The sequence below is a fragment of the Macaca nemestrina genome, chromosome X, assembly GCF_043159975.1.
Source record: "Macaca nemestrina isolate mMacNem1 chromosome X, mMacNem.hap1, whole genome shotgun sequence".
Lineage (NCBI taxonomy): Eukaryota > Metazoa > Chordata > Mammalia > Primates > Cercopithecidae > Macaca > Macaca nemestrina.
Window position 1 is genome coordinate 10728039 of NC_092145.1, and position 72089 is coordinate 10800127.

Below are 72089 nucleotides of genomic sequence, written 5' to 3' on the forward strand. Positions count from 1 at the left end.
TCAGCAGTAGGACTCACCTAAGGGTGGCAGTCCTTATGGCCTAGATTGCCTTTTGAGTTTACTTGGAGGCACAGCACTCTGGTCCTCAGTGGTAAGGTTTGTGAGATTTCAAGTTTAGACCCCTGGGATTTGCGATTCTCCTCTGGCTAGGGCTGGTTTAAATGCTCCCTCCATGGGCAGGTGTCAGCTTAGTTTGGTCTGGTTTTCCTTTCTGCTCTAACAGGAAAGCACTGAGTTTAATGCCTCACACTTGCTGTATTCTCCCTTTCCCAGTGCTCAGTGATGCTCTCCATACTTTGCTACTGCTGCTGCTAGGAGTGTGAGAGGGGTGGTATCAGCAATTTACGACTATTTTTTCTCTCTTCAGTGCCTCTTTCCGGGATATGAAATTAAAACGAGGTACAAGGAGGGCTCACTTGATTTTTGGTTCTTATGAAATTAGTGGATTGCTTGTGATGTGCACCACATTTTGATTTAATGTTTATCCAGTAATAAAACTGTTTTCTTTCTCTTCTGTCTTCGTAGAAAGGCTTTCTGGGTTGAGAGGAGATTTGTTTAAAATTTGATTTGTTTCCCAACAGTACCTCTTCTTTCCTTCCTTCCTAAAGTTTTTACTGAGCCAGTCTGTATCAGGTATCATCCCTAACTTTTGCGAAACACAGAACTTTCTTCCATACCTTTCTAACCTCAATTACTGTCCCCACAAAACACAGATAGCCTTGCTAGGAACATGTCATTGATAAGGGAGAGGCAAAATGTTGACTACAGTTAACTGTGGAAGTAATGTTAATTGAGTATTGGAAGACAACATTGTATAAACTACTCTTCCTAGATTCTAGACATCTCCAACTAGAATCTACAAGTGCTGCTGTACGGAGAAGTAAATTAGTACCTAGTGGGAGACACCGGGTGGTGGGAAGGTGTTTCTGCTTTACTTGTTTTGCATTTTGTTCAATAGTGGGAGTGACTGAGCATTTTTAAATGTAAGAATGTAAATTACTTAAGCCACTGTGAAAAACTATTGGGAAATTTATCAAAGAACTTAAAACAGAACTACCATTCCACCCAGCAATCCCATTACTGGGTATATATCCAAGCGAAAGTCAATTGTTTTACCAAAAAGACCCACGTACGTGTATGATCATCACAGTACTATTCACAATATCAAAGACATGGAATCAACCCAGGTGTCCATCCATGGTGGATTGGATTTTTAAAAATGTGGTACATATATAACGTGAAATACTATGTAGCCATAAAAATGAGTGAAATAATATCCTTTGCAGCAACACATATGCAACTGGAAGCCATTATCCTAAGCGAATTAACACAGGAACAGAAAACTACATTCTACATGTTCTCATTCATAAGTAGGAGCAAAACATTGGGTTTTCATGGACATAAATATTGGAACAATAGACACTGGAGACTACTGGAGTCGGGAGGGAAGAAGTGGAGCAAGTGCTGACAAACCATTAGGTACTATGCTCACTACTTGGGTGATGGGATCATTTGTACACCAAACCTCAGCGTCACTCAATATACCAAGGTAACCCCCCTGAATCTAAAACAAAAGTTGAAGTGAAGTAGTAAGAAGCTGGTAGACAAGACTGAAGAAACAGGTGATAGAACATTTATGAATTAAATTCCCTGAAGAGGTGGTAAGAAATGGGATTTGTCTCAGACTGGAGGAAAAATACCTCTTCAGCTGAGATTGGAGATGGGAAGAGAGTAGGTTGAACAAGAGTCCAGAAAATTGCAAATAACTGGCATTTAACCTCATTTGGGTTTTAGTGATCTAGACACTGACATCTGCTACCAATGCCACTATTACCACCCACCCACCCACCCACACACACACACAGAAGCAATACCATGCCATTTTCCTTCTTGCATTTGGATTAGGCAATTGTCTTTCACGCATAGTCTTGACCCGGTCTTTATTCTCAATATCTGGCTGTGGACCTGCAAGTTTGACCCCTAACCCTGCAGAACCCTTCTTGACTCCCTTCTCACACCACTTGCTTCCTTTTTCTTTTTCCACCATCAGATAACTTGCAGAGACACATACACATATGGATGACACAGTTCAACTGAAAACTTAGGGGCTTTTCACAACTTGTTGATTTTATTTTAATCATCACTGTGGAAGATGTAATCTCTACAGTGTTAGTCATTTCTCAGCAGCCAGGCCTCTGGAGACAGAAGAACTTTCTGAGAGGTCTGTTCTTCACTCTGCAGTCACGGGATGCACACTTCACTCGAGGTGGTGGGTTTCCCTAGGTTTTCTTAGGTTTAGTCTCCCTGATTTTGATTCACTTTCTTATTGGGCCTGTAATAATGACCAAATAGTTTTGGCCTTTGGCTGATGTAGGATTGTTTCAAGAGATGGTAGTTCTCAGAGATTTTTCTCTTGAACACCCTTGAAAAACTACTGGCTACTTTTGCTTTTATGATTATCTCCTGCACCTGGTAGGGAAACAGGGTGCTGTCAGGTCCTCTTCCCATAAGGCAGTGCTTTAGGAGAAGAGAATGTGAAATGCGTAGGAAGGGGCGTTTACTGAACCTGGTTATGGGCTGAGGAGGGGATACGTATCACATAAGGATAAGGTAGGAGTCTTGAAAGTGGTAACGTAGTTAAGGGGACAGAGAAAGAACATGGGGAGCTTGATCTGACCTTCCCACTGTCTCTGGATTTGAGTTCACACGGGATATTCATCTTCTTTCCTTTGGTGTCTGTGGTTGGTTGCTGCATGTCTGGTGTTGGTTGATCCATAGCTGTGTTAGGCAACTCTGGTTTGCCAGTTTCCTGTTCCATGTTGATGTCAAGCAGTAGTATAGCCCAGGGCCCCTACCCTCTCTATGTATGCTCCCTCCCCCTACATGTGGGTATTACAATTTGGATTGCAATTCAAGATTAGATTTGGGTAGGGATACAGAACCAGACCATATCAGTATGATATCATGGTATCTTTGAATTTATATGGCAGAAACATGTGCATTTACCATGAGCTTTCTGAGGAAAAGTCAAGATGTAGTATTTATAGTGAGTGGATATGAATTCAGTCTCTGTATTCAAGACTGTCTGGATTTGAATCTCTATTTCACCACTTGCTATGTGGCCTCCATTTCTCATTCCCTAAGGATGCTGATAGCAAAACTACCAGAATCATAAGCTGCTTATGAGGGTTAAATTACCTTATGCATATGAAGTGCTTGATATTTAGGAAATGCTAAATAAATATTAGACATAATTATTTGAAAATGTTAGATATCATTAGTATTATTAGTAGCATTATTCACATTTAGTGAAGCGTTTCAAGGCAAAGATATTTTCTTCATTTAAATGTGCATTATTTAATTTAATTTATTTTTATTTATTTATTTTTTTTTGAGACAGGATCTCACTCTGTAACCCAGGCTGGAGTGCAATGGCTCAATCTTGGCTCACTACAACCTCCTCCCTTTGGGCTTAATTCTCCTGCCTCATCATCCTGAGTAGTGGAGACCACAGGCACACACCACCATGCCCGGCTGTTATTTTTATATTTTGGGTAGATATGGGGTTTCACCATGTTGCCCAGGCTGGTCTCAAACTCCTGACCTCAAGTAATCTGCCCACCCCAGCCTCCCAAAGTGCTGGAATTACAGGTGTTAGCCACTGCGCCTGGCCAAGATGCACATTGATTTAAAGTTTACTAAAGTAAATGTATCTTTTGAGGTCTTTTAAAAATTAGGCTATTTCTCAAAGTACTTAAAATAGAGCTACCATTTGACCCTGTAATCCCCTTACTGAATATATACTCAAAGGAAAATAGATCATTATATCAAAAGACACATGCACTCGTGTGCTCACCACCACACTATTCATAATAGCAAATGCATGGGATCAACCTGGGTGTCCATCAATATGTAGATTGCATAAATAAAATGTGGTACATATGCACCATGGAATTCCATGCAACCATAAAAAACAATGGGATTATGTCCTTTGCAACAACATGGGTGGAGTTGGAGACCATAATCCTAAGTGAATTAATGTAGAAACAGAAAACCAAATACCAGACGTTCTCATTTACAAGCAGGGGTTAAATAGTAAGCACAAATGGACGTAAATGTAGAAACACTAGACACTGGAAACTACTAGATGGGGGAAGGAGGGAGGAGGGCATGGCTGAAAAAACTACCTATTGGGTACTAGAATCACTACCTGAGTGCAATATATTCATGTAACAAACCTGCACGTGTACTCCTGTATCTAAAATAAAACTCGAGAAAAAAAGTAAGGTTGTGTAAAACGAAAATGATAATATAATTAAGATCATTATATCTACTATCTATGCCTAGAAATTTTTTTGAGTAGCTATCATCCTCAAGTTTTTTGAGTAGATATCAGCATCAGCATTGTATTAAAATTTCAACTAGAGAGACTTATACCATTATCTTGGATATTTTGGATGTTTTTGCACTTAGATTGATGTGCTACATAGACCCAAACATTTAGCAATTACATCTAAATTAATGGAATTAGGTACTTGGACATCACATTTAAGGGGTGTTTCTTTAACTAGCTCAAGATTATATTTTTGGTTATAACCACAGCTGGGGCTAGAATATTTTATGAGTCACTATCAGTCTTTTTTTTTTTTTCATGACCGTGCTACACTTTACTTTCCACGCTTGTGCCATCATTCAGCAAATATTTACTAATTGCCTATTGTGTGTCGGGCTCCATGCTATTTCCAGATGGTACCACAGCAAACAAGGTCAAGTCTGAACTTCCAGGAAATTAGCAGTCAAGCTACCACACATCCTTGCCACTGTTCAAGTTTTTACATAACATAACTCTTATTTTTCAAATGATATCAAGCCTAAAAAACACAAAAACTTTCTCCTTTACACCAGGGAAATATGGTAGCAAGTGTTAGACATTTTGATGTAGAGAGTTAACAGGCATGGTGAGATATTCGCACCCACAGGGAAGAGCTGTAGCGGGCAAGGCCCTCTGAGGGCTCACTAGATATCACCAACAAAAGCCAGCTTGAGAGCAGAAGAGGTATACAGATTTATTTAAGGGGTGTACATGGGAGCCTGCAGAACGAAGACCCAAAGAGACAGGGGAAATTGTGTATTTTATGCCTAGGTTTAAGGAAGTATGGACAGAGGTGCAGAAATAGGATTGGACAAAAAGGCTATAAACTAATACTGATGAACTGAGTGGGGAAACACAGAGAGGCCTGTATGTCTAGATTATTCTTGGCTTCTTTGAGCAGCATCCTTCCTTCTGGGGGTGGGGCAGGGACCCCTCTGAAATGGGGGTCTTCTGACCTACAGTCAAATAAGGTAGATCAGACCATTTCTTTATGGCCAGTTTTTACACAGAAAGGTGGAGTGAAAATGAGAGCAATATTTTCAGCTTTTTTTTTTTTTTTTCTTTTTGGGATGGAGTGTTGCTCTGTCGCCCAGGCTGGAGTGCAGTGGCGTGATCTCAGTTTACTGCAAGCTCCGCCTCCCAGGTTCACGCCATTCTCCTGCCTCAGCCTCCCGAGTATCCTGAGTAACTGGGACTACAGGCGCCCGCCACCACACCCGGCTATTTTTTTTTTTTTTTTGTATTTTTAGTAGAGACAGGGTTTCACCGTTTTAGCCAGGATGATCTCGATCTCCTGACCTCGTGATCTGCCCGCCTTGGCCTCCCAAAGTGCTGGGATTACAGGTGTGAGGCCCTGTGCCCAGCCATATTTTTAGGTTTTATTGCTGGCTTTGGGGAAAATATGTTTTGGTTTCTGTGACACACCTTAAGGAAGAAGGATTCTAGTTTCTATGGCTAGCCTTGGGGGAGAATGAGACTGAGAGACAGGATTAGAAAGACTGGATTAGAAAGATTAGAAAGACTTTTGCTCCTGAGGTCTTCATTTTGGGGTATTATTTTCCGAGCTCCAAAAGAGCAAAATTACAGTTGATCATTTTGTAAACAGCTTTTCCAGGACAAACTCATCCACATCAACTGCCTAAGGGAGTTTATGCAGCTTTCCCCCAAGTTCCCTGCTGAGACCCTACTAATCATAGGCATGACACTCAAAAAGTGTAAGTCTGACCTGATTCCACATGACGCCATATGAAAGAGTTGAAGAAAGACACTGATCTCTCCAGAGACTTTTGCTTCTCTGAGTTCAGTGTTCTTAATATACCGTCTATTTGCTTCACCAGATCCGTTCTCCACTCTTCTTCACTCTGCTTTGTGCTCCTAAAAATCTGACTCATATAAACCATGGACTGTATTAATAAGTGTCACGCACGTCCGGGTGAAGAGACCACCAAACAGGCTTTGTGTGAGGAATAAAACTTTTTAATCACCTGGGTGCAGGTGGGCTGAGTCCGAAAAGAGAGATGGGGTGGGGCCGTTTTACAGGATTTGGGTAGGTAATGGACAATTACAGTCAAAGGGGGTTGTTCTCTGGAGGCAGGGGCGGGGGTCACAAGGTGCTCAGTGGGGGAGCTGCTGAGCCAGGAAAAGGAATTTCACAAGGTAATGTCATCAGTTAAGGTAGGAAAGGGCCATTTTCACTTCTTTTGTGATTCTTCACTTGCTTCAGGCCATCTGGATGGATACGTGCAGGTCACAGGGGATATGATGGCTTGGCTTGGGCTCAGAGGCCTGACAATGGGCTGTCTTGTTCTCTGGCCTCGGGTTAGTTTTAGTGAATGGTAGGTCCCTGCAGACGATTGGAGGAGGAGGAAAATGAAGTCAGAGTATTTCTTTATCTGGCTCCTTCCTTGCAGAATTTCTGTAATTTCTGAAATTTCTGTTTCATTTCTTGACCTAGATGATCACTTTTTGTCTGACAGTTCTCTACACACAGCTCCCTAATTCTCCAGGTTCCAGTAATAGTCTCCTCCTTCTCCCTGTCAAACTTAGGGTTAGTAGCAGTTGCCTTCCTGTTTCCAACTCCAAGTTATTTCTTCTGGTTTCCCTGTACTGTCCCATTCCTCTGTAATCACTAAGTGTTAGACATTTATTAAACCCTCCTCTAATTTTCCTATTCGAGTGTACGGTCTGTTTCCCATCAGAGCGATACCTGATACAGTTATTTTCATCATTTGCCCCACGACGCCATTTCAGGTCTCAACATCACTCAGATTTCTTCCTTCCTCAGGTGACTATTTAAGTTGTCTCTCTTCCTCTTAAAGGTCCGCAACTGGAACTACTCCTTCAAGTGTAGTCTGATCAACACAGGACAGGAAGAGAAAGTCACCTCTTGTTTTAGTTACATTTCCATGGAGGTTACTCAAAGATACTAGTAGCTTCCGAAAAGCCTTTTCACATGCTTGGTTCACAATCTATTCACTGTCAATTGAATACTTCTATGTTGCTTTTTTGATACTACTGTTAAACCAAATGTCTCTCGTTCTATTCACAAGATACTAGTTTTGGGATTCCAAGATCACAGCATGCCAATGTTCTCTAGTAAATTTCTCTTGTCTGGTTACAATCATAGTTCAAGTGGTCCACAGTCTAGCCTGTTTAAACTCTTACTGCATTTAAATCTTGTTATTAGAAAAATCTTCTAATCTTTGTGTCATTTTCAGACTTAATACATATACTGTCAACATCTTTGTTCTAACCCAGTGTCATGAATCTGTCAGAGAGAGAGGGCTGAGAATACATGGATGACAAATAAGTACATAAAAAGATATTTAACATCATTAGCCGTCAGGAAAATGCCAATTAAGACCACAATCAGATATCAGTACACACCTTCCAGAAAAGCCAAGCTTTTTAAAAGTGACAAAACCAAATGCTAATGTAGATGCAAAGAAACTGGATCATGCATGCATTGCTGGTGGGAATGTAGATGATACAGCCACATTAGAAAGGTTGGAATTTCCTGACACAACCAAATAGGGCAACTACCCTAGTACCCATAATCTGGGTAATTACTACAGAGAAATGAAATGTTACTTTCATACAAAATCCTGCATGTGAATGATTGTAACAGCTTTATTTGTAATAGCCAAAAACTAGAAACAGCCCAGATGCCCTTCAACAGGTAGAAAGATTAGGCAAACTATGGTACATTTATTCAATGGAATATCACACTCAGGAATATAAAAGAATAAACTATTGATATACGCAACAACATGAATGAATCCTCAGAGACTTATGGTGAGTGACAAAATAAATGATACGGTTTGGATGTTTGTCCCCTCCAAATTTTATTTTGAAATGTAATTTCCAATGTTGGAGGTGGGTCTGGTGGTAGGTGATTAGATTATGGGGGTGAGTCTCTTATGAGTGGCTTCACACTATCCCCTTTGTGATGAGTGAGTTCTTGCTCTGAGTTCACACGTGATCTGGTTTTTAAAAGTGTGTGGCACCTCTTCCCTCTGTTTCTTGGTCTTCCTCTGTCACAGACATGCGACAATGTCTGCTCCCTCTTCACCTGCCATAATTGTAAGCTTCCTGAAACTATAACGAGAAGCACAAGCTGGCACCACACTTCCTGTACAGCCTTCAGAATTGTGAGTCAATTAAACCTCATTGCTTTATAAGTTACTCAGCTTCAGTTCTTTCTCTTTCTCTTTCTTTTCTTTTCTTTTCTTTTCTTTTCTTTTCTTTTTTCTTCCCTTCCCTTCCCTTCCCTTCCCTTCCCTTCCCTTCCCTTCCCTTCCCTTCCCTTCCCTTCCCTTCCCCTCCCCTCCCCTCCCCTCCCCTCCCCTCCCCTTCCTCTCTCTCTCTCTTTCTCTCTCTCTCTCTTTCTCTTTCTTTCTTTTCTTTCATCTTTCTTTTTTTTTTGACATGGAGTCTCGCTCTGTCTCCCAGGCCAGAGTGCAGTGGTGCTATCTCGGCTCACTGCAAACTCCGCCTCCCGGGTTCAAGCGATTTTCCTGCCTCAGCTTACTGAGTAGCTGGGACTACAGGCGCCGGCCGCCACCATGCCTGACTAATATTTGTATTTTTAGTAGAGATGGGGCTTCACCATATTGGCCAGGATGGTCTCGATCTCCTGACCTCGTGATCCACCCACCTTGGCCTCCCACAGTGCTGGGATTACAGGCGTGAGCCACCGCACCTGGCCTCAGCTTCAAGTATTTCTTTATAGCAATGAAAGAACAAACTAACACACCAATTCCAAAAGGTTACATACTGAATGATTCCATTTATATAACATTCTGAAAATGACAAAATTATATAGGTGGAGAATAGTGGTAACTAGGGATTATGAACTTGAGAGGGAGGTTGGGTGTGGCTATTAAAGGACAACATGAGAGATCCTTATGTTGATGAAACTCTTCTGTATACTTATTAGGGTGGTTGTCCCTTGAATCTAGGCGTATTATAAAACTGAATATAGCTAAACACACACACAGATGAGCACATATAAACCTGGTGAAATTTGAATAGATGGAGTGTATTAATGTCAGTTTTCTTGTTGTGATGTTATACTATACTTTTGCAAGATCTTATCACTGGGGGAAACTGAGTAAAAGATACAGTGTGGTTTCTCTCCATAATATTTCTTACAATGGCATGCTAGCAGATATATTAAAAGGTGTTCAACATCATTAATCATAAGAGAAATGCCAATTAGAACCACTGTATCACTTCACACTTGTTAAGATGACTATTATAAAAAATAAATGTTGATGAAGGTGTGGAGAAAAAAGAGCCCTAGTACACTGTTGGTGGAAATGTAGATTGGTATAACTATTGTGTAAAACAGCATGGAGGTTACTAAAGAAATTTAAAAGTTGGTCGGGCATGGTGGCTCATGCCTGTAATCCCAGCACTTTGGGAGGCTGAGGCAGGCATGTCACTTGAGGTCAGGAGTTTGAGACCAGCCTAGCCAACACAGTGAAACCCTATCTTTACTAAAAATACAAAAAGTAGCCGGGTGTGGTGGCACATGCCTGTAGTCCCAGCTACTTGAAAAGGCTGAGGCAAGAGAATCACTTGAACCTGGGAGGCTGAGGTTGCAGTGAGCCAAGATCACGCCACTGCACTCCAGCCTGGGCAAAAGAGTGAGACTCCATCCCAAAAAAAAAAAAAAAAAAAAAAAAAAAGTAACATATGACACAGCAATCCTTCTTCTGGATAAATACCCAGAGGAGATGAAATCACAGCCTCATAAAGATATCTGCACTCTCATGTTTATTGTAGCATTATTCAAAATAACCAATATAGAAACAACTTAAATGCCCATCAATGGATGAACAGATTTAAAAATGTGGTATGTGTGTGTAGCTATATATAGTTATACAGCACTAAATATTATTCAGCCTTAAAAAAGGAGATTTTGGCATTTGCCACAACATGGATGAATCTGGAGGACGTTGCGCTAAGTTAAATAATACCGACAGAAAGAAAAAGATTTGATGATTTCATATGTGAACTATATAGATAAGGGGCTCAAACAGACAGAGGTAGAGAATGAAACATTGGGGGTGGGAGGGGAAATGGGGAGATGTAGGCCAAAGGATACAAAATAGCAGACATGTAGGATGAGCAAGTATAGAAATCTGATGTACAGGGGGACTAAAGTTAAGGAAATTGTCTCATGAATTTTTGTTAAATAAATAGATTTTAACTGCTATTGTCACACACTTAAAAAACTGAGAAGACCTGTAATCCCAGCACTTTGGGAGGCCGAGGCAGGTGGATCACAAGGTCAGGAGATCAAGACCATCCTGGCAAACACGGTGAAACCCCGTCTCTACTGAACATACAAAAAAATAATTAGCTGGGCGTGGTGGCGGGCGCCTGTAGTCCCAGCTACTTGGGAGACTGAGGCAGGAGAATGGCGTGAACCAAGGAGGCAGAGGTTGCAGTGAGCTGAGATCGTGCCACTGCACTCCAGCCTGGGCGACAGAGCGAGACTCCATCTTAAAAAAAAAAATTGGGAGGCCGAGACGGGCGGATCACGAGGTCAAGAGATCGAGACCATCCTGGCTAACACGGTGAAACCCCATCTCTACTAAAAAATACAAAAAACTAGCCGGGCGCGGTGGCGGGCGCCTGTAGTCCCAACTACTCGGGAGGCTGAGGCAGGAGAATGGCGTGAACCCGGGAGGCGGAGCTTGCAGTGAGCTGAGATCCGGCCACTGCACTTCAGCCTGGGCGGCAGAGCGAGACTCCGTCTCAAAAAAAAAAAAAAAAAAAAAAAAAGAGAGAGAACTGAGAAGAGAGATTTGCTAATCTGCTTCACCATAGTAGCCATTTTACTTTCTCTATGTATTCCATTATATGTTGTAAACCTAAAATATACACAATAAAATTTCTTTAAAATAAAGTTAAAAAATCCATCACACTTCTATATACTAACATTGAACATGTGGAAATCAAAATTAAAAACATGATACTATTTACAGTCACTTGAAAGAAAATGTAATGCTGGTGTATAAATTAAACAAAACACAGACCAGAAGGTGGGTACAAATATTAAAAATCAACATACTTTTCTAAAAATTACAAAACACAAAATATAGCTAATATATTCATTTACAAGGGAAGAACAGATTATACATATATAGAAGCATCTTAAAAACAGGGCTGAGTGAAACATTAAGTATTGACAATGGAAATGTAAATTGAAAACAAATGTCCACAAACAATAAGAAGCATGTAGTAATACTCATACAGAGAAAAGGATACACATCAAATTCAATACAATGATTGCCAATGTAGACAAGAGAAATAAAACTGGACCATGGAAATAAAGGAGAGTGAATGAGTCAATGATTAAAAATTCTTCCCTTGAAAAAAGTATTGTTTTTTTTGAAGGAAATATAATAGAGTTGTTTTGACATCCAGTGTAGAAGACTGAGTTATATTCTTTGAGTTAATTCCCTAAGACCCTCTCCCGTTTATTTACATTCACTCTCCTTTATTTCCATGACCCTGGAGGCATCACACTACCTGACTTCAAATTATACTACAAGGCTACAATAAACAAAACAGCATGGTACTGTTACCAAAATAGATATATAAACCAATGGAATAGAACAGAGGCCTCAGAAATAATGCTACATGTTTACAACCATCAGATCTTTGACAAATCTGACACAAACAAGCAATGGGGAAAGGATTCCCTATTTAATACATGGTGTTGGGAAAACTGGCTAGCCATATGCAGAAAAAATTGAAACTGGACCCCTTCCTTACACTTTATACAAAAATTAACTCAAGATGGATTAAAGGCTTAAATGTAAGACCTGAAACCATAAAAATCCTAGAAGAAAACCTAGGCAATACCATTCAGGACATAGGCATGGACAAAGACTTCATGTCTAAAACACCAAAAGCAATGGCAACAAAGCCAAAGTTTACAAATGGTGTCTAATTAAACTAAAGAGCTTCTGCACAGCAAAATAAACTATCATCAGAGTGAACAGACAACCTACAGAATTGGAGAACATTTTTTCAATCTTTCCATCTGACAAAGGGCTAATGTCCAGAATCTACAAAGAACTTAAACAAATTTACAAGAAAAAAACAACCCCATCAAAAAGTGGGCAAAGGATATGAACAGACACTTCTTGAAAGAAGACATTTATGCAGCCAACAAACATATGAAAAAAATCTCATCATCACTGGTCATTAGAGAAATGCAAATCAAAACCACAATGAGATACCATCTCACGCCATTTAGAATGGTGATCATTAAAAAGCCAGGAAACAACAGATGCTGGAGAGGATGTGAAGAAATAGGAATGCTTTTACCCTGTTAGTGGGAGTGTAAATTAGTTCAACCATTGTGGAAGACAGTGTGGCGAGTCCTCAAGGATCTAGAAGTAGAAATACCATTTGACTGAGCAATCCCATTAATGGGTATATACCCAAAGGATTACAAATCATTCTACTATAAAGACACATGCACGCATGTGTTTATTGTGGCACTATTCACAATAGCAAAGACTTGGAACCAACCCAAATGTCCATCAATGATAGACTGGATAAACATAATATGGCACATATGTACCATGGAATACCATGCAGCCATAAAAAAGGATGAGTTCTTGTCCTTTGCAGGGACATGAACGAAACTGAAAACCAGAATTCTCAGCAAACTAACACAAGAACAGAAAACCAAACACGACATGTTCTTACTCATAAATGAGACTTGAACAATGAGAACACATGGTCACCGGGAGATGAACATCACATGACAGGGCCTGTCAGCGGGTGAGGGGCTAGGGCAGGGATAGCATTAGGAGAAATACCTAATGTAGATGACGGGTTGATGGGTGCAGCAAACCACCATGGCACATGTATACCTATGTAACAAAATTGTAGGTTCTGCACATGTACCCCAGAACTTAAAATGTAATAAAAAGATAAATAAAAAAGAAAAAGAAAAAAGAAATGCTAGTGTATGAAAGTGATAAAGAAAATACCAACTTTTACTTGTATAATTGTATTCAATTTCTCTGTAGACTATGTTTTCGTTTATTGCCTGCAGTAGACAATGGCCACTCCCAGTGTCCCACACTTGGTAGGCTTCTGCTCCATCTGGTGTTTCTTAACTAGGAAATGCCCTAGTATTGGGACCATGGCCTCCAAACACCATTATTTTTATGTGTGTGACATGCTGTCTTACTTTATGTAGGGTGGAGGTTTTTGGTCCTTTTGAGGGGCTTCAGTGGCTCACAGCCTTGGGTGAGTTACAACCCACACCACTATGAGGTATGTGGCCTGGAGGTGGTGATTTTGATGTCTTCATTCTGGAAAGAGTCTCCTCTTCACCTGACACCTTCACTGTCACCTACACACAATACATATCTTTTTATATGCCCTTCTACCTATTCACACGCTCCAAGAAACACCAAGTCCTTTTCTTTCTATCTTGTGAGATAAAATTTTAAGAAGAAAATTTGTTTCCAGGAATCAGTTCTCCCCCGGTCCTTATTTACAATGTGGGGCTAACTGTCAACATGTGGATCTGTCCACCAACCCTACAGGATCTCATATCCCTCCCTTCTGAAATGCCTACATCTTCCCTTCCTTTCTTCACCACCTTCAGAAAACAGGCAGAGATATACACAATCATCAGCTCCTCCAACTTGATTTTATTGTAATCATTGCCATCGGTGGTGAGGATTTGACCAATTGGGTTTCTCCATGTGAGACTAGTCCTCCCCACCCTCCTGTGAAGATCCTTCAAATGAATCTAGGTCTTCCTCCTCCTCCTCTTGAATTGGATAGATGGTGTTCCCTGGGGATTGGTAATTCTCCACTTGACTTGAACTTATTTTCTTAAACTTCTTGTAGGGAAACATTAATAATGTTGGATATTCTGATGTTTTTGTCTTTTTCAAACTCTGTTTGGGGGCTAAGTCCCTGTTTGGTGTCTCCTGCATCTGTTAAGAAAACAGGGAGAGGCCAGAAAGACATTATTTTGGGTGAGTAGGATAGAGACTGGATAGCAAGGGGTCTTTATGAGAAGGAATGCAGGTTGAAGAAGGGGTTTGTGCCAGAGAAGAACAAGGTGGAATCATAGGGTAGGGATCTATGAGGAAGAAGAAGAGCATGGGTAGGGTCGCCTGTTAGTCCAAACTGCACAATTGTGTAAGCTGTTTGCTATTTTGCAGACCTTGGTCAAAGTGAAACATTACATGGGGGTTCAGGCCATGAGAAACATCCTGCCTAACCACCTGACCACAGGGTTCATAAAGACTCAACTAAAGAAACATCCCTATCATATCTTGCTTAACAGAATTCTAAGGAACAGCACAATGATATTCCACCGGAAAAAGGGCCAAACCACCTGATCATAAGACATCTTATTAATATCCTGCCGGGCAGCAAGCCATACTGCCCAGCTCCCTCCCACCCATACCTGTAAGTAACCCGGCCTGTAAGTGGCAGTGGACTCTGGTAATAAGCTCATCCACTTCCACAGGTGTCTGCCATATTCTTGTGTTACTGTTTGAGCCGCCCCTTCTCTGTGTGCCTTTCTTTCACCCATGCCTTCGCTTCAAAACCTAACAATCTTACCTCATCATTTTTGTTGTTGTTGGATTCACAGGGGCTCTTCCTCTTTTCCCCATTGGTGCTTGAAGTTGGCTGTTCCATGATTGTGGTTGGTTGTAGAATGTCTATAGCAGGCTCTTGTAGAGTGCAGACTTCCACAGCAACATTGAAGCTTCCCAGTGGTATGTCCCAGAGCTCTTACCCTCCCTATATATACCCTCCTGGTGACAAGGCAAAGCCACGCCCTTGAGCTTTGTTTGATCATACAGGCAGTGTCCCAGCCAATGGCAGTCCTAGGGTGGCTTTGGCATCACAAAGCACCACTGCTGCCCACTCCCTGGGCTTGCGGGGGAGGGGAAAGTGGTGTAGAGGAAACCAAATGCTGTTGTTGTTTCGGCATCCCCTGAAGATGATGCATCCCAAACAGATCTGCCGCCGCTCCTCATTTCTCCATGTTTAATGTTCATGGTTCACATGGAAGCTGGAATACATTCATGTTCTGAGTGTTTACACGCAGGATACTACAGTCTAAGACGAACATGTGCAAGACTGTGGGCATAGTTAAGCTTTGTACTGGAGATTGTGTCCAGTGCCAAAAAAAAAAAAAAAAAAAAAAAAAAGAATTACATTCCGATTGGAAGGGAGAAGTAAAAGGATCTTTTGTCAAAGACTACATGAGAGTGCATGTAGAAGTGTCAATCTAAAAAAATGCTTCTACTGTAATTGAGGTTAGCAAGATTGCAGAGTAAGAGATCAACATATAAATCAATTGTATGTTTATATATATGAAGTTATATATTAGAAGTTTATATATTAGAAGAGACGGTGTTTCAGCCAATGGTAGTCCTAGGGTGGACTGGAAGTTAATTTCAACAACTGAAAGCTGAAACTAAGAACAGTGCAACTTAAAATATCACTAAAAATAGAAAGCCTTAGGAACAAATCTGAACAAAGATGTAAATGACTTGTACACTGAAAACTACAAAACATTGCAAAGATAAATTAATGACATAAGAAAAAATTAAAATGTATACTTTGATTTTTGGTTCGATGATTCAATATCGTAAGATGGCAGTTATTTCCAAATTCATCTGTAGATTCAACTCAATTCTAATAAAAATTCTAAAAAGGCTTTTTTATAGAAATTTACAAGATAATTACAACATTCATATGGAAATGTAAAGTGCCTAGAATAGCCAAAAGACAATTGTTGAATCTTAAAAAGCTCTGAATTTTATCATTGTCAATGTTCTACTTTTGATAGTGTAATGTGGAGGTGTACTGAAGAGTATACTATTGGGAGAGACTGGTTGAAGGGTACATAAGGCCTCCGTGTACATATCTTGGAAACTTCTTGTGAACTTATAATTGTTTCAAAATAAAAAGCTAAAAATGTTTTAAAAGACAGTAAGAGAGAGAGCCAAAGATAGAGAAGGCATGATCCTAGGTTCCTCCCACAGGTTAACACTTGTCTCATTCTGCATAGGAAGTCACAGAACTCAATAAGGGAAAAAAAATTTAATGAAACAAAAGAGAAGTAGACCCTGGAATTTTGATCCAGCATTCATCAAGGTCACATATCTTTATTTCATACACCATAAAATCATGAAAGGCCTAGCAAAATACCCTGCTGACATCCAGATACAACCAATGTATTGCATTCCCATGACTGTCATCTAAACACAAACAAACCAAAAGAAGATTGGTATCAAGGTATACAAATTTTTTTAGTGAACCCCAGATGTTGTCTAGAGTTCAACAATTCCATTTATTAAGTGCTCACAAGCTAACTTCTAATAATTTTTTGTACCCTTGCCTGCAATTAACAGTGAGAATAACACCCTGTCATGTCATGTTATGGAAAACAAAACAAACAAAACCAAAAGGCATATGCTGCATCAAATAGAGCAGGTCAGAAACTGATTACAATTGCTGAAAATGACAGCTTTCAATTACCTTATTACCTTTTAAAATTGTTTTCTGAATTTGTTTACCAAAAATGTTTTTATGGGTATATCACTATCCAAGGAAAATTAAGCCAAATGTTAGGAAAACATTTAGTGCATATTTCTATTGAAAGATTGCAACTGACTTTATAAAATAACTCCTATTGAAATCATTAGTGATGATGTTATATTTTCCACAAAATGAATAATAAAAAATTAAAGGTCATCAGTGTACAATGAGTTCATTGTATTGAACGTTTTTATTTCTGATGTGTTCAGTTTTCAAGAGTATTCTTCTTCATCATATCAGGTTGTGAAACATACTCAAAGGGACTCTCCCATGTCACACTGTAAGTCAGACATGGACCAGGACAAGAAGCAGGGGAGTCCTGGGCACCCTTTTACTTCCTGTTTGGGACTTTGTACAACTGACATTATAAACTGACAGTAGTTTAGTTACAATAATAACCCTCCACAACTTTTTAAATAATTTTTTTAATACTTTTTACCTGTCTAAGGCAGGTTTAAACACCACACAGAGTACCAGATATAGGATAGGATCTGCTTGGGATTTGCACTACTCTGTGGCCACAAAGAGTAAGGAGTTAGAGGCCAACCATATATTTTCCTCTGGAGCGCAGACAGGTGAAGAGCAATTAATGAGAAAGAGCTGAGTATGGAAGAGGGCTACAACTTACCGCTGGCTTTGCGTGTGACTGAATGAGTAGCTTTGAAAAATACCAGCACCATTACCTCCACTGCAACTACTACTACCTCTACACTGCTACTACTATTACTGCTAGCAATAGATTCCATACACAATAAACCTACTATATGCCAGTCTCTGCTGTAAGCATATGGTATCAAAGTCAAACAGGAAACAGATGGTACATGCAAAATTAAATAATTTGACAAATATTTATCTGCAAAGGAACCATTTACAAACAGGTAGATGAAGGGAGACCATCAGAGAGAGTGCTTGTTGCAGCTGCCATCACTATAGACCTAGAGGAATGAGAGCAGGGAGGAAGTGGTTACTAGAACCAGAAATGATCAATAGTCATGAGGAAATAGCTACCTTGAGAAGAACAGTGACCTCTAACGAGATTTATCCCGCCCGAGGTGACTCACAGGGATGGAGCCAGGAGAATAAGTCCACGGCCCTCACTCCCCTTCCTTCCTTCCACCTCTGACTGTCCTTGGAGCTCCCCATTAGCCAAACCCAGTGGACATCAGAGTCCAGGAGCCCATTGAGAGAATCCTTTCTAAATAGCCTCCCAGGACAGAGCAGGTGAAGAAGGGTGGTGAGTGAATCTGGAAAAGCAGAGGGAAGATGTTTAGCCAAGGTGCAATACTCACAACAGTCCCAGGAGGTAGATATCATCATGGAGGTCTGATTTACTGGAGAGGAAATTGAGGCCCAGGGAAGCTCAGTAACTCAATATTTGTGAAACAGTGTTCAAACCTAGTTCAATCTGCCCTAAATCTCATATTCTTTCTGGGACTCTGGGTAAATTGCATACCTTCTGTAGGCTTCAGATCCCTCAGCTGTAGAATGAGTAAACTGGAACGCTCAATGTCATTTTTAAAAATATGCTGTGATTCTATACTTCTCACTTTTAAAGATACTACGATTCCTATAAACTTTAGGTAATATGATTCCAGCCAGACAGATTCACATCTCCACAGTGTAAAACTATGTGTGGTGGGCCTATACTACCTTGAACTACTGTGGTTCTTCCCTCTGATTCTATTACCACTGGGAAAATACTAGCACCTAAGAACAATGCGGGCGACTTAATATGGAGAATTAGCCCAGAAATAGGATTCTTTAGACAGAAGTAAGCTACCAAACAGAGACCATCAAGTCTCTCAGCAACTCTAAAGAGATAATAGAATCTATCTCAAGCACTGGACTAGTCATATAGATGTAAAGACCATGGTCCTCATTCTTCAGTTTTTGAAGAAAATGCCATCCCATGAGTATATTTCATATCTGGCATATTGAAAAGATATTCTGAAGTAATGTCCAGCCTGACAGAAAATAAAACTGATTCCTTAAAATCAAACAGTATGAGTAGACAGAAATTTTCTACAGTGCTCTACATTTTAACGTTTTGTCTTTTAATTTTTTTGTTTAATTTTTGTGAGTACATAGTAGGTGCATATATTTATGGGGTACATTAGGTGTTTTGATACATGCATGCAATAAAGAATAATCCCGACATGAAGAATGGGGTATTCATCCCTTCAAGAATTTTATCCTTCATGTTACGAACAGATGAATAATATTCTTTTGGTTATTTTGAAATGTACAATTAAGTTACTATTGGCTACAGTCACTCTGTCGCATTATCAAACAGTATGTCTTACTCACTCTTTCTATTTTTTATACTCATAACTTTCCCCACCTTTCCCCCAACCCCTAAATACAGATTCCATCTTCTGGTCACCATCCTACTACTCTCTATGTCCATTAGTTCAATTGTTTTGTTTTTCAGATCCCTCAAATAAGTGCCAACATGTGATGCTTGTCTTTCTGTGCCTGGCTTGTTTCACTAAGCCTAATGATCTCCAGTCCCATCCATGTGGTTACAAATGACAGGATCTCATTCTTTTTATGGCTGAATAGTACTCCATTGTGTATATGTACCACTTTTTTTTTTTTTCATGTATCTATTGGCAGACATTTAGGTTACTTCCAACTCTTAGCTATTGTGAACAGTGCTGCAACAAACATGAGAGTACACATATGTTTTCAATATAATGAATTCCTTTCTTTTTGGTATATACCCAATAGTAGATGTGTTGGATCACATGGTGGCTCTATTTAGGTTTTTGAGGAACCTTCAGACTATGGTTGTATTAATTTATATTCCCACCAACAGTGTAGAAGAGTTGTAGTTTCTCAACATCCTCGCCATCATTTGTTATTGCCTGTCTTTTGAATAAAAGCCATTTTAACTGGGGTGAGTTGATATCTCATTGTGCTTATATTTGCATTTCCCTGATGATCAATGAGGTTGCATAACTTTTCATATGCCTGTTTGCCATTATTATGTCTTCCTTTGAGAAATGTCTAATCAAATCTTTTGCCTGGTTTTGATCGGATTATTAGATTGTTTTTTTCTCATAGAGTTGCTTGAGCTTGTTATGTATTCCGGTTAATAATCCCTTGTCATGTGGCTTGTTTGCAAATATTTTCTCCCATCCTGTGGGTTGTCACTTCACTTTATTAAGAGTTCACAGAAGCTTTTTAACTTGATGTAATCTCATTTCTCACTGTTTGCTTGGTTGCCTGTGCTTGTAAGATATTGCTCAAGAAATTTTTTGCAGACCAATGTACTGAAAATTTTCCACAATGTTTTTTTTTTTTTTGTAGCAATATCACAGTTTGTGATCTCAGATTTAAATCTTTCATCTATTTAGATTTGTTTTTCTTATATGGCAAGAGATAGGGGTCTAGTTTCATTCTTCTGTATATGGAAATTCAGTTTTCCCAGCGCCACGTATTGAAAACACTATTACCCAGTTATGTTCTTGGTACTTTTGTTGATAATTAGTTCTCTGTAGGCATGCAGATTGTTCTCTATTCTGTTCCATTGATCTGTAAGTCTGTTTTTATGCTGGTATCATGTTGTTTTGGTTACTATAGCTCTGTAGAATAGTTTGAAGTCAGGTAATGTAGTTCCTCCAGTTTTGTTCTTTTTGCTCAGGATAGCATTAGCTATTCTGGATCTATTGTGATTCCATATAAATTTTAGGATTGGTTTTTCTATATCTATGAAGAATCTCATTGGTACTTTGAAAGAGATTGAATTGAATCTGTAGATTGCTTTGGGTAGTATGGACATGTTAAAATTGTTGATTCTTCCAATTCATTAGAATGGAATATATTTCTATTTTCTGATGTCATCTTCAATTTCTTTCATCAGTGTTTTTTACTTTTCATTATACAGATTTTTCAGTTCTTTGGTGAAGTTAATTCCTAGGTGTTACATTTTATGTGTGGCTATTGTAAGTGGAATGATTTTTTAAAATTTATTTTTCAGGTTGTTCCCTGTTGGCATCTAGAAATGCTACAGATTTTTGTATGTTGATTCTGTATCCTGCAGCTTTAAACCATTTGTTTATGAGTTCTGAGAGTTTTTTTGGTGGAGTCTTTAGGTTTTTCCAAATATAAGATTATATCATCTGCAAACACTGATCATTTGACTTCTTCCATTCCAATTTGAATGCTGTTTATTTCTTTCTCTTGTTCGATTACTCTAGCTAGAACTTCCAGCACTTTATAAGAGTGGTAAAAGTGGGCATCTTAGTCATGTTCCAGATCATAGAGAAGAGGTTTTCACATTTTTCCATTCAGTATGATACTAGATGTGGGTCTGACATATATGGATTTTATTATGTTGACGTATGTTCATTCTATACCCAGTTTTTTTCAGGAGTCTTACCATGAAGGTATTTTGAATTTTATCAAATGTCTTTTCAGCATCAAGTGAAATGATCATATGATTTTAGCCTTAATTCTGTTGGTATGATGAATCACATTGACTGATTTGTACCTGTCAAAACCTTTTTGCATCCCAGCAATAAATCTCACTTGGTCATAATGAATGACCTTTCTAATGTATTGTTTAATTTGATTTGCTGGTATTTTGTTAAGGATTTCTGCATCAATATCCATCAGACATATTGCCCTGTAGGTTTTTTTTTTTTTTTTTTTTTTTTTCTAATGTGTCTTTGTCCGATTTTGGTATCAGGGCAAAACAGGCCTTTTAGAGTGACTTTGAAAGTAGTTCCTTCTCCTCCATTTATTGGAATAGTTTGAGTAGGATTGATATTAGTTCTTCTTTAAATGTTTGGTAGGATTCAACATTGAAACCATCAAGTCCTAGGCTTTCCATTACTAGGAGACTGCTTATTACGGCTTTTATCTTGTTACATGTTATTGGTTTACTCAGGTTTTCGATATCTTCATGTAAACTTGGTAGGTTGTATGGGTAAGTACTTATGCATTTCAGGGAGATTTTCCAATTTATTGACATAAAGTTTCCCATAGTCACCACTAATAATCTTTTGAATTTTTCCAGTGTTAGTCCTTTTAATTTCGGATTTTATTTATCTCGATCTTCTCTCCTTTTTCTTACTTAGTCTGGCTACAGGTTTATCAATTTTGTATACCTTTTCAAAAAACCAACTTTTTGTTTCATTGATAGTCTTTTGATTTTCTTTATTTTACTTTCATTTATTTCTGCTCTGGTCTTTTATTATTTCTTTTCTTCTACTAATTTTGGGTTCAGTTTGAGCTTATATTTCTAGTTTTTTAAGATGCATCATAAGATTATTTGAAGGTGTTTCTCTTTTTTAATGTAGGCACTTATAGCTATAAACTTCCCTCTTAATACTGCTTTTGCTGTATCCAATAGGTTTTGGTGTGTTGTGTTTCCATTATCATTTATTTTGAGACATTTTTCAATTTACTTTTTAATTTCTTCATTGACCTGCAGGTCATTCAGGAGCATATATATTTTTTAATTCTATGTATTTGCATAATTTTCAAAGTTCCCCTTGTTATTTTCCAGTTTTATTTCTTGATGGTCAGAGAAGAAGCTTGATGTAATTTCAATTTATTTGAATGTTTTAAGACTTGTTTTATGACCTAACATATATTCTATCCTTGAGAATGATCCATGTGCTAGGTAAAATAAGGTGCATTCTCCAGTCCTTGGAAGAAGTGTTTTGTAAATGTCTGTTAGATCCATTTGGTCTATAACGTACACTAAGTGTGATGTTTCTTTGTTGATTTTATGTCTGGAAGAACTGTCCAATGCTGAAAGTAGGGTGTTGAAGCCTCCAGCCATTATGGTGTTGGGACCTATCTCTCTCATTAGTTCTAATAATATTTCGTTTATATACCTTGGTGCTCCAGGGTTGGGTGCACATATATGTAAAGTTGTTATATCCTCTTGCTGAACTGATCCCTTCATTATTACATAGTGACTTTTTTTCTCTTACATTTTTTGTCTTGAAATCTATTTTGTTTGCTATGAATGTAGCTAATCCTGCTTCTTTTTGGTTCCATTGGCATGGAGTATCTTTTTCCATCCCTTTATTTTCAGTAGATGTGTGTCTTTAGAGGTGAAGTGTGTTTCTGACAGGCAAAGGTCAATGTGTCTTGTTTTTTCATATACTCAGCCAGTCTGTGTCTTTTAATTGAAGAGTTTAGCCCATTTACATTCAATGTTACCACTGATAAGTAAGAACTTACTCCTGTCATTTTGATTTTTATGTTCAGATGGTTTTGTGGTCTTCTTTCTTTCTTTCCTTCCTGTCTATTTTTAGTGAGGATGATTTTTCTGTGGGTATATGATTTAGTTCCTTGCCTTTTATTTTTTGTGTATACATTGCATGTTCTTTGGTTTGAGGTTACCATGAGGCTTGCAAATAATATGTTATAAACCATTATTTTTAATCTGATATTTACTTAAGACTATTTGCGTAAACAAACAGCAAAGAAAAATAAAACTAATAAAGCTGCACCTTAAGTTCATCCCACCGCTTTTTAATTTTTTGTTATTTCTCTTTGTATCTTATTATGTTGACTATGTCTTGAAAAGTTGTGCTTTTTATTTTTGATTGGTTTGTCCTTTAGGCTTTCTATTAGAATAAGAGTAGTTTACACACTACAATTACTTTGTTATAATATATTTTGTTTTTCTGTGTTCTTACAATGACCGCTGAGTTTTGTACTTTCAGTTGATTACTTATTGTTCAGTACCATCCTTTTCTTTCTGATTGAAATACTCCTCGTAACATTTCTTGTAGGACAGGGCTGGTGTTGATGAAATCCCTCAGCTTTCCTTACTCTGGGACCATTTTTTTTCCTCCTTCATGTTTGAAGGATTTTTTTTTTTTTTTTTTCAGATATATTATTCTAAGGTAAAAGAGCTTTTTTTCTTTCAGCACTTTAAATATGTCATGCCACTGTCTCCTGGCCTGTAAGGTTTCCACTGAAAAGTCTGCTGCCAGACATATTGGAGCTCCATTGAATGTTATTTTTTTCTCTTATCTTGCAGCTTTAGGAGCCCTTCTTTATCCTTGGTTTTTGGGAGTTTTATTATTGAATGACTTGAAGTAGTCTTCTTTGAGTTAAGTCTGCTTGTTGTTCTATAACATTATTGTACTTGGATATTTGTATCTTTCTCTAGGTTTGGGAAGTTCTCTATTATGATCTCTTTGAAGAAACTTTCTACTCATGTGTTTCTATACCTCTTCATTAAGGCCAATAACTCTTAGATTTGTCCTTTTGAAGCCATTTTCTAGATTCCTTCATTGCTTTCTACTCGGTTTTTCATTGCTTCATTGCTTTCTACTCGGTTTTTCTTTAGTCTTTTTTGACTGTATATTTTCAAATAGCCTGTCTTCAAGCTTATTTTTTCTATCTTCTGCTTGATTGATTCTGCTATTAACAGAGTTTGAGAGATTCTGTAGTCTATCACTTGCATTTTTCAGCTCCAGAATTTCTGCTTGATTCATTTTAATTATTTGAAACTTGTTGCTAACTTATCTGATAGAATTCTGAATTCTTCTCTGTGTTACATTGAATTTCTTTGAGTTTTATCAACCCACCTTTTTTTTTTTTTTTTTTTTTTTTTGAGTCATAGTTTCACTTTTGTTGCCCATGCTGGACTGCAATAGCGTGATCTCGGCTCCCTGCAGTCTGAGCCTCCTGGGTTCAAGCAATTCTCTGGCCTCAGCCTCCCCAGTAGCTGGGATTATAGGCATGCACCACCACGCCTAGTTAATTTTCTATTTTTAGTGGAGATGGGGTTTCACCATGTTGGTCAGGCTGGTCTTGAACTCCTGACCTCAGGTGATCCAGCTGTCTTGGCCTCCCAAAGTGCTGGAATTACAGGCATGACCCAGTTATTCTGAATTTTCTGTCTGAAAGGTCACATATCTGTTTCTCCAGAATTGGTTCCTGTGGCTTATTTACTTCATTTGGTGAGGTTATGTTTTCCTAGATGTTGTTGATACTAGTAGATATTCTTCAGTGTCTGGTCATTGAAGAGTTAGGTATTTATTGTAGTCTTCACTGTCTGGGCTTGTTTGTGACCGTCCTTTTTGAGAATATTTTCCAGCTATTTGCAAATACTTGGGGGGTTTTGTTTTAAACTGTATCTGCTTTAGGGGTCCCCCATGCCTAGTAATGCTGCAGTTCCTGCATAGTTCTGGAGGTACCACCTTGACGGTTTCAGAAAAGATCCAGGAGAAGTCTCTGAGTTATGAGGCAGAGACTTCTGTTCTCTTCCCCTACTTTCTCCCACACAAAGTGTGTGTCTCTCTCTCTCCATGTTCTGAGCCACCTAAAGCTGGGGGTAGAGTGACACAGACACTCTTGTATCCACCAACACTATGACTGTGCTGGGTCAGACCTGAAGCCAGCACAGAGCTACGTCTTGCCAAAGCCCTGCTATAACCACTCCCTGGCTACTGTCTATATTTTCTCAAAGCCCGAGGCTCTATATTCAGCAGGTGGCAAAGCTAGCCATGCCTGTGTCCTTCCTTTCAGGGCAGTGAGTTCCCTCAGGTGGGTTCAGAGGTGTCATCCAGGAGTCAGAGATTAGAATTAAAGACCTGGTGTACTATTGTATTGCAGCGGAGCTGGCACTCAAACCACAAGCAGCAGTTCTTCCCACACTTTCCTCTCTTTTTCAAAGGCAGGGCAGCCTCACCGTGTAGCCACCCCTACTACAGGCCATGGAGAGTACTGCAACACTACCACTGATGCTCCCATAAGTCCCCAGGGTTCTTGAGTCAGCTGGTGGTTCTTGAGAATGCTGCCAGGCCTGGGACTCACCCTTCAGGGCAGTGGGTACCTGTCTGGTCACAGGCAGGTCCAGAATTGCTGTCAAACGGTCAAGTCCTGGAACTCAGGACCCCAGTAGCCCACTTGTTACTCTGTTGCCCTCTTACCATGCTGGTACCTGAAACCAGTATGTCTCAGAGGTTCACCCAAGGTCCTTGATGCAGTACCTGGGTATCGCTGCTGTTTATTCAAGAACCAAGGGCTATTCAGTTGGCCGGTGATGAATGCTGCCAGGGCTTGGTCATTTCTTTCAAGGCAGCAGGTTTCTTTCTGGCCCAGGGTGTGTCTAGAAATGTTGTTTGGGAGCTAGTGCCTGGAGCAGGGGCTTCACAACCCTGACCAGTGCCCTGTCCTGCTGTGGTTGAGCTGGTATTCAAGATGCAAGAAAACAAAAAAAAAAATGATCCTCACTATTCCATCTCCTCTCCTCAAGCGGAAGGAAGGATTCTTTTATGGAGCTGCTAGCTGTGCGGTCTGGGGCTAGAGAGGGGTGATGCCAGCACTCCCTTGGCTGCCCCAGCTGGTATCTCGGTAGGTCATGTGCACCCCTCCACAGCCCCGCTGATTACTGGGATGGGAAATTTCCTTCTGGCTAGAGGTGGTTTAAATGTCCCTTTCCCAGGTGGGAGTCAGCTGAGTTTGGACTGGTTTTCCTTTCTCCTGTAAGAGACAGCGCTGAGTTCAGTATTGAATGATGAATTTCAGGAAATTATAATGCAAAATGGAAGTGTTATAAAGCTGATAATAGACACACTCTCCTAAAAATGATCTCACCACATCACACCTAACCCCTTCTCACCACCTTGCAGTTCTCGTTCCATGGAAAAAAGCTTCTCAAACTTAGTGTTTTACTTTCCTTTTTCCCAAGTCATGGCAATTTTGAATATTCACAATTGGCAGGTATCAACACATTTCTAAAGCATACTTATCTTGATTAAAGACTGTTGAGGTCATTGAAACAGTAACATAAATATTTAAGATGCATTGAAAATTTTGTTTTAAAATTGGCTTTTCAATCACTTCATTATAAGCAATGCTTTCCTGCTGTTTATTTACTTCTACATCTCCTATCTTCTTTTGTATTGTGCTTTGTATTTTAAAGAACATTTACTCTTTATAAAGCATATATTTCTAACCTTGGAAAATATAAAATGGAAAGGGGATGTGAATACCTTTGATATGTACATTCAGCAGAACAATGTGCTGCCGGGTACAGTTGCATGAACATATACACATCTCCGCTTTCTGTTACATAAAATTTTAAGCAGAAAATTTTCTTTAGGAATCAGTTATCCCCCAGGACTTATGTACAATGTCTGGCTAACTAACTGTCAACCTGTGGGTCTGTCCACCAACCCTACAGGACCTCATATCCCTCCCTTCTCAAATGCCTACTTCTTCCCTTCCCTTCCTCCCCACCATCAGAAAACAGACAGATACACAGTCATCAGCTTCTCAAACTTGATTTTATTGTAATCATCGCCATTGGTGGTGAGGATTTGTCCAATGTGGTTTCTCCATGTTTGACTAGTTCTCCTCACCCTCCTGTGAAGATCCTTCAGATAAGCCTGGGTCTTCGTCCTCCATTGAATATCCTTCAGCTGAGTCTAGGTCTTTATCCTCCTGTGAAGATCCTTCAGATGGGTCTAGGTCTTCATCCTCCTGTGAATATCCTTCATATAAGCCTAGGTCTTCATACTCTTGTGAAAATCCTTCAGGTAAGTCTAGGTCTTCATCCTCCTGTGAATATCCTTCAGCTGAGTCTAGGTCTTCATCCTCATGTGAAGATCTTTCAGATAAGTCTAGGTCTTCGTCCTCTTGTGCAGATCCTTCAGATAAACCTAGGTCTTCATCCTCCTGTGAAGATCCTTCGGGTAAGTCTAGGTCTTCATCCTCCTCTGAAGATCCTTCAAGTAAGTCTAGTTCCTCATCCTGCTTTGAAGATCCTTCAGGTAAGTCTAGGTCTTCATCCTCCTGTGAAGATCCTTCAAGTAATTCTAGTTCCTCATCCTGCTTTGAAAATTCTTCAGATGAATCTAGGTCTTCATCCTCCTGTGAAGATCCTTCAGCTGAGTCTAGGCCTTCGTCCTCCTCCTCTTGGACTGGATTGATGGAGTTCTCTCGGGACTGGTCATTCTCCAGTTGATTTGAATTTATTTTCTTAACCTTCCTGTAGCAAAACACTAATACTGTTGGGTATTCTGATGTTTTCATCTTTTTCAAACTCGGTTCAGGGGCTAAGTCCCTGTTTGGTGTCTCCTGCATCTGTTAAGAAAACAGGGAGAGGCCAGAAAGACATTATTTTGGGTGAATAGGATAGAGACTGGATAGCAAGGGGGGCTTTATGAGAAGGAATGCAGGTTGAAGAAGGGGTTTGTGCCAGAGAAGAACAAGGTGGAATCATAGGGTAGGGATCTATGGGGAAGAAGAAAAGGAGCATGGGTAGGGTCACCTGTTAGTCCAAACTGCACCATTTTGTAAGCTCCCTGATATTTTGCAGACCTTGGTCAAAGTGAAACATTCCATGGGGGTTCAGGCCGGGAGAAACATCCTGCTTAACCACCTGACCACAAGGAGGACAAAGGCTCAACTAAAGAAACATCCCTATCATATCTTGCTTGGCAAAGTTCTAAGGAACACCACAATGATATTCCACCGGAAAAAGGGCCACACCACCTGATCATAAGAACATCTTATCAATATCCTGCCGGGCAGCAAGCCATACTGCCCAGATCCCTCCCACCCATACCTGTAAGGACCCCAGGCGGTAAGCAGTGGTGGGATCTGGCATGAAGCTGGTCCCCCACTTCCACAGTTGTCTGCAATATTCCTGTCCTGTTGTTTGGGCTGCCCCCTCTCTGTGTGCCTCTCTGTGTGTCTTTCTTTCATCCCCACCTTCTCTTCAAAACCTAACATTTTGGTGTCAAAACCTGGAATGGTGATTGGGTTCTAATGGGTAAGTTTTCTTTTGCAACCGGGAAAGCAGCAAGCAGCACAAACAAGACTGGGGCCTGCTTCCAGATCCTGAGTGATCTCCCTGTTCCTAGTCCGGTTCCCCTTATTCTCTAGTCGTCTCGAGCCTTGGGCTAACCTCCAGATATTGATCAAACTCTCCAGCTTTTTTTTCCCCCTTCCTTCCCCTTTCTGGGCAGCTGCAACAAGGATCACCCCCATTGCTGGACATCACATCCAACACTGAGCTTCAATTAGTGGGTGAGTGTCCCTCTTCCTCCTTTCTGGATTCCTCTCTATTTCTGCCTGTTCTCCAAAAAAAATCAAGTGCTGGGTGAGAGTTCTCCCCAGTCACCAGGTGACTACAGCCTCCCTTTTCAGGGGACAGCCTCAGAACGCTTGCCACTCTGGCCGCTCCGGCCTCTGGGGAGCATAAATAGTACGGGGCTGCCCCGACTCTCCAGGTCCCTTCTCCCAGGAGGAATCAAGTACTCACTTTCCTCTGGGGTATTCACTTCTCTCTGGAGTGCTCACTCCCCGCTGGGGTATTCACTGCCTTCCAGGGTACTCACTTTCCTCAGGGGTATTCACTCCTATCCAGAGTATACACTCCCCTCTTCCATAAAACAGAACATTCAACTTCCAAATTCAACATAATCTAAAAAACTTTCTCCAACACAATGGTAAATGATCTGAAGTGCTTTGCTTATCTTCTTTCATGCCTCACTCTCTCTCTCTGCCAATCTTATTCACCTTTTCAAATATTCCTCCTCAAGGAGAAACCCCCCAAAATGCCTCCTCCTACAGACAAGGCTTCCTCCTCTGAATTTCAACCTGGCCAACACACCCTTTCCTCTGCCTCCTGCCCACCACCAATCCCTCCACTTTCTCCTTCGGATCCGGCTCCTCCACCCCCTTATTGTCGCCCTCCATTTCCCTTCCTTCTCCACCTCAAACCAGGTCTCACGCCCAGCCCTCTTTTGCCGAAAACCAGGCACGTGTCCAAAGGTCTTCCAAAATCCTTCCCTTGCAGGAGGTCGCGAGGGCTGAAGGCATAATCTGAATTCAAGTTCCCTTCTCTCTAGCTGACTTCTCCCATAGTGAAAAGAGACTTGACACCTATTCAATGGATCCTACCTCCTTCCACAAGGAATTTCTCTACTTCTCTAAGTCTTATGGCCTTACCTGCCATGACATATATGTCATCCTCTCCTCTACCCTCACCTTGGAGGACAGGGAACACATCTTTATTGGCACCCAGGCCCATGAGAACACCCTCCACCAACAAGATGCTTCTCATAACCCAATAGGAACCGTAGCTGTCCCCAGAACTGACCCCACTTGGAATTTTCAGGCGACTTCCATAGACAGACAGAAACCGGGCCATACGATATCATGCCTTCTAGCTGGCATAAATAAAGCTGCCCCTGCTCCTTTCATCTCCCGCCTTTCAAAGGTCACAACTAAATAGACCACCTTAAGCCCTAATACCAATAAGGGCAAAATCGACCTCCATTTACACTTTATCTCCCGGTCAGCCCCAGACATTTGAAAGAAACTTTAAAAACTGGAGGATGGCCCTCAAACCTCCCAAAGAGACTTAATCAAAGTGGCCTTTAAGGTCTTTAAGAATAGAGAGGAAGAACTAAAAACCCCAAACCTAAAAAAGGACCAGGCTAAATACCACATGCTGATAGCTGCCACTCAACAGGGTTCCCAAGGCATACAGAATTCTTCAACTTGGCAACGGTCAACTCCAGGAGCCTGTTGTAAGTGCGTCCAACATGGACACTGGGAAAAAGTCTACCCAATCCCAGGACACTCTGGAAACCTTGTCCCATCTGTGGTATCAAGCAACACTGGAAGTCAGACTGTGCTCAGTAAAACTCTTCATCCTGCTTCACCACCTGTACCTGAAGTCTGATGGGGCCTGGAGTCCACCGCCCCCACCGCCATCACCACCACAGAACCCAGGGTAATGCTATCAGTCTCTGGTAAGCCCATGTCTTTCCTATTGGATACTCAATAGGACAACTAGTTACTCAGTTTTACCAGAATATTCTGGACCCTTTTTCAGTTCTTCGATCTCTGTTGTGAGAATCAATGGAATCGCCTCTAGGCACAAACAGACTGGTCCTTTAATTAATTAATTGATTAATTTATTTATTTTGAGACAGAGTTTCGCTCTGTCGCCCAGGCTGGAGTGCAGTGGCGCGATCTCTGCTCACTGCTAGCTCTGCCTCCCAGGTTCACACCATTCTCCTGCCTCAGCCTCCCAAGTAGCTGGGACTACAGGCGCCCGCCACCATGCCTGGCTAATTTTTTTTTTTTTTTTTTTTTGTATTTTTAGTAGAGATGGGGTTTCAACATGTTAGCCAGAATGGTCTCAATCTCCTGACGTCATGATCTGCCCACCTCAGCCTCCCAAAGTGCTGGGTTTACAGGTGTGAGCCACCGCGCCCAGCCCCCAGACTGGTCCTTTATTATACGACCTATTCAACACCCCTCTTCACCCACTGTTTCCTGGTTATTCCTCAATCCCCTACATGTATCTTGGGGTGGGACATATTAAGTCAATCCCAGGTCTCCATGCAATGTGGCTCCTACAATTCTACAACTTTTATTTTACTCTGACACCCAAATGCTTCCCTCTTCTCCCACTCATCCTCATTATCTACCCTGTTACCTTCTGTTAATTCTGAAGTTTGGAATGTTTCTAAACCCACAATAGCCACACATCACATCCCAGTTAAAATAACTCTTCAAAACCCCTCCATTTTCCTTCATCAGTCTTAACATATCCTTAATCCAGCCTTGCTTAGGGGCCTAAAACCTATTATCTGTAAATTTTGCAAGCTCAAATTCTCAAGCCTGTCAACTCTCACCACAACACCCCTTTTCTGGCTTTCCAAAAGACAGACAAGACTTACTCCTTTGTCCAGGATCTCCAAGTTGTTAACCAGGCAGTGGTACCAATCCATCTGGTGGTCTGCAACCCATATACTCTACTCTCCCATATTCCTACATCTACCACACACTCCTCTGTGTTGGAGCTAAAAGATGCCTATTTCACTATTCCCTTAAACCCAGCTTACCAAAGTCTCTTTGTTTTAACTTAGTCAAATCCTAGTACTCACATGTCCACCCAACTAACATGGATTATACTCCCACAGGGGTTCCGGGATAGCCCCCACCTATTCAGACAGGCCCTCATCAAGGACCTAGCTGAACTTCCTGTTTTTCCTAGTGCCCTCCTCCGATACGTCAATGACCTCCTTCTCTGTAGCCCCTTCCTTAACCTGTCCATTCAACACACCACTCAGGTTTTAAACTTCCTCCATAATCGAGGATATTGGGCCTAACCCACAAAATCTCAGGTAGCACAAACATGGGTTTGTCCTAACCCCTAATTCTCGAACCATCCCAACCCAACGAAAGGAGCTAATTTGGGACATGCCCCTTCCCCACACAAAAAAAAGGACCTCCCCTCCTTCTTGGGCCTTGTGGGATACTTCTGGCTGTGAATTCCCAACTTTGACTTGCTGGCCAAGGCGCTCTACATAGCCTCTCATGGGCTTATCCTAAAACCCCCAAACCCAGCTTATCCCATAAATTCCCACAAAAACAAAACAAAACTAAACTACACTAAAAAATGCCCTTTTAATTGCACTGGCACTGGGACTGCCCAATCTCAAGCCCTGTACTTTGTATGTATATTCCGACCAAGGCCTTGCTCTTGGACTACTTTGCCAAACATACGGCGACGCCGCACGAGCCATTGCACATCTCTCAAAACAACTGGACTCTGTCATCCAAGGCTGGTCACTCAGACTAAAAATCTTGGGTGTGGCCACATCGCTGGCCTTAGAGGCACGGAAACTCCCTCTCTACCAACACATTACTATTGCATCTTCCCATTACCCACAGGACCTCATAAACCATCAATTTCTTCTATCCCTCCCACCATCCCACTTTCAGCAGGTACATGCCTTATTCATAGGTAACCCTCTGATCACCTTCCAGAGATATAAAACTCTCAACTCAGCCACCCTCCTTCCTGTAAGCACTTCTGACTCTAAGCTCTCTCTCTCCTGTCTGGACCTCTTAGACTCCCTCTCCTCCCACTTCGAACACATTTCAGGTGCCCTTTTGCAGGGAACACATACCTGGTTAATTAATGGAAGCTCTTTTAGGGACCCATGTCCAGCAGCTGGCTATGCCATCATTGCTGAAAATAAACTCCTAGAATCCAGTGCTCTCCCACCCCATGCTACCTCTCAACAGGCAAAGCTAGTTGCCCTAGCCAGGGCCCTCACCCTAGCAAAGGCAAAGAGGGTCAACATTTACACCAATTCCAAATATGCATACCATGTCCTACACTCTCATGCCTTAATCTGGCAGGAACAGGGTTTCCTAACTACAAAGGAACCCCCATAAGAAATGGCAAACTTATACATAAGCTGCTGGGGGTGGATAAACTACCTCTGATGGCCACCATTATCCATTGCAAGGGACACCGGAAGGCTACGGATGCCATAACCGAGAATTCAGCAGCCTGGCAGGCAGCCCTTAAAACCCCATCGTTATTGCTCATTTTTCCCAGCATACACCCCGTATATACCCAGGAGGAACAAATCCCAATTGCCAGGGCTGGTGTCATTCAGGAAAAAATGGTTCTAGCTCAATGATAAAGTGTCTTGCCCAAGTTGAAAAAACCTTCTGTACTTTTATATGTGCACAACCATTTCCATGCTGGTTACTGCCCCTACTCCAGCTTTTAAAAACTTATATACATTCTTCCACCATAGCTGTCCATCTCAAACATATTACTAAGGCATGCTCCCTTTGCACTCAAACTTCCCCTCAGGAAGCTATCAAACCACCTCCTTTCCAACCACAAGGCCTGAGGACACTTACCAGGGCAGGACTAGCAAATCAACATCACTCACATGCCCCCCATAAAATGATTCCTCTACATTCTGACAATAGTAGATACATTTTTCTGGATGGATAAAAGCTTTTCCTACCACCACCAAAAAGGCACACACCATCGCTTCTATTCTCTCCACTCATATTATCCACCGGTTTAAACTCCCGTTTTGCATCCAATCAGACAATGGGCCAATTTGTTTCACAGTTTAACCAACAGCTGATAAAGGCTCTAAACATTAAATAGGCTTTGCATATTCCTTACCACTCCCAATCTTCAGGAAAAATTGTATAAAAAACAACTAACCAAACTCTCCCTAAAGGTTAAAATGGCCTGGACTTCACTTCTCCCACTGTTCCTCATGCGTTTATGAGTCATTTCCCAAAAGCCCCTCAGTGTACGCCCATTTAAGCTCATGTACAAATGCCCCTTTATCCTCCAGGATCTCCCTGTATTCTCTCCCCCTTCTATATGGAATACTTGGCCGGCGTTACACCTCACCCAACACCTAATGAGACAGTATGCAAATGCTTACTGACCCAGCCTAAACGTCCATCCTGAAAACACTCCTCCCTGTCCCTACAACCAGGGGACTGGGTCTGAATCACAGACTCCTCCTCCTCCCCTCTCCAACCTATGTGGATGGGTCCTCACCAGGTTATCCTAACTACTCTGACTGGGGCAAAGCTAACATCCTTTCCACACTGAATGCACCATTCCAAACTAAAAAGAGCACCAGATCCACATGTAGAAATTTGCTCACCCCCAAATTATTCTCCTTCCCTTACAGGACCAACCTCACTGTACTTAACAAGAATTCCAGAAGTTGCCAGTACAAATGCCCTAGTCCATAACACTCTCCGTCGCCAATTTCCAATATTTTACCTCCTACTTTATTTCAGATCTTTCCTGGTTTCCCTTCCCCATGTCCCTGAATAGTCCTGCCAGTTTCTCACACTAATGCAGGAGGTAAGACTGCAGGGCACCTTCCAAAATTTCACTCCTACTCAAATCTCCTTTTTCTCCTTTGTCCTCTTTGTCTGTGGGATATTCTAAGTGCCCACCCTGAATGTCTAACAATTGAGCCCCCTTCATCAGCCTCACACATTGCCCGTTAAATCAGTCACACTCCCCTTTTACTTCCAACTGTTAAACTTGTTTGTCCACACAAATCCATTAGTTCACAGCGCTTCCTGTCAACCTGGCCACATAAACCTGGTCCAAAATAAACCTTCATCTCACCCAATTGACCAATTCATTCCCCAACCTGTTTATAATCTTGCTCGGCTAAACACCTTTTCCCCCCAATCCATCAAATCCACCCACACTGTCACACACAGGGCTGTCACCCTCCTACGCCTCATAGCCTCTTAACTGAAGATGTTACCAGTCAGATTTCATAAAACACCTCCTACCAACCCCTCCCACACCTCCTACCAACCCCTCCCCTCTCTGACGGCGCCGCTCTCCATGTATCCAACTCAAAGGTGCTCCCTGGAAAAAATCCACAAACAATTCCCTCAACTGCAACCTGTATCCTTCTGCCCCGTCAGGACCACAGTGGCTAATAGTTACAAAAACCCATTTCTCCCTCTCTCTCCAAAACCACACAGCCTTCACCTCCTCCCCCACCACCATTTCCTATCAGGCCCTCAGAGGGGCTACCCTTGCTGGCAGCTATTCAACTTGGAAAAATATAAAAGTTAAAACAAAGGGTTTGTGCAGAATTCAACCACCACCTTCTCATGGCTTGCCACCATAACCTACAACTTTTGTCTGTCCACCCCCAGTGTCTTCTTCCTTTATGGCACAAACTCTTATCTCTGCCTACTGGCCAATTGGTCAGGAACATGCACCCTGGTGTTTCAGTCTAGACCTTAACATTTTGCCTAACAAGCAGACCATCCAGGTTCCTTTAGTAGCTTCTGTCTCATCTTCCTCCACACACACTAAGCAGGCTCTACATCTCATTCTAGTGTTAGCAGAACTAAACATCTCTGCTGCACTCAGCACTGGGATAGCAGGTGGCCCCTTTCTTAGGGCCCTTAATCTTCCTCCTCCTGATACTACAATTGGCCCATGTATACTCACCTTCATATCCTGCTTTATCTCCCGAAGGCCAAACTCCCTCGTCCACACAGCCACCCTGCAACACATGGATACCATCCTTCTCCTCTGCCAAGTCCAGTACCAGTGCCTCCAGGAATACCACTCTGAAGTCCAACACCCACTGCTTCAAAACCCAAACCCTGATTACAGCTCCCCTATTCAGCAGGAGGCAGCCAGATACTCAACAACGACCCTCTTCCTTTTATACTAAAGTAGAAGGCAAGAATGTGAGTCCAAACCACCATTTAGTAAGCCCCCTGCTATTTTGCAGACCTTGGTCAAAGTGAAACATTCCATGGGGGTTCGGGCTGGGAGAAAAATCTTGCCTAATCATTGTAACACAAGGCGGACAAAGGCCCAACTAAAGAAATTTTCCTATCATATCTTGCTGGGCAAAGTTCCAAGACACACCACAATGACATCCCACTGGAAAAAGGACCAAACAGCCTGATCATAAAACCATCTTATCAATATCCTGCCAGGCAGGAAGCCATACTGCCCAGGCCCCTCCCACCTATACCTACAAGCACCCCAGCCTGTAAGCAACGGTGGGCTCTGGCATTAAGCGGGTCCCCCACTTCCACAGGTGTCTGCAGTATTCCTGTGTTGCTGTTTGAGCCACCCCCTCTCAGTGTGTCTTTCTTTCACCCTCACCTTCCCTTCAAAACCTAACAATCTTACCTCATCATTTTTTTTGTTGTTGGATTCACAGGGGCTCTTTCTCTTCTCCCCATTGGTGCTTGAAGTTGGCTGTTCCATGATTGTGGTTGGTTGTAGAATGTCTATAGTAGGCTCTTGTAGAGTCCAGACTTCCACAGCTATGTTGAAGCTTCCCAGGGGAATGTCCCAGAGCTCTTGCCCTCCCTATATATACCCTCCTGGTGACAAGGCAAAGCCACACCCTTGAGCTTTGTTTGATCATACAGGCAGCGTCCCAGCCAATGGCAGTCCTAGGGTGGCTTTGGCATCACAAAGCACCACTGCTGCCCACTCCCTGGGCTTGCGGGGGAGGGGAAAGGGGTGTAGAGGAAACCAAATGCTGTTGTTGTTTCGGCATCCCCTGAAGACGATGCATCCCAAACGGATCTGCCGCCGCTCCTCATTTCTCCATGTTTAATGTTCATGGTTCACATGGAAGCGAGAGGATGGTTCCTTCAAGCCCTTCCCCACAGCCATTCCTAGTAAGTGATTCATTCTTTTGTCTTCCAGCACCCACCATGCCCTAGTATTTTACATGTCTCACCTCAAATCCCTCCAAGCTAGTGTGGCTACATTTAGTTATTAATTACTAGTTACATTTAATTATTATTAATTAATAATAATAATAAATTATCCCATTTCCCTCCTATAGTTCCTTCATATACACCTTGAAGACCATTTACTTTTAGGCTACTGCCAGGCAAATTTCAACCCATGTTCTTTTGCGCAATGTCCATGTAGAATCTGAAACAATGGCCTTCAGTCTGTCAGAACTTTAGTGAATAAACATTCTTTACCATGTATCCTAGTCTTGTTTCAAATGAGGGGTGTATGTTCATAGTAAATATAGTCTCTCAACATGAATTCTGCCAGTATGTGGGTGGGGGAAGGAGTGGATATTGAAGTGCTGGAAGTTGTTCTCAGTGTTTACATTCAGGATACTACAATCTAAGACCAACATGTGCACCAGTGTGGGCGTAGTTAAGCTTTGTACTGGAGGTCGTGTCCAGTGCCAAAAAAAAAAAAAAAGCATTCAGATTGGAAGGGAGAAGTAAAAGGATCTTTTGTCAAAGACTACCTGAGAGTATATGTAGAAAAGCCAATCTAAAAAAATGCTTCTACAATAATTGAGGTTAGCAACATTGCAGAGTGAGAGATCAACATATACATCAATTGTATGTTTATATATTAAAAGTTATATATTAGAAGAGACAGTGTTTCAGCCAGTGGTAGTCCTAGGGTGGACTGGAAGTTAATTTCAACAACTGAAAGTTGAAACTAAGAACAATTGCAATTTAAAATATCACTAAAAATAGTAAGGCTCAGGGACAAATCTGAACAAAGATGTAAATGACTTGTACGCTGAAAACTACAAAAAAATTGCAAAGATAAATTAATGGCATAGAAAAATTAAAATATATTCTTTGATTTTTGGTTAGATGATTAATATTGTAAGATGGCAGTTATTTCCAAATTCATCTACAGTTTCAACTTAATTCTAACCAAAATTCTAAAATAGCTTTTTAATAGAAATTGACAAGATAATTACAACATTCATATGGAAATGTAATGTGCCTAGAATAGCCAAAAGACAAGTGTTGAATCTTAAAAAGCTCTGGATTGTATCAATGTCAGTGTTCTAGTTTTGATAGTGTAATGTGGTAGTGTACTGAAGAGTGTACTATTGGGAGAGACTGGTTGAAAGGTACATAAGGACTCCATGTATATATCTTTGAAACTTCTAATGAACTTATAATTGTTTCAAAATAAAAAGCTAAAGATATTTTAAAAGACAATCAGAGAGAGGACCAAATATAGAGAAGGCGTGGCCCTAGGTTCCTCCCACAGGTTGACACTTGTCTCATCCTCTATAGGAAATAACAAAACTTGATAATGGAAAATAAATTTAAAAAACAAAACACAAGAGAAACAGACCCTGGAATTTTGTTTCAGTGTTCATCAAGGTCACATATCTTTACTTCATACACCATAAAATCAAGAGAGGCCTAGCAAAATACGCTGCTGACCTCCAGACACAACCAATTTATTGCATTTCCGTAACGGTCATCTAAACACAAATGAACCAAAAGAAGATTGGTATTAACGTACATAATTTTTTTAGCAAACCTCAGATGTTGTCAAGAGTTCAACAGTTCCATGTATTAAATGCTCACAAGCTAACTTCAAATAATTTTTTGTACTCTTGTCTGCAATTAACAGTGAGAATAACACCCTGTCATGTCATGTTATAGAAAAAACAAAACAAAACAAAACACCAAAAGGCCACATCAAATAGAGTAGGTCAGAAACTGATTACAATTGCTGAAAATAACAGCTTTCCATTACTTTATTACCTTTTAAAATTGTTTTCTGAATTTGTTTACCAAAAAATGTTTTGATGGGTATATCACTATCCAAGGAAAATTAATCCAAATGTTAGGAAAACATTTAGTGCATATTTCTATTGGAAGATTACAACTGACTTTATAAAATAATTCCTATTTATCCTATTGAAAACCTTAGTGATTATGTTTTCAAGCAAAATGAATAATAAAAATGTAAAGGTCATCAGTGTACAATGAGTTCATTGTATTGAACTTTTTATTTCTGATGTGTTCAGTTTTCAAGAGTATTCTTCTTTATCATATCAGGTTGTGGAACATACTCAAAGTGACTCTCCCATGTCACACTGTAAATCAGAGATGCAACTAGGACAAGAAGCAGGGGAGTCCTGGGTACCCTTTTACTTCTTGTTTTTGGGCCTTTGTACAAGTGATATTATAAACTGACACTACTTTAGTTATAATAATAACCCTCAGCTACATTTTTTAATAATTTTTTTTCACAATTTTTAGCTGTCTAAGGCAGGTTTAAACACCACATAAAGTACCAGATATAGGATAGGATCTGCTTGGGATTTGCCCCAATCTGTGGCCACAAAGAGCAAGCAATTAGAGGCCAACCATATGTTTTCCTCTGGAGCACAGATGGGTGAGGAGCAATCAACGAGAAAGAGCTGAGTATGGAAGAGGGATACAACCTGCTACTGGCTTCGCATGTGACTGAATGAGTGGCTTTGAAAAATACCAGCACCATTACCTCCACTGCAACTACTACTACCTCTACGCTACTACTAATATTACTACAAGCAATAGATTCCATACACCAAAAACTTACTATATGCCAGTCTCTGTTCTAAGCATATGGTTTCAAAGTCAAATAGGAAACAGATGGTGCATCCAAAATGGAGTAATTTGACCAATATTTATCTACAAAGAAACCATTTACAAACAAGTGGATGCAGGGAGACCATCAGAGAAAGTGCTTGTTGCAGCTGACATCACTACAGACCCAGAGGAATGAGAGCAGGGAGGAAGTGGTTACTAGAACCAGAAATGATCAATAGTCATGAGGAAATAGATATATTGAGAAGAACAGTGACCTCTAATGAGATTTATCCAGCCCGAGATGACTCACAGGGATGGAGCCAGGAGAATAAGTCCACAGCCCTCACTCCCCTTCCTTCCTTCCACCTCTGACTGTCCTTGGAGCTCCCCATTAGCCAAACCCAGTGGACATCAGAGTCCAGGAGCCCATTGAGAGAATCCTTTCTAAATAGCCTCCTAGGACAGAGCAGGTGAAGAAGGGTGGTGAGTGAATCTGGAAAAGCAGAGGGAAGATGTTTAGCCGAGGTGCAATACTCACAACAGTCCCAGGAGGTAGATATCATCATGGGGGTCTGATTTACTGGAGAGGAAATTGAGGCCCAGGGAAGCTCAGTAACTCAGTAATTGTAAAACAGTGTTCAAACCTAGTTCAATCTGCCCTAAATCTCATATTCTTTCTGGGACTCTGGGTAAATTGCATACCTTCTGTAGGCTTCAGATCCCTCAGCTGTAGAATGAGTAAATTGGAACAACCAATGTCATTTAAAAAAATTATGCTATGATTCTGTAATCCTCACCTTTAAAGATACTATCATTCCTTTAAACTTTAGACAATATTATGATTCAAGCCAATCAGACTTACAACTCCACAGTGTAAAACTATGTGTGGTGGGCCTGTACTACCTTGAACTACCGTGGTTCCTCCTTCTGATTCCATTACCACTGGGAGAATACGAGTGTGGTGGGGCTATCCTGCCTTGAACTACCATGGTTCTTCCTTCTGATTCTATTACCACTGGGAAAATACTAGCACCTGAGAACAAAGCTGTTGGTTTAAGATGGGGTATTAGCCCAGAAATAGGATTCTTTAGACAGAAATAAGCTACGAAACAAAGACCAGCAAGTCTCTCAGCAACTCTAAAGAGGGACCACATTCTATCTCAAGCACTGGGATAGTCGTAGGGATATAAAGACCATGGTCTTCATTCTGTGCTCTTTGAAGAAAATTGTTCTACATGCCAACCCAAAACTATATTCCATATCTGGCATATTGAAAAAGTATTCTGAAGTAATCTCCAGCCTGACAGAAAATAAAACTGACTCCTGAAAATCAAACATTTTGAGTAGACAGAAATTGTCTACAGTGCTCAACATTTTAACTTTTTGTCTTTTTAATTTTTATTTTTAATTTTTGTGAGTACATAGTAGGTGCATATATTTATGGGGTACATGAGGTGTTTTGATACATGCATGCAATAAAGAATAATCCCGACATGAATTTATCCTTTATGTTACAAACAAACGAATAATATTCTTTTGGTTATTTTGAAATGTACAATTAAGTTACTATTGGCTGCAGTCACTCTGTCGTATTATCAAATAGTATGTCTTACTCACTCTTTCTATTTTTATACTCATAACTTTCTCCACCTTTCCCCCAACCCCTAAATACAGATTGCATCTTCTGGTCACCATCCTACTACTCTCTATGTACATTAGGTCAAATTGTTTTGTTATTTAGATCCTCCAAATAAATGCCAACATGTAATGCTTGTCTTTCTGTGCCTGGCTTGTTTCACTAAGCCTGATGATCTCCAGTCCCATCTATGTGGTTGCAAATGACAGGATCTCATTCTTTTTATGGCTGTATAGTACTCCACTGTGTATATGTACCCCATTTTTTCTTCATTTATCTATTGGTGGACATTTAGGCTGCTTCCAACTCTTAGCTATTGTGAACAGTGCTGCAACAAACATGAGAGTACAGATATGTTTTCAACATAATGAATTCCTTTCTTTTTGGTATATACCCAACAGTAGGTGTGTTGGATCACATGGTAGCTCTATTTAGGTTTTTGAGGAACCTTCAAACTATGGTTGTATTAATTTATATTCCCACCAACAGTGTAGAAGAGTTGTATTTTCTCAACATCCTCGCCAGCATTTGTTATTGCCTGTCTTTTGAATAAAAGCCATTTTAAATGGGATGAGATGATATCTCATTGTACTTTATATTTGCATTTCCCTGATGATCAATGATGTTGCACACCTTTTCATACTCCTGTTTGCTCTTTTTATGTCTTCCTTTGAGAAATGTTCATTCAAATTTTTTGCCCATTTTTTGATAAGATTATTAGAGTTTTTTTTTTTCTCATAGAGTTGCTTGAACTCTTTCTATATTTTGGTTAATAATCCCTTGTCATATGGTTTGTTTGCATATACTTTCTCCCATCCTGTGGGTTGATTCTTCACTTTATTAATAGTTCACAGAAGCTTTTTAACTTGATGTAATTTCATTTCTCCATGTTTGATTTGGTTGTCTGTGCTTGTAAGATATTGCTGAAGAAATTTTTGTGCAGACCAATGTCCTGGAGATTTTCCGCAATGTTTTCTTGTAATAATTTCACAGGTTGTGATCTTAGTTTTAAGTCTTTAATCTATTTAGATTTGATTTTCTTATACAGCAGTAGATAGGGGTCTAGTTTCATTCTTCTGAATATAGATATCCAGTTTTCCTAGCACCATTTATTGAAGACACTGTCTATTAACCAGTTATGTTCTTGGTACTTTTGTTGAAAAATTAGTTCTCTGTAGGCATGCAGATTTGTTCACTATTGTGTTCTTTTGGTCTATAAGCCTGTTTTTACACCAGTATCATTCTGTTCTGGTTAAGATAGCTCTGTAGTATAGTTTGAAGTCAGGTAATGTGGTTCCTCCAGTTTTGTTCTTTTTGCTTAGGGTAGCTTTAGCTATTCTGGATCTATTGTTATTCCATAAAAATTTTAGGATTGGTTTTTCTATTTCTATGAAGAATCTCATTGGTACCTTGATAGAGATTGAATTGAATCTGTAGATTGCTTTGGGTAGTATGGACATGATAAATTATTGATTCTCCCAGTGCATTAACATGGAATATATTTCCATTTTTTTGGTGTCATCTTCAACTTCTTTCATCAGTGTTTTATACTTTTCATTATACAGTTTGTCCACTTCTTTGGTGAAGTTAATTCCTAGGTATTTAATTTTATGTGTGGCTATTGTGGGTGGAATGATTTTTTAAATTTATTTTTCAGGTTGTTCCCTGTTGGCATATAGAAACGCTACAGATTTTTGTATGTTGATTTTCTGTCCTGCAACTTTATATAATTTGTTTATGAGTTCTGAGAGTTTTTTGGTGGAGTCCTTAGGTTTTTCCAAATATAAGATCATATCATCTGCAAACACTGATCATTTGACTTCTTCCATTCCAATTTGAATACTGCTTATTTCTTTCTCTTGTTTGATTACTCTAGTTAGAACTTCTACCACTGTATACAAGTGGTGAAAGTAGGCATCTTTGTCATGTTGCAGATCATAGAGAAAAGGCTTTCACATTTTTCCGTTCAGTATGATACTAGATGTGGGTCTGACATATATTGCTTTTATTATGTTGAGGTATGTTCATTCTACACCCAGTTTTTTTCAGGATTCTTACTATGAAGTTATTTTGAATTTTATCAAATGTCTTTTCAGCATCAAGTGAAGTGATCATATGATTTTTAGCCTTAATTCTGTTGATATGATGAATCACATTGGCTGATTTGTACTTGTTGAAACCTTTTTTGCATCCCAGCAATAAATCCCACTTGATCATGATGAATGATCTTTCTAATGTATTGTTTAATTTTATTTGCTGGTATTTTGTTGATGATTTCTCCATCAATATCCATCAGACATATTGGCCTGCAGGGTTTTTTTTTTTTTTTTTTTTTTTTCTAATGTGTCTTTGTCCGATTTTGGTATCAGGGCAAAACAGGCCTTTTAGAGTGACTTTGAAAGTATTTCCTTCTCCTCCAGTTTTTGGAATAGTTTGAGTAGGAAAGGTAATAGTTCTTTAAATTTATGGTAAAATTTAACAGTGAAGCCATCAAGTCCTAGTCTTTCCTTTACTGGGAGACTGCTTATTACAGCTTTTATCTCGTTATATGATATTCGTTTATTCAGGTTTTGGATATCTTCATGCAAACTTGCTTGGTTGTGTGGGTAAGAATTTATGCATCTCAGGGAGATTTTCCAATTTATTGACATATAGTTACCCGTAGTCACCACTAATGATCCTTTGAATTTCTGCAGTATCAGCTCTAATGTCTCCTTTTAATTTTGGATTTTATTTATCTCATCTTCTCTCCTTTTCCTTACTTAGTCTGGCTACAGGTTTATCAATTTTGTTTACCTTTTCAAAAAACCAACTTTTTGTTTCATTGATAGTCTTTTGATTTTCTTCATTTCACTTTCATTTATTTCTGCTCTGATCTTTGTTATTTCTTTTCTTCTACTAATTTTGGGTTCAGTTGGATTTTATTTTTCCAGTTTTTTAAGATGCATCATAAGATTATTTATTTGCAGTTGTTCCTCTTTATTAATGTAGACACTTATAGCTATAAACTTCCCTCTTATTACTGCTTTTGCTGTATCCCATAGGTTTTGGTGTGTTGTATTTCCATTATCATTTATTTTGAGAAATTTTTCAATTTACTTTTTAATTTCTTCATTGACCTATGGGTCATTCAGGAGCATTTAAAAAAAATTTCTATGTATTTGTATAATTTCCAAAATTCTGCTTGTTATTAATTTCCTATTTTATTTTTTGGTGGTCAGAGAAGATGCTTGATATTATTTCAATTTGTTTGAATGTTTTAAAAGTTGTTTTATGACCTAACATATTCTATCCTTGAGAAGGATCCATGTGCTGAGTAAAAGAAAGTGTATTCTGCAGTCCTTGGAAGAAGTGTTTTGTAAATGTCTGTTAGATCCATTTGGTCTATAACTAAGTATGATGTTTCTTTGTTGATTTTATGTCTGGAAGAACTGTCCAATGCTGAAAGTAGGGTGTTGAAGCTTCCAGCCATTATGGTGTTGGGACCTATCTCTCTCATTAGTTCTAATAATATTTCGTTTATACATTTGTGTATACATTGCATGTTCTTTGGTTTGAGGTTACCATGAGGCTTACAAATAATATCTTATAAACCATTATTTTTAATCTTATATTTGTTTAGGACTATCTGCATAAACAAACAGCAAACAAAAAGAAAACTAATAAAACTGCACCTTAAGTTCGTCCCACCGCTTTTTAATTTTTTGTTGTTTCTATTCGTATCTTATTGTGTTGACTATGTCTTGAAAACTTGTGCTTTTTATTTTGGATTGGTTCATCCTTTAGTCTTTCTACTTAAAATAAGAGTAGTTTACACACTACAGTTACTTTGTTATAAAACTCTGTTTTTCTGTGTACTTACAATGACCACTGAGTTTTGTACCTTCAGTTGATTACTTAGTGTTCAGAACTGTCCATTTCTTTCTGATTGAAATACTCCTTGTAACATTTCTTGTAGGACAGGGCTGGTGTTGATGAAATCCCTCAGCTTTCCTTACTCTGGGACCATTTTTATTTCTCCTTCATGTTTGAAGGATTTTTTTTTTTTCAGATATATTATTCTAAGGTAAAAGAGCTTTTTTTCTTTCAGCACTTTAAATATGTCATGCCACTGTCTCCTGGCCTGTAAGGTTTCCACTGAAAAGTCTGCTGCCAGACATATTGGAGCTCCATTGGATGTTATTTGTTTCTCTTATCTTGCTGCTTTAGGAACCCTTCTTTATCCTTGGTTTTTGGGAGTTTGATTATTAAATGACTTGAAGTAGCCTTCTTTGAGTTAAGTCTGCTTGTTGTTCTATAACATTATTGTACTTGGATATTTGTATCTTTCTCTAGGTTTGGGAAGTTCTCTATTATGATCCCTTTGAAGAAACTTTCTACTCCTATATGTTTCTGTACCTCCTCCTTAAGGCCAATAACTCTTAGATTTGTCCTTTTGAAGCTATTTTCTAATTCTGTAGTCATGCTTCATTGCTTTCTTCTCCGTTTTTCTTTAGTCTTTTCTGACTGTATATTTTCAAATAGCCTGTCTTCAAGCTTACTAATTCTATCTTCTGCTTGATTGATTCTGCTATTAACAGAGTTTGAGAGATTCTGCGGGCTATCGCTTGCATTTTTCAGCTCCAGAATTTCTGCTTGATTCATTTTAATTATTTGAAACTTGTTAACTTATCTGATAGAATTCTGAATTCTTCTCTGTGTTACACTGAATTTCTTTGAGTTTTATCAACCCAGCTGTTATTTTTTTGTTTTTGTTTTTTGTTTTGTTTTGTTTTGTTGTTTTTTGAGTCAGAGTTTCACTCTTGTTGCCCATGCTGGACTGCAATGGTGTGATCTCGGCTCCCTGCAACCTCCATCTCCTGGGTTCAAGCAATTCTCTGGCCTCAGCCTCCCCAGTAGCTGGGATTACAGGCATGTGTCACTATGCCGGGATAATTTTGTATTTTTAGTGGAAATGGGGTTTCACCATGTTGGTCAGGCTGGTCTTGAACTCCTGACTTCAGGTGATCCACCTGTCTTGGCCTCCCAAAATGTTGGGATTACAGGCATGAACCACCACACCCAACCCATTTTTTGGGTTCTCAGCCTCCCAGTGTTTTGGGATTACAGGCGTGAACCACCACACTCAACCCATTTCTCCTCTGAATTTTCTGTTTGAAAGATCACATATCTGTTTCTCCAGAATTGGTCCCTGTGGCTTATTTACTTCATTTGATGAGGTTATGTTTTCCTGGATGGTGTTGATGCTAGTAGATATTCTTCAGTGTCTGGTCCTTAAAAACTTAGGTATTTACTGTAGTCTTCACTGTCTGGGCTTGTTTGTAACCATCCTTTTTGGGAATATTTTCCAGGTATTTGCAAAGACTTGGGGGTTTTGTTTTAAGCTGTATCTGCTTTAGTGGGTACCCCAAGCCGAGTAATGCTTCAGTTCTTGCATACTTCTGGAGGTACCACCTTGATAGTCTTGGAAAAGGTCCAGGAGAAATCTCTGGGTTATCAGGCAGAGACTCTTGTTCTCTTCCCTTACTTTCTCCCTGACAAACTGTGTGTCTCTCTCTCCATTTTCTGAGCCACCTAAAGCTTGGGGTGAAGTGACACAGACACTCTTGTCGCCACCAACACTATGACTGTGCTGGGTCAGACCTGAAGTCAGCACAGAGCTGGGCCTTGCCCAAGGTCTGCTGTATTCACTCCCTATCTACTGCCTATATTTTCTCAAAGCCCTGAGGCTCTATAATCAGCAGGTGGCAAAGCTAGCCATGCCTGTGTCCTTGCTTTCAGGGCAGTGAGTTCGCCCAGGTGGGTTCACAGATGCCATCCCAGAGTCAGGAATTAGAGTTAAAGACCTTAGAAGTCTACCTAGTGTTCTATTGTACTACAGCTGAGCTGGCACTCAAACCACAACTCAAAACACAAGAAGCAGTTTTTCCCACCGTTCCTTCCGTTTTTCAAAGGCAGGGGAGCCTCACCCTGTAGCCACCCCTACTACAGGCCGTGGAGAGTACGACAACACTACCACTGATGCTCCCATAAGTCCCCAGGGTTTTTAAGTCAGCTCTTGGTGAATGCTGCCAGGCCTGGGATACACCCTTCAGGGCAGTGGGCACCTGTCTGGTCACGGGCAGGTCCAGAATTGCTGTCAAATGGTCAAGTCCTGAAATTGGAGGCCCCAGTAACCCACTTGTTACCCTATTCCCCTCTTACCATACTGATACCTGAAACCGGTAAGTCTCAGAGGTTCACCCGAGGTCCTTGATGTAGTACCTGGGGATTGCTGCTGTTTATTCAGGAACCAAGGGCTATTCAGTTAGCTGGTGATGAATGCTGCCAGGGCTTGGTCATTTCATCCGTGGTAGCAACTTTCTTTCTGGCCCAGGGTGTGTCTAGAAATGTTGTTTAGGAGCTAGTGTCTGGAGCAGGGGCTTCACAACCCTGACCAGTGCCCTGTGCTGCTGTGGTTGAGCTGGTATTCAAGATGCAAGAAAAAAAGGGCTCCTCACTATTCCATCTCCTCTCCTCAAGCGGAAGGAAGGATTCTTTTATGGAGCTGCTAGCTGTGCGGTCTGGGGCTGGAGCGGGGCGATGCCAGCACTCCCTTGGCTGCCCCAGCTGGTATCTCGGTAGGTCATGTGCACCCCTCCACAGCTCCGCTGATTACTGGGGTGGGAAATTTCCCTCTGGCTAGAGGTGGTTTAAATGCTCCCTTCCGAGGTGGGAGTCAGCTGAGTTTGGACTGGTTTTCCTTTCTCCTGTAAGAGACAGCGCTGAGTTCAGTGTCTCACAGCTGCTGTGCTCTTGCTCTTCCGGCTTCCGGAGACGCTCTTTACAGCACACTGCCACTGCCTAGACTAGGGAAGGGATGGGGTCCGCGATTTCAGACTGTTTTTTCTGACTCTTCAGCGCTTCTTTCAGTGATACAACCAGGTACTATGACAGTTCCCCCGATTTGGGTTCTTATGGAGGTGTTTCATTCTGTGTGGATAGTTGTTAAATTTGTGTGCTTGCGAGGGGGCTGATCTGTGCAGCCTTCTGTTCTGCTTTTCTTGCTCCGCCTCTCCCACCTTAGTTTTTTTTTTTTTTTTCCTCTGCAATGCCTAAGGCTAAAGAGTCTGATCATTTCTTACCATCCTAATATGAAAAATGCTTTAATGTCACATGCTGCATGGAAATATTAGTTTTCAATGAGAAATACTTTCAATTGTACATATCAAAGAGTAAGAAAAAAAGCATTGGGATTTTTTGTTTTTACCTTGTGGTCCGACAACTTGAAAGAATATTCATTTATTCCAGTGATGGTATTTGGGGGATTTTGTTCTGGAAATCAGTGCTAGGTATTTAAGTATTTGGATGGAGAAAAGAAAACTGGTTTTTGTCTATTGATATTTAGTATATTTTATTTTTTCATTTTATCAATGACAATGTTAAGACTTAGCAAACAACAATTACGAATAACTAAAATTGTAATTGCTCCTGTATTTTTATTTAACTCCCTCATGTATCCTGAGAAGATCTTGCTGTTTTACCTAATTATCTCTCCAACATCCTCTGAACTCTCAACAGATAGGCACTACCTGAAGGTCATCTCAAAGACAGAAACTAAAACACCTTTGACAGGTGACTCCATGCTGAATCCCTAAAATGCCTCGTCCCGCAAACCAATGTGTATCCACCAAGCAGTTTTCTTTTTCACTATAAACATTATGCTGTTTGATATTTAAAAAAAAAAAATGCTGTCATCAAAATCTATAGCCTTAATTAAATGATGAATTTCAGGAAATTGTAATGCCCAATGGGAGTGTTATAAAGCTGATAATAGACACACTGGTCTAAAAATGATCTCACAACATCACACCTAACCCCTTCCCACCACCTTCCAGTTCACATTCCATGAAAAAAGCTCCTCAAACTTAGCATGTTTTACTTTCCTTTTCCCAACTCATGACAATTTTGTATATTCACACTTTGCAGATACCAACATGTTTCTAAAGCATATTTACCTTGATTAAAGACTGTTGAGGTCATTACCACAGTAACATAAATATTTAGGAACTATTGACAATTTTGTTTTAGAATGGGCTTTTCAATCATTTCATTATAAGCAACACTTTCTTGCTGTTTACTTACTCCTACATCTGCTATCTTCTTTTGTATTGTGCTTTATATTTTACAGAACATTTACCCTTTAAAAAGCATATATTTCTAGCCTGGGAAAATATAGGACGGAAAGGGGATGGAAATACCTTTGACATGTACATTCACCAGAACGATGTGCTGCTGGGTACAGTTGCATGAACGTATACACATCTCCACTTCCAACAGCCATTCTGTTTCTACCATGGAGGACACAATCCATCTCTCACCTGTGAGTCATCACATTGCCTCCAAAGCCCCTTCTGTTCAATGGAAACCAAAAGCTAATATCTGCAAAAGCTTGAAGGACGTCTTAGAGGTGAACGTGGTTACCACTTTCCTTGCTGGGGGGACTCTAGGAGGAGGAGAAAAACAGAGGCAGAGAGGTTTCCAGGTTTCCAAAAAATGGCCTAGAATTAGCAAAGTTTCCACCTTGCTAAACTTGGCAATGGAAGTGAAACTTAGTCACTGGCAATAATAGAGTAAAATATGATTTTCACTAATAATGTTTTGTTTCAGCAAGTGTTTGGAGTTAAATTTATTTTGTCATTACACAGGAAGATGCTTACATTTGCCTAGATGAATCTTATCAGTATGAAAAAATGTGGGTGCATTTCTAAATAACTAGGATTAGAAACAGCAATACCATCCCATGTGGTCACCAGTTAGAGTCACGAACACTCCTGTATCATATTAATGGACATTCAGCTGCACTTTTAAGCAGAATGCATTCTTCCAGGCCCTGCATTTAATTTCCATACCAGAGGAAGCATTTGGGAAAGGCAGAATTATTTGAGTGCATTCCCAGTTGAAACCTGTAAACATCTACTGAACTTCTTTCTGTGCCAGCCACTGAACTGTGAGGAACGCTGAGATGAGTCAGACATGGAAAATAAGGTGAGATATGGCATGACCAACGGACTGCATTTTAAGGAAGGTATAGGATGTCTTTGAGGCTCAAAGAAGGACAGATCTCAGAAGACAGATTGGGTCTATGGAGGAAGTTGTATCTGGAAGGGCTTTTATGGATGGAGAGCTCTTCTTTAGTGGTGAAGAAGGAAGCTGTTCAAGAAGCAACAGCACGGGGGAAAGGGGTATGGGGCAGGATGACTCCTCTCTGCACCATCATAGCCCTGCCCATGTCACACGTATGTCACTCCTCCACCCTCATGTGCTCACTGCTCGGTCTCTGTCTCAGCACTGTGACCTCCATGTGAGTAGAATCCACCATGTTCTCATCTCCTTAGCCCCATTTCTAGCATAAAATAACATGTGGCAATTTGACAATCAAGAGAGTCATCAATATTTGTTCAACGGATGGATGTATAGGTGAAAGTGAGTGGCCCCAGGCCAGGCACACTTAGGAAGTGGAAGAGCTGGAAACCAGACCAAAGTTTGACTAACTCCAAATCCTGGGATTTAAAGCACTATGTGGTGAGAGCCCCTGAGAAGCAGAGCAAATACTAGAAGAGAGAAGTTATGAAGCATCACCTCTTCCCACCACGTGGAATAGAAATCATGAACATCGCACCTGATCATCACTCACTGTTTGCTTTATTATGGATTGGAGAAAGGGGCTGTCTTAATTAGGGGGGAAGCAGGAGGCATCCTGAGACAGCCAAGTGTTCACATCCCCCCATATCTGTGCTGTACGGTTCAAATGGAGCAATTGCCTGGGTTAAGGCGCATAATACCTACAACAAAGGGGAAGTCAGGATGATGCATTGACGTCCACAGAACTAGGCTCGAGTCCCAGCAGGGCCACTTGCTACCTACGTAACTTGGGGCACATTCACTAACTCTCAGCCTGTTTCCTCAGGAAATAATGCCAGCGGTGTGCTGTGAAGAGTCACCGTGGTGAATAACAAGAGCCAGTGAAGAAGTGCCTGTGACCTACACATGCTGTCCATGTCAGGTCCAGTTACTCAAACAGATGTGCACGTCCTCTCCCAACCAAACTCAAGGCAGAGGAGTGCAAGGGAGCTCCTCAGGCTGGAGTTGCAATGGGGAGTGCATGCTTGCCAGTAGCTTGGTGTTTCTTATGACTTAACATGGAGTGGGGTCTATATAATGATTCAATCAAGGTTAGCGTGTGCCTGAATCTGCCACTGGGAAAGTGAGGACTTGGTCATAAGATTGGATTTTGCACGTGAATGTTGTAGGTGAGGTAGAGTGTGGGTTCTCTGCAGTACACATTTTTCCAATCTGTCAGGGTCCATGCCATTGCAGGTGTTCACTATTTTTGCAGTCCCGCTAGCTTATAGGACGTGCATCTGCACTCAGACAAGCATGGGACTGAGTTCTGGAGCACCACACACTGAGTTTCCAAAGAACCCTCTTGATTCACGAACTAGGGGATGGCTTAAGGGAGATGACCATGAGCACCAAGGCCACAGAGCCCTCCAGAAGGACCAGGGCCAGACTCTCTGCTCCACACCGCAGCCCCTTCTTCCCAAGCTGTCCCCAGAGTGCTGTGACACTGCACAAACTGAGTTCTTCCTAGTCATCATGATAACAACTTGGGCTGGCCTATGGAGGCTCCCTTTGTGCCAGGAGCTTTAAAGGCATGAATCTCCTTGAAATTCCCAACAGCTCCACGAAGTGAAGGAAGCACTGTGGTCATCCCCATTTCACAGATGATAAAAGAGACTCACAAGGTAAAGAGATCAAAGTTTTTGAGTCCTTCTCACAGATCCTTCTGGGAGTATCCATCATTCATAGGGGTACCTGCTAGGGGTACCCAACTCCCACTGGGCAAATAGCCCCACCCTCCTACACACCCACAAAGAAAAGAGGCTTAAATGGCTTATAGTTCCACAGGCTGTACAGGCAGCATGGCTGGGGGTGGTGGTGGGGGGGGTGGTGTCAGTAAACTTTCAATCATGGCATAAGGCAAAGGGGAAGCAGGCATATCTTACATGGCCAGAGCAGAAGGAAGTGAGAGGGTGGACGTGCTACAAACTTTGAAACAACAAGATCTCATGGCAACTCACTCACTGTCACAAGAACTGCACCTAATTGGAAGTCCACCAGCATGATCCGTTCACCTCCCACCAGGTCCCAACTCCATCATTGGGGATAAAAATTTGACATGAGATTTGGGCAGGGACACAGACCCAAACCAAATCACTAATCAGCAGGGAAATGCAAAGTAAAACCACAGTGAGATACCACCTTACTCCTCTAAGAACAGACATTATTTAAAAGTCAAAAAACAATAGATGATGGTGTGGATATGAGGTATAGGAAACACATGCTGCTGGTGGGAATGTACATTTGTTCAACCTCTATGGAATCCAGTATGGAGATTTCCTTAAAGAACTAAGATAAATCTATTATTCAGTACAGCAGTCCCACTACTGGATATCTACCCAAAGGAAAAGAAGTCATTATATAAAAAAGACACTTGCACATGTATGTTTATAGCACCCCAATTCTCAATTGCAAAGGTGTGGAATCAACCTAATTACCCATTGACTAATGTGTGCATAAAGAAAATGTGGTACATGTACACCATGGAATACTACTCAGTTATAAAAAGAAATAAAATAATGTCTATTGTAGAAACTTGGATATAGCTGTAGGCTATTATTCTAGGTGAAGTAACTCAGGAGTGGAAAACCAAGAACTGTATATTCTCACTTATAAATGAGAGCTAAGCTATGAGTATGCAAAGGCATACAGATTGATATAATGGACTTTAGAGACTTAGAAGCGGGAAGCTCAGAAGGGCTAGGGATTAAGAAAAAAAAAACTACATAATAAATACAATGTACACTACTTGGGTGATAGGTGCACTAAAATCTCAGAATTCACCACTATCTAATTCATCCATGTAAGGAGAAACATTTGTACCCCCAAAGCTATTGAAAAATGTATTTATTTAATATAAGGCTGAGGGTCAAAACACACTAGCTAAAGACAGCAGGAAATCAGAGTCCTGGGACAAGGATGCTAAAGAATCAGGAAATCAGGACACCGTGTCACACTGGGTTGGTGAAAGTTATGACCCTTGTCTTTTGCCAAAGTGATTAACAGCAATATCAAGTACATATGGACTCTGTGTGCTTGTATTTTGGGCCTTTAAGGAAGCTGGGAGGGGAGAGGCTACATCCAATTCAGAGGCCAGTCTTGGCAGGAAGAGGCACCTGGAAGAGGGAGTGGATATGGGCAGCTTAGCAGGAGAGAAGAGCCCTTATGACCTGCAGAAAGAAAAGAGGAAGGCAGAGGATGCCCATTTAGGCTGAGAGGCAGCCCTGGGGCTGAGCAGTTGGTAGGACTACCTGCAGCTCCCAGGTAAATGCAGATTCAAGAGGAGGTGTTTCCCTTTTGAGCCACAAATGTAGGGAATAGTAGAAGGAACAACAGGGTCAGCGCCTAATCCATTCATGTAGTGTCCCATTTGGAGCACTTTCAAATGAGTATCATGCAGTGTTCTTACATTTGGCTATGAGCCACCAGGCTATAGATAGATAGATTCTGCACTGAAATAAACAACTAAAAGATGAATAAAGTACTTCTGGTAACAAATACTTTTATGATTTTATCATTGCAACAAATGTTTGAACAAATGACTTTTATACAGCCTCCCAATGATAAATATTATGTGTGATTTTAATAGCACACAAGGCTGCCATTATCATTTTAATAAAGGATTTAACTTTCAAAGGGGCTAACATAAAAAGCACATTAAGTGTACCCTCAGCTAAGATGTTGTCTTACACAATTCCAGGTGCTATAATAAAACACCTTACAATGGAAATAAACAGAAATGTATTTCAATTATTTATAAATAACAAAAATTTATTTCTCACATTTCTGGAGACAGGGAAGTCCAAGATCTAAGGATCCACAGATTTTGTGTTTGTTGAGGGCTCTTTGCTGGAAAGATGGCACCTCGTCACTGAGTCCCCACATGGTGAAAGAGGGCAAGGGGCTGCCTAGTTCCCTAGAACCCTTTATTAGGGTACTTAGTCCATTTAGGAGGGCAGAGTCCTCATGGCTTAATCATCTCCTAAAGGCCCCACCTCTTAAAACATTTGCATTGGGGATTAAGTATCCACATGAATTTTGGAGAGACAGAAACCTTCAGGCCATAGTGGAAGTTGATTATTTATTCCAACTTCCTTTTTTTTTTTTTGTGACAGAATCTCGCTGCATCGCGATCTCGGCCCACTGCAAGCTCCGCCTCCTGGGTTCATACCATTCTCCTGCCTCAGCCTCCCCAATAGCTGGGACTACAAGTGCCCGCCACCACGCCCGGCTAATTTTTTGTATTTTTAGTAGAGACGGGATTTCACCGTGTTAGCCAGGATGGTCTCGACCTCCTGATCTCGTGATCAGCCCGCCTCGGCCTACCAAAGTGCTGGGATTACAGGCGTGAGCCACCGCGCCTAGCCCCAACTTCCTATTTTCTTAGCAGAACCTAGGAGCCCCAGAACTTTGCAGCATAGAAGCCATAGCGTTTATTTACTCCAGAGGTCACATATCTGAGATATGGCCTAATGGGTTTTCCTGGGATTTTCTTTTGCCTGCATGACGATCTTTTAAAACATGAGGCAGATATTTTTTAAAATGGGATTTCACATGGAAAGCTAAATTTCTGACTTTTTCAGAAAAATCAGATGACATGTCAACACTGAGCTTTCAGGTCAAAATTCAGCTGCAGCCAAGTGATTGTGAGCACTTTAGGTGGGCTTCAGTCTGAGTTACCCCCAGTCCCACTACTTCCTTCCATCCCTCAGAGAGGCAGAACACTAATTGCCATTTATCAATGTGCTTCTATGCCTACCTGTTCTTATACACATCATATGGCACTAATTTCTGTTGCCTGTCTGATCTCTATAGGCCTTGATATTGTAATTGCGCTTTTCATCCAGTTTCTTCCTTTTCCAGATAAGGACATAGCAGCTGAGATGGAGATGAAAGGAATCACTCACATTTACACAGCTGCTTTGAGGTAGATGGGATGTGAACTCTTGTCCCCAACTTCTAGTTTAACTCCCTTGCAGCATCATTCAATCTTCCTTTCTTTCTGATGAATGTTTTGTAAACATTTCATCCTGCTTAATTTATTCTGAAATGATCAGGAACAAATTCAAGAACAAATTTTAAACATTTTGTAAACATTTCATCCTGCTTAATTTATTCTGAAATGATCAGGAACAAATTCAAGAACAAATTCAAAGGACCAGGTGCTTCAGGGATGGAGCAGACTCCTGCTGGAAGCAGCTCCCTAAGGCAGTGTGGGATGTTGGGGAGGGAACACTAGTCCTCCATGAGGAGCCAGGAGGTAGAGGGAGAGGCTGCTGAGATGGAGGGAACAAGGCATTTGTTCAATGGAAAGTAAGCAGGGGCACATGGAATAGAGCGCGGCAGAAAGAGTTATTTTTGATAAATGTAGTTAATCATCTCCTTGGAAAGTTCTTCTCTGCATAAAGCAATTTAGGAAGTCAATTTTCCCTGACAGATCTATATGCTCAAAAAAAAAAAAAAAGTCCAAGCGACCACTTGGACTTGGACTTTGACTGGAGGTTGCAGTCCACTGCAACCTCTGCCTCCCGGGTTCAAGAGATTCTCCTGCCTCAGCCTCCCGAGTAGCTGGGATTATAGGTGCCTGCCACCACGCCCAGCTAATTTTTGTATTTTTAGTAGACACAGGGTTTCGTCATATTGGCCAGGCTGATCTCGAACTCCTGACCTCAGGTGATCTGCCCACCTCAGCCTCCCAAAGTGCAGGGATTACAGGTGTGAGACACTGCGCCTGGCCCCAAATCTCCATTTTCTATAAGGACACCCATCACATTGGATCTCATTTAACATGATTAATTCTGTAAAGCAGGGGTTTCCAACCGCCAGGCCATGGACCAGACCGGCTCGTGGCCTGTTAGAAACTAGGTCACGCAGCAGGAGGTGAGTGTTTGGCGAGCAAGCATTACCAGTGGCATTAGATTCTTATGGGAGCATGAACTCTATTGTGAACTGCACATGCGAGGGATCTAGATTGTGCTGTCTTTATGAGATTCCAAGTAATGCCTGATGATCTGAGGTGGAACAGTCTCATCCTGAAACCATTTCCCCACCTGTTTGTGAAAATGTTGTCTCTCACGAAACCGGTCCCTGGTGTCAAAAAGGTTGCACTGCTGTAAAGAATGTATGTCTAAATTAAGACATATTTTGAGGTACTGGGAGTTAAAACTTCAACATATGAATTTTGGTGGATGCAATTCAACCCATAACACTGTCTAAACCAGGGCTGTCCAATCTTTCGGCTTCCCCGAGGCACATTGGAAGAAGAATTGTCTTGGGCCACACATAAAATACACTAACACTAATGATAGCTGATGAGCTTAATAAAAGTCAAAATAAAACCTCATAATGTTTTAAGAAAGTTTGCAAATTTGTGTTGGGCCACATTCAAAGCCATCCGGGGCCACATGTGGCCCATGGGCTGTGGGTTGGACAAGGCTGGTCTAAACCTACCTTTATTGCCTACAAACATAGCAACAACACAATATGCATGATGACGGTCTACACCCAGGCCTGAAATCCTCTGCATTTTATGTGAAATAAAGATAGAGAACACTGGCGTAGCCTCATCCATATACCATGTGCAAGCCCAAAACCAAAGGAGTCTTGGCACTGCAGTTTCTTCTATAAATGCGCACATGCAATAGACTCATTCCTGACTTCATCCATTACTCAGTTCACAGACCAGTAGTGGAAAGCCAGAAGAATTTCAGGGTAAGTGAAGATCTCAACTACTGCCTAATAGATCAGCTCACAGGAAGCCACAGCCAGGCATAGAAAGAGTAGAGTCAGCCGGGAGCGGTGGTTCACGCCTGTAATCCCAGCACTTTGGGAGGCTGAGCGGGCGAATCAGGAGCTCAGGAGTTTGAGACCAGCCTGACCAACATGGTGAAACCCCATCTCTACTAAAAATACAAAAATTAGTCTGGCGTGATTGTGCGCACCTGTAATCCCAGCTACTCAGGAGGCTGAGGCAGGAGAATCACTTGAACCCAGGAGGTGGAGGTTGCAATGACCCGAGATTGCACCACTGCACTCCAGCCTGGGTGACACAGCTGGACTCTGTCTCAAAAAAAAAAAAAAAAAAAACAAGAGTAGAGTCAGGCTGACATTGTGCAAGTCACTTCATGTCTTTAGCCCCAGTTTCTCATCAGTAAAACGGAGATGAGAATAACTATACCACCAGACTGAGCTGTTCTGAGTATGGAATAAGATGTAAAACAAAACCTTGCATCATGGTTCCTGAAATACAGTAAGCAGATAATAAATGTTAAAAGTATGTAGTCCATGGCCAGCTATGAGATAAACTGTCATCCTACAAGATGGTCACCATTTACTTCATTTAGCATTCTCTGAAGACCAAAATGTTAGTCCACTTTCATTACAGATTTCTAATGTGTGAAGATAGTTTCCTACTGATGATTCCAAGTGTCATAGAAGGCTTTCTTAGGCTGGGCGCGGTGGCTCATGCCTGTAATCCCAGCACTTTGGGAGGCCGAGGCGGGCAGATCATGAGGTCAAGAGATCAAGAGCATCCTGTCCAACATGGTGAAACTCTGTTTCCCGCTGATGATTCGAAGTTTCATAGGAGGCTTTCCTTGAGATCAGAAATACAGAAGAGGTTATTCTCAACATTTATAAATGGTACAGACAAGGGTAATTGTTTCCATGGAAACAAGGGCCATGTGAAAATGCTCAGCAAACTTCCACTCCATCGCAGTAGCCTTGCCTCCTCCCACTCTTCTCCTCAGCCCAAGTTTTTTGCTTCATGGTTTTCAGAGACTGAAAAACCCAACAACATATTTTGAATATGTACCACAAAAAACCGTATTTTAAAAGGCAGGTACAGCCAGCCTAAGGATTTGAATTGGTATCAATCATTTCTTCAGATTAATGGAGGTGTCAAAGTGTGAAATGTGTGTGTGTGTGGTGGGAAGCAACATTAATAGTTTGTAATTCCAAATATCCGTTGAAAGAATCCTTGATTTCATTGAGGATAAGAAATCATAATGCCAACACTTTGGGAGGCTGAGGTGGGTGGATCATGAGGTCAGGAGATCGAGACCATCCTGGCCAACATGGTGAAACCCCATCTCTACTAAAAATACAAAAATTAACTGGGCATGGTGGCACACACCTGTAGCCCCAGCTACTCAGGAGGCTGAGGCAGGAGAATTGCTTGAACCCAGGAGGCGGAGGTTGCAGTGCGCCGAGATCACACCACTGCACTCCAGCCTGGAGAGAGTGAGACTCTGTCTAAAAAAAAAAAAAGAAAGAAAGAAAGAAAGAAAAGAAACTCTCTTTTTCAAGTTTTTAAGGTCAGAAAGTCTGGTAAGATAAACTGTGGAGTATTTTATTAAACTATAGAGTTACATTAATTAGAGGAAGTACCTTATCAAAATATTTACCTTTAGCCTTCTAGTACTAGGGATGTCTTTGCGAAAACAAACTTCCCTGTCGTCTGCTGCCACAACACAGAGGTGCCCAGCAAGTGGTGGATAAACTGAATAAAACAGAATTTGGTGAATCTCTTTACCAAAACTGAAACCTCAGAATCTTCCATCTCTTCCTCTCTCTAAAAAATGTAATGAAAGTCAGCCAATTCTGCCATTAAGCTATCTTTGGAATCTTGACAATCGTTTTTGTTTTCATTGCTGCAGCCAATGTTTCAGGCTCTTACAACTCACATTTGTCCTTGCAATCATCTGGTACTACAGATAAAGTGAAATCTGAACTTTCTGGCATGGCATTCCAAGACTCTCTACATTGGAGCTCCAGGCTGTCTACCACCAGCCCCCTATGCCCTTGGGAGTTGCAACTCCTGGAGCACAAGTTTGTCCATTAAACAAAACGGCACATGTACCCCTGAGCTTCACGTAAAAGTGAAATAAATAAAATAGATTTAACTACCCTAAAATCTAACCCTTAAAGTTTACACTTCAGTGGTTTTGAGTTTGGTTACAGGGTAGTGCAATCATTACCACTATCTCATTTCAGGATATTTAGTCACCCCTAAAAGAAACCCTGTACCATTAGCACTCACTCTCAATCCCCTCTCCCCTAGAACCTAGCAACCACTATTCTACTTTGTATCTCTATGTGTTTGTTTATAATGGACACTGTTATATAAAAGAAATAATGCTATATATGCATGCACTTTTTGTGTCTGTCTGCTTTCAGTTACCATAATATTTTCACATTTTGTTGATGTATCATATGTCAAAATTTCATTCCTTCTAATCGCTGAATACTATTTCCTTGTATCAATATGCCATATTTTGTTTTTTCACTCGTATGTTCATGATCATGTAGATTATTCCCACTTTTTGGCTATTATGAGTAGTGCCCCCGTATATACTCATGCACAAGTTTTTGTTTGCTCATATATTTTTTCTTCTTCTGGGTATATATCTAGGTAGAATTGCTGGCCAGATGGTAACTCCTTGTTTAACATTTATTTATTTATTTATTTATTTATTTATTTATTATTATACTTTAAGTTCTAGGGTACATGTGCATAACGCGCAGGTTTGTTACATATGTATACTTGTGCCATGTTGGTGTGCTGCACCCATCAACTCGTCAGCACCCATCAACTCGTCATTTACATCAGGTATAACTCCCAATGCAATCCCTCCCCCCTCCCCCCTCCCGTGATAGGCCCTGGTGTGTGATGTTCCCCTTCCCGAGTCCAAGTGATCTCATTGTTCAGTTCCCACCTATGAGTGAGAACATGCGGTGTTTGGTTTTCTGTTCTTGTGATAGTTTGCTAACATTTTTAAGAACTATGAGACTTTGTTTATAAGTGGCTGTAATATTTTACATTCCCACCAGCATCATTTCCTTCATGTCTTCTCAAAGAATTACTATTGTTTGGTATTTGTTTGTTTGTTTGTTTGAATGTTTTAGCCATTCTCTTGGGTGTGAAGTGATAATTCATTGTGGTTTGCATCCTAACACCTATTATGTCGAGCATCATTTTGTGTACTTATTGCCTATTTGGAGAAATGGCTATTCAAGTACTTCTCTTATTATTTTTTTAAATGAGTTGTTTTCTCTACTGTCAAGTTGCAAAGGCTCTTTATATAATCTGGATAATAGGTCCTTATCAGATAAATTATTTGCAATTTTTTTCTTTTTCTATGGGCTATCTTTTCACTTTTGTATAGTGCCTTTGAACCACAAAATATCTTAATTTTGATGAAGTCCAATTTGTCTACTTATTTCTTTGGTTGCTTATGCTTTATGTGTCATAATAAGTAAGCTTTGGCACAGTAGGTTACTCTCTCCTCCTGTTAACACTTTATTCATTTGGCCTTGGGGAATGTATTAGTCCATTCTCACACTACTATAAAGAAACAGCTTAACCTTGTGTAATTTATAAAGAAAAGAGGTTTAATTGGCTCATAGTTCTGCAAGCTGTACAGGAGGCATGGTAGCATCTGCTTCTGGCAAGGCCTCAGGGAACTTTTACTCATGGCAGGAGGCAAAGCACGAGAAGTCATCTTACGTGTCAGGGGCAGGACCAAGAGAAAGCAAAAAGGGAGGTGCTGCACACTTTTTAACAACCAGATATCATGAGAACTCAGTCACTATCACAAGAACAGCACTAGGGGAATGGTGCTAAACATTCATGAGAATTCCACCCCCATGATCCAACCACCTCCCACCAGGTCCCACCTCCAACACTGGGGACTACAGTTCACCTTGAGATTTGGGTGGGGACACAGATCCAAACCATATCGGCCACCTAGGCACAATTTTCTGAGTTTTCTGCTTAAGTCGCTGGTTCCTACGCAGTCTCTTTAGCTGGTTCTTCTCTTCCTTGTGTCTAGGTTCTGCTTTGCTTTATGTACATGCACATACTCCCTGAATGAATATTTCCAGTCTAATGGTGTTATATACAATCTGTATACTAATAACATCTAAGTTTATATTTCCAGATTAGACCTCCTTTCTGACCTCCAGAGAACATAATTGCCTACTCAGCGTCTCCATTTATTTGTATGTCTAACCATAATATCAAGTTTAACTGATCTCCTAACCAATACCACATTTTTCTTGAACTGGAAATCTCCTCATTTCAATAAATGGACATCTTATTCATCAGGAAATCCTATAGGCATACTTTCTAAAAATATATTCAAAATAACCATTTTAACTGGTAAGTCAGAAAATGACATACACTGTGGTGCCAAACCTCAGTAGCTCCCCTATTGATCTTGGATTAAAAGCCAGTCACTGCAATAACTTCCAAGGCCCTACATTAACCAGTGTTCTTTTCTCTCTCTGATTTCATCCCTAAAGACTCTTCCTGGGTCAAAGAGCTCTAGCCACACTGGCTTCCCTGATGTTCCTAGAACTGACCAGCCACTCTTCTATATTAGGGCATTTTCACAGGATGTTCCTTAGGTCTGTTCTTCTGTGTTAGTTTCTATGATGCCTTTCTCACATCCTCCATATGTTCTAACAGTTTATTCAGAAAACAACTTCTCATTGAAGACCTTGACCACTTTAGTTTTGCAACCAGTCCCCACACCAGAACTCCAGAGCCCCTTTAACCTGGATGTGTATTTTCCCCCTCAAACTTTATATTTTATCGCTTCCCAACAGTACTTACAACTCTGCCCTCTCCCTGCACTTAGAATGCAAGTTCCATGATGATGAATATTATTATTATGTTTTTGCTTAATGATGACAGACTCTTGACACCAATAAATATTTGTTGAATGAGTACCAAGTGGCACTGTATAGCTAAATAATTAAAGCAACTGAACATCTGGTTTAAGAAGTGACTTTAGGATCATTGTAACAAGACTGAAAACTCAAATGTTGCCAGGACAAATTTCATATTACAAAAAAAAAGTAAAGTTAAAAACCTCACCTCTCTAGCATTTACCAAAATACATTCCATATGGGTTAGAGAGTTGATGTATAAAATGCAAACCATAAAATCTCCCCCACTGATCTGGGGAGAAAACTATATTATGTTTTTAAGCCAAAAAAAAAAAAAAAAATTGCAGACCAGGTGCAGTGGCTTATGCCTGGAATCCCAGCACTTTGGGAGGCCAAGGTGGACAGCGTGCATGAGCCAAGGGATTTAAGACCAGCCTGGAAAACATGGCAAAACCACATCTCTACTACAAATACCAAAAAGTTAGTTGGGCGTGATGATATGCACCTCTAGTCCCGCATACTTGGAGGCCTAGGTGGGAGGATCATGTGAACCCAGAAGTTGAGGCTGCAGTGAGTTATGATCATGCCACTGCACTGCAGCCTGGGTGATGGGAATCAGACCCTATCTCAAAAAACAAAATGCAGCCGGGCGCGGTGGCTCAAGCCTGTAATCCCAGCACTTTGGGAGGCCGAGACGGGCGGATCACAGGTCAGGAGATGGAGACCATCCTGGCTAACACGGTGAAACCCCGTCTCTATTAAGAAATACAAAAAACTAGCCGGGCGAGGTGGCGGGCGCCTGTAGTCCCAGCTACTCGGGAGGCTGAGGCCGGAGAATGGCGTGAACCCGGGAGGCGGAGCTTGCAGTGAGCTGAGATCCGGGCCACTGCACTCCAGCCTGGGTGACAGAGCGAGACTCCGTCTCAAAAAAAAAAAAAAAAAAAAAAAATGCAGAAAACTGCATTTGTATAATGAGCTCATATGTGCACAAACAAAATAAGGGGAAAAAAGCCTTCTATGTGCATATGAGAGTTAGTAGATGATTGTGTGAGCAAGGACAACAGTGTGGAGGGACAAGTGGGGGGATTTTGTAATGGTTGAGTCAGGGTATGGGGATGGACTACAAGCTTTGCTCTTTATGTAGTTGAGCATTGTCTCAAATACTAGAATAAGCAAGTCGTATCTTTCGCTAAACTTTTCACACAGATTTTTAAAAGTGAACTTACCTCCTACCACTTATGTGTCCTGTGACATTTAACAATGTCTGCAAGTTTCAAGCTTCCAAGCTATAAATAAGGGAAAATTCATGCCATTATGACTGATAACGACAATCATGTTAATGACAATTACTAACATTTCCTGAGTTTTCACTGACATTTCAGGCAGCGCACTAATAGCTTTTATTTAATTCTACCCATTTAATCTGCATAATGAACTAATGACAGGTAATATTATTACTTTTGCCTCAAAAATCCATCAACATGATTAAATGAGCATCACACGGAAGTACTCCTGTAAACTGAACAAAACTTAGAAACAGAGGCAATTACATTATTTTAATGTGCTGTCACGCATCGAACAAAACAAATTATTTAATTAAAGTTAGTTTAGTTCTTGAGATCTTACATACCTGGCTCTCAGAATATGAACATTATGAACAACCCAATACATTAGCTAGACTTAACCACTACCATAATATCACCATGTTGTCCAGTATGATAGCTATTAGTCACATATATCTATCAGCACTTAAAATGTGCTTTGTCCAAATGAAGATGTGCTTCAGGTGTAAAATACACACCACTTTCTGGGCATTTGGTATGAAAAAATACAGTGAACTATCTCATTAACATGTTTGTTACATTGATTACCTGTTGAAATTATACCATTTTCACGCATCTAAGTAAATAAAACATATTACTAATATTTCCACATCTTTCTTTTTTATTTTTAAAATATGGCCACTAGAAAATTTAAAATTACATATGTCGCTAACATTGTGTTTCTTTTGGCTAATGATGCTTTACAACTTGTTTCTAGTGAGCTTTCATGTGGGTACTAGGGCATCACTAATTAGTTTGCATTCAAGGCCTTGCAAAATGTTACCTGCGGGCCTGCTTCTCAGAATAAGGTTGAAAAAAACTTGGAATGAGGCCAGGTGCGGTGGCTCAAGCCTGTAATCCCAGCACTTTGGGAGGCCGAGATGGGCGAATCACAAGGTCAGGAGATGGAGACCATCCTGGCTAACATGGTGAAACCCCGTCTCTACTAAAAAATAAAAAAGTAAAATAAAAAAAAAAACTAGCCGGGCGAGGTGGCGGGCGCCTGTAGTCCCAGCTACTCGGGAGGCTGAGGCAGGAGAATGGCGTGAACCCGGGAGGCGGAGCTTGCAGTGAGCTGAGATCCGGCCACTGCACTCCAGCCTGGGCGACAGAGCGAGACTCTGTCTCAAAAAAAAAAAAAAAAAAAAATTAAAACGCATAGCATGCTGGCTGTTTTCAAAAAAGGAAATAATTTTGAAAGGTTACCTGTATATAGAAAGAGGGATTGCTCTGCCTGAGCTGAGTGTGCAGAGGTGCGGGTAAACATGCGCCTTGCCCTGGAGAGTATAGCTGGAGCAGTGCAGTTGGCCAGGTGGCAGAATTAGGGGATGTGGGTGTGCATATGGACATATTTAAGTGGCTTTGTATCTATTTATCTTATCAGGGCTGCCAACAATGGATGCCTTAAGGGTAAGTGGGGGTGAGGGGTGGGGGAGAACTGGTTCCAGGGATTCTCTTTGTCTCTTGAAATATCTTTGCTTTCCTTCCTCCAGTCACTTGAACATGCATAACTCCTCTAATCAATACATTTTATTTCTAAAACTTCAAGGAAATGCTCATCTTTTATTTGGTCTACTACTCTTCACTTCAATTTTTCACATATTCAGGAAGAAAATGATATCTTCTAGTGAGAACAATTGCAATAGTGAGGATTTATTGAGCATTTTGTCCAGGTCAGGTACTGAACTGTGGCCACGTGAAGATTCTCTCCTCAAATCTTCACAGCAGCCAATGTGGCAGATGTAATCATTGCTCCATCTCCCTTTCCAAGTAGTCACACAGGTCAAGCGTGAATCCACTCGAAAATACTCTGATCAACTGCAGATTAACCCTACATGCTAAGAGGTTATGTTACAAAACATGATTCCAACTCTACAGCCCCCATCTCCTGGTAACATGTTGCTTTGTTATCTAATGTCCAAATACTTTCCACTATGTGAGTGAGTGCAGGGAACTTCTCTAATTGCTATGATTTTAGCCCCTTGCAAGCACTGTTGGCATTTGCTATAACCAAAATATCTCAGGGCATTCGGGGTTTCGTTTAGGAAATTCCCCCCACCCCCCAACCACCAAAAACAAAAAGAATGCTCTCTGACTCATGCTATATGGCCACATGTATAAAGCATATATGAGGATGTGGTGAGTGCTTTTTACAAAATCTTTTTTTAAATTGTTAAATGTATGGTATTCACCCGATTTATCTTCTTAGAAATCCAAAGTTAATAAATTTAAAACTATGAAAACCACTAAAACAGTTTATTCTGGTGAGTATAAATAAATAAATAATCTATATCTATACTTATATATACATGCATACATTTCCTAAAGACTAGCAGTGATTTTAGAAAATGTGGTCAAGTCATTCATGAAAAAGAACAAAAATGCACAGGAATAAACAAACATATCAAGAATCATTCAACATATATAAGGAGAAATCACAAATATTTCCTTAAGGCATAGGAAAAGAAAGTTGAATGAATATATGTAAATACTCATATTACTGAAAGGGAGCATTTGGTATTTGTAATGAGTTTTTGTTCCCCAACTTCAATGTATGTTTTATGGTAATTGCATTTAAAAAATCCTTGCTAAGTTTTTTTATTACACGAATTTAACAAAGTGATGTTAAATTCATCCAGGAGTATACCCAGGTACATATTATAATAAAATATAAAAAAGGGAGACTAATGAAGGATACCAGGCACTAATTGGCATTTTATGGTCAGAATAATTAGCCCAGTGTGGTCCGGGCTCACACACTGACAGTCGGGTCCACCGAACCGTGTTAATGAAGGAAATGCTGGGGAGGTGTCACAGCACAGTGTCACTTTACACACCATGCCACCAGATGATATGGTAGAATAACTTAAACAATTTCATTTAGAACTTTATGAAACCGCTAACACTTCGGCACATATTTCTACAAAGCAGCTTTAAGTTAGGGAAGAATGCTTCTCTTCAGTGTTCAAAGTACAAAAGCATTTAAGCAAGAGTTGCAGCCAGGTCCTATGAGATGGAGCTCTGTGGACAGTTATCTCTGCCCCCTGGAGGATGGCACAGCACTAGGTGATTGATTATCCAAGGACTTCCTCATCTCATCTTCCCAGCAAGCCTTTGATGCTGATGTAATTATTACTACGACTTCACTGAGATGCAGCACAGATCGAATGAGGAAACCAGGAAACTGTAAAGTCAGCACACAAAGTTAAGGATAGTTGTCACTTTAACTCTATGTCTCAAAAAATGCATTCACTGATGATAACTAGACTTCTTGTTTGGAGTCTCCGGAACTATCAGGATGGGGACTGTGAGTCAACCTGTAACTAGCTGGGTTTAACCCTTGTGTTTATATTGCCAAGCAGTCTACCAAAACTATCCTAAGAGTGTGGCTTCCATGTGGCTGCCAGCACAACCCTGGGCAGCAAAATCATATGTGACTGGTTACCTCAAGGTCCAGATGACATCACAGAGTTAATCAGGTCACTGTCCAGGGAGGAAAGGTCCACAAAGCAAGAGGCCTCCTTGTTCTAAATGAAAGTGTCCAGCACTTAAAGAATATGATGTTCTTTTAAAGTTACACTGCAACAAATACACACATGGCATTATCTGTTTTAGACCCTGAGGATACCACAGTAAATAAATAGAAAACGTTTTAATATAGTGTTTACCAAAATATATAACATGTCTGACAAAAAATAAATGTTATATGTTTAAGTGCAATAAATATATAAGCTGTATTAAAAAAAAGTACTTGTAGACTAGCAAAATCCATCAGAAAATCAAATGGAAAAAAAAAGCAATTTATGACAGTGATGAAATCAAAATGCCTAGAATGAACTATTCAGTGACATTTGTTGATGAATAATATATAAGAAAAATATTAAACTTTACTCTAGAATCTAAAAGAAGACATGAGGAAATGGATATTTATTCCAGGAATTTTCCTAAAAGGAAAACCTAAAACTAGAAAGATGTTGACTTTTTAAAAATTTATTTTTGAGTTGCAAAATAATGTTTCTGTAGTCCCGGTGGAACTCTTTTGAGGGAAGTTTGACAAGGAGATTTTAGGCCATCCACAAGACAAGTAAGAATAGCTTGGGGAGGGGCAAGGAAGAAATACACCTTAATGAATCCATTGGAATTACATGGCAATAACAATGAACCCCTTGCAGTCTTTGCAACACATGATAGAGCAGAAATAACTAAGGTAATTAATTTGGATTTGTGAAGAACAATAATTTGTTAGAGCATTTCTTTACCCAGACCCAAAAGGCTTTCAAAATGGATTATAGAATTAGATTTTAAGACATGAAACCCAATCATCTATGGTCACAAAACATTCTCCACGATTTACTATTTAATTAGACCAGCAAGTTGAAGAGGAATCCACGTAAAATAGCCCCATTTCTGTACATCCAATGACGACCAAGCCTTCTTCCAAGACGTTTGAACCTTCATTTGTGTTTCAGTATTCTCCTTGAAGAAGATGATGATTAGGGAAAGTCTTGCGTCAAGTATTAAAACTGTTCACCTCAGTGGAGTAGAAATGAAGGTCACGTGGCTGAGAAGATTACAAATTTTGTCTTTATGCATCTTTGCTGCAAGATCTTTTTGTTTATGCATCTTTGATTCTATCAGCTGCAGTTCAAATGTACTATTTTCTAACTAACGCATTTCAGTAGATAACTTTTTGATTGATTGGCAATATGGCAACCCAAGACATGAACTTCTTTAAACCTCAAGCTCTAGGTTCTGCACAACAAAGATCCGACCTGCTGTTAGGAATAACAGCAAAGCATGTGTTCCCACTAAACATATCCCAAGTCCATGTGCATAAGGCAGATAGTATCCCCGGTGCTGTTTTGTCATTACTGTGACAGCAGTCCTGTGAAAACACAGTGTCATTATTTCAAGAAATGACACTTCAGAGAGGGCATTGAGCAAAATAGTGCAGCACAGACTTTGAAGCCAGAAGCCAGAAGCCAGAATCCAGGACTAAATCCACCCCTTGCCCCCACTCATTTGCTCAGTGATATTAGGCAAGATGGTTGAATTCTCTGTAACTCAGTTTCTTCGTGTGTAAAATAAGTACAATAATATACCAACACCTCAGAGCACTGTTGTAAAGGCATGGGTTGATGTATGTAAACCACTGAGAACAGTGTTAGGTGTGTGATTCACATTATGAAGGGTTTGTTAATATCATACTACCACACGGATTTGCTGGCAGGAGCCAATGAGGTAACATATTTGAAAAATTTTTATAAACTGTAAATCTACACATACTATTGCTGATATTGTCTACTGAAGAAGGTACAGGGTGTGTGTTTTTTTTTAAATTACTTACTGTATCACAAAAACAAAAATAAGTCAAAACTTACTAACAGGCTTCTATTCAACAACTTCTTATAATTCAGACCCTATTATCTGAATTTTTTCTTTTATTAATATTTATTTTTGAAGGAAGAACAACACTGGGATGAATACGAATTATAAACACTTTATTAAAAAACTTTGTACCTCTGTTACAACCTTTATAGAGGAAATCCACTTGAATAGCCTGAACAAAGAGAACCTACAATTTTAGTCTGATACTTATTTTTAGGCTTTTCAGTCACCGAATGGAGAAGTGACTGGACTGGGTCAAACAGAGCTTTAGTAAAGCTCTGCTACTCTACAAAATAGCCATGTGTGTATCTTTGTATGTGTCAGTGTAGGTGTGTGTCTGGCAGTGTCACTTACTGGATTATTTCTTGCTCTGTCACCTGTACCCTTCGTCTGTTTCTTATACATTTATTTGACTACTAAACATTTTAACTGGAGAACTATTATCATCTGGTGGGACACAAGTGTTTGAGGCACCACAATTTAGAAAAGCCTCAGTCGATGTTTTAGTTTTACTGTTTTTTAACACAAAACTCAATATTCATCTCAATTAACAAGTCCATAATACAAAGATATTTTAAAAAACTAAATTATTCCTTTTTATTCCACTTCCTTGAGTTAATCAATGCTAAGGGTTTGATGTATGTCCTTCCACATTTTATTATATAAATACATAAAATGTGTTTTAAAAAAATTAAATAAATTAAATTTAACAGAGTTTAATTGAACAATAAAGAAGAAGAAAAACAATCTGTCAATGGGGCTGCCCCCAGAATCAGAACAGATTCAGAGAGACTCTGAGGTCGCCACATAGTTGGATAACAATTATGACCAGAAAAAGCGAAGTGACATACAGAAAACAGAAATGAGGTACAGAAACAGCTGGATTGGTTACAGCCCAGGGTTTCGCCTCATTTGAGCAATGTTTGAATAGTTGGCCACCTATGAGTGCCTGCTGTATGGCTGCTGTTATTGGTTGAGACTCAGCAATTGCTACAGAAGCATTCGCCTAAGTTAGGTATTCAGTTTGTTTACATACTAAGTTAGATTGAGGCTCATATGTAAGAACTCAAGTATGCAAGTACAGAGGCTTTTTCCGACCAAATTTAGTTTTATTTAACACTTAAATATACATATATAAAGAGAGGTTCCCATTGCCTTTTTAGAAAAACCTTTCTCTGCAGCTTAAAAAAAAATCTGCTTTTTGTAAAATAAAACACAGAATCAGCAAACTACACAGAACAAATGTGTGACTTAGTACAGTGGCTGACAAACGTTAGAGTGCATCTGAATCACCTGGAGAGCTTGTTAAAAGGCAGCTTCTTGGGCACCATCTTGAGAGTTCTGATTCAGAAGCCTAGGATGGGGTCTGAAAATGTACATTTCTAACAATTTCTCAGGGAATGTAGATGTTGTTTATCTGATACCACACTTAGAAAATCTCTAGCTTATTAAATTGATGTGAGATACGCACCATTTTAACCTTAATAAAGGGGAATAACTAGAACTTTCCAGCTACCCTGGAGGACCCTCCAGATGGCCCATTTCAATTAGAGCCCCTCCTTCTCTTCCAAACAACCAGATTTCTGACTTCTATAATCATCACTTCCTATTTTTGTTTATTTTTATCTCACAAGTGTTAATTCCTAGACACTTTGGATTAATTATGTCTACTTCTTCACTTTAATATGTCTTTTAAATTCTTAAAAAGTGTTTATTAAAGAATTCTAGCCATTTGACCTGTAGAGTTTCTCATAATCTGTATCTTGCTCACTTAATACTCTTGGTAGAGTTTAGCATAATCCCTCATTCTCTATGTTTCCTTCAAATTTATAGCTGTATACAGAGACTGGATCATATTCATATACAGCAGTTTAGCAAGAGTATGGGTGGTTTTGAGTTTCTTCAGCAGGAGGCACATAAAGTCTGGCTTTTGCTCTCTTTTTAAATCAGCTTTCTTGAAGTATAATGTACATATAATAAAGTTCACCACGTTTAAATGCAAAACTTAATGAATTTCAATAAAAACGGAAGAGTCAACAACTGTAACCACATAGATGATTTGGAGTATTTCCATCATCACAAAAAGTTCCTTTATGTCTTTTTTGCAGTCTAAACCCTCTGCGCATTCCTCGTCTCCTGAAAATCACTAATTGCTTTCTATCACTGTAGTTTTGACCTTTCTAGAATTTCAAACAAATGGATTTGTACAGGAAAAAACATTTGCGTAAGAGGAGAGGAAAATGAGAATACAATGAACCTAAATAGAAGAAAAGAGGGAAATAAGATAATGGCAGAAATCACTAGAAAAAAAAAAAAAAGGTAAAACCCTGAAACAATAGAGATGATTAACAAAGATATAACCTGATCTTTTGAAAGTACAAAATAGATAAACACAACTCTTACAAGACTGATTCAAGAAAAAAGTTGTCAAGTGTAAATACAATTTGTAATGAAAATGGTAAATTATCTACAAATATGTGAGATTAAAAATACTTAGAGAATATTTAGAACAAGTACCTGTCAAACACTGGAAAAAATAATGAAATTATTAAAATATTTTAAGTAGTAAATTGGTAAAAAAAAAAAAAAAAGAGTAAAAATCTTAGGTAGACAAAAACCATAAGTAAACTGAAATTACAGTAACAAATTTCTTCCTTCCTTTAACCTAGGATTTCTCTAACATTATCCATTTGACATTTCGGGCTAAGACTTCCTTGTGGGGGTGGGGCTATCCTATACTTTGTAGATGTTGAACAGCATTCCTGGTCACATGTGCTAGAAACCCCACTCACCAGTTGTGACAACCAGACACTGCCAAATGTCCCTTGAGAGGCAAAACTATGTACCTTCTCCGTTGGGAACCATTGTCTTAAGCCAAAGTCCAAGGCCTGTAGAGGTTATACGTAAGTTCCACTAAATTGTAAGAAACAGATCATTTATTTTTATACAAAGTTTTAGAGACAACAGAAAATGAGATAATAAATTCTGACTCACTTATGGGACTAGGATAACCTTGAATTGGCCAAGGAAGTTATAAGATATGATGGAAACCTAAATAAAACGTTAGCTTAACCACATCTAACAGAGTATTGAACAGTAATATGGCATTATCAAATAGAGTTTATGACAGAAATACAAAGAAGATTCAAGGACAGGAAATCAGTGATAGATGGAATTCGCTATGCTAATGGACTATAGGAGACCAGAGGATAATCTCAATAGACGCAAAAGAAAAGTGTAGGATATTTTAACCTGATATCTA

At 40.2% G+C, this 72089-nt stretch overlaps 2 protein-coding genes across 2 annotated transcripts; both read right to left on the minus strand.

Annotated features, from left to right (window-relative positions):
• Window positions 1-14047: 14047 nt before the first annotated feature.
• Window positions 14048-15174, minus strand: LOC105485078 (sperm protein associated with the nucleus on the X chromosome N1). Its single transcript, XM_011747281.2, has 2 exons — window positions 14996-15174; window positions 14048-14358 (listed from the first exon to the last, which is right to left on the minus strand). The coding sequence occupies exons 1-2, from the start codon at window positions 15071-15073 to the stop codon at window positions 14128-14130; spliced, it is 309 nt and encodes a 102-aa protein (XP_011745583.1). The 5' UTR covers window positions 15074-15174; the 3' UTR covers window positions 14048-14127.
• A 12062-nt stretch (window positions 15175-27236) lies between these two features.
• Window positions 27237-36648, minus strand: LOC105485079 (sperm protein associated with the nucleus on the X chromosome N2-like). Its single transcript, XM_071088717.1, has 2 exons — window positions 36462-36648; window positions 27237-28054 (listed from the first exon to the last, which is right to left on the minus strand). Exons 1-2 carry the CDS (start codon window positions 36537-36539, stop codon window positions 27317-27319), a joined length of 816 nt encoding a protein of 271 aa, XP_070944818.1. The 5' UTR covers window positions 36540-36648; the 3' UTR covers window positions 27237-27316.
• Between the last annotated feature and the right edge of the window lie 35441 nt (window positions 36649-72089).

Excerpts from the sequence above, each read along its gene's own strand:
- LOC105485078 (XM_011747281.2), bottom strand. The coding sequence starts at position 15,073 with ATGGAACAGCCAACTTCAAGCACCAATGGGGAAAAGAGGAAGAGCCCC. Across the intron at positions 14,359-14,995 it reads ACAACAACAAAAATGATGAG|ATGCAGGAGACACCAAACAG; the intron begins GTAAGATTGTTA and ends TTTTCTTAACAG.
- LOC105485079 (XM_071088717.1), bottom strand. The coding sequence starts at position 36,539 with ATGGAACAGCCAACTTCAAGCACCAATGGGGAGAAGAGAAAGAGCCCC. Across the intron at positions 28,055-36,461 it reads ACAACAAAAAAAATGATGAG|ATGCAGGAGACACCAAACAG; the intron begins GTAAGATTGTTA and ends TTTTCTTAACAG.